The following is a 72,089-nucleotide window of genomic DNA, read 5'->3' as shown; positions in this document are numbered from 1 at the left end:
AATATATTTTAAAGTCTTATTTATGACAGTCTTTCCATCATGCTTTCGTGGATCAGGTAAAAACCCCACTTTCTTTGACACCCCACAGAGTTAATAGCAAACTGCTTGAATTGGGTGTAATATGACAGTATTATAGGCCTGACTGGCAGGCGGTGTGAGCACACAGCTATGAAAACAGGAGCGTGAGCCAACACAGTGAAACAGAGATAATGTTTTATTCTGAGTCAGGATTACTCTGGTTTCGCTCTGCGGGGCCCGGGAAGCTCTCGGCTTGGTCGTGCGCCAAAAGTCAGCCGACAAAGAGCGTGAGCGACTGAGGAGCAGAACAAAGCGGATCTAAAAAAACATAAAATAAAAACCTGCGACGAGCTCTCAGCTGTACCCAAAAAAAAAAAAAAATCACATAAGGCCGCCTTGTTCTGTTTGATGTCACCAAAATGGCAGAAAGACGTTTTTTGTTTGATGTTCGCTCGAGCCAGACGCAGGAAGATCATTCGAATTTAAACCGCCGTGATTTCGGCAGCAGCCTCCTCGTTCGTCCTATTGAAACCCTTTCTCCTCCATCCTAAACGCTCCGTCTCCCTCACGCTCCCGCCCCTCTCTCCTGCGTCTCCGTCTTTGATGTCTGTATTTGTTGATGCTCTCGGGGTGAGGAGCCATTGTACGAAATGATCACAATTACGACGGCACTTCCCCCATTTTTTTTCTGCGCTAATCCTCCCTAAAAACAAAATTATGCAAAGCAGAGCGAGAGGAGCAGACGAGACATTTTTACACTCGTCTCTCGCTTCCTCTCTCTCTCTCTCTCTCTCTCTCTCTCTCTCCATCTTTTCTGTTTTGTTTTTTTTTCCCTTTTGGCTCTGTGGAGTTGTTGTCATGGTTTCTTCGGAAGTATTTTCATTTTTGGCCGGATAATGAAGCGATCAGAGCGAAACTCAGAGAGGCAGAAGAGAGTTTAGATCGAGGCGATGAAGTCCTGTAAAAGATCTCAGTCACTTCATTGTCTCTGGTGTGTGTGTGTGTGTGTGTGTGTGTGTGTGTGCGCCTACAGTACCTCTTAACTGCGGCTGAATGCAGATGAAGTGTTATGAAACAGCCACTCTAATGAAACGGTGAATAAAACATGTGAGACAAAAGAGCCAAAGGCCACGAATGCACACACACACACACACACACACACACACACACACACACACACACACACACACACACACAGACAGTAAAACTCTGTCTCCATCCAGATAGTCAAATGCTATTTGCAATTCATTAGTGGTATTTGTTTTTATCCACTGGGAGCACCAGGCGGGCGGGGTTTAACCACAAACACGGAGAGCCAGGAGAGATAAAAAATTAAGCTTATGATGTTTTTTCAGTTCAGGAATTATTTAAAGTTTCAGCACAATGTAAGCGAGATGATGACAACTTTGTGCTTCTGTATTGGTCTTGTGTTAAATAACAGTCAGTCGATGTCGCCCCGCTGGTGTGATATTGGAGAGAGTCTGTTCTTATTAACAGGTGATCCAAACCTTCCTCCCTCTGCTTTTAAACTGCAGAACGGTGCTGATTCTGCCTTGTTTCAGCTCCAACAGGCAGGGCCGAACATGTTACCGACGCAGCTGGCATTTACATCACATTTACATTTGTTTTATATCAGCCGTGCATTAAAATATGACCCGCACAAACTCTCTCAGGTGGAACAAACGGTAACACTGCGGCCGGGCCTACATTGCCTCACCTTTCTGCTTTCTCTCTACCAGCAACGTTATCTGCCTTCCTCGTCAGCTTTGTGTTTTTTCGTTGTCGTAACAGCAGGTGAGTCGCGTGTTATTTTAAGGTGACATTGCCCAGCCCTAACTCAAACCACTGACTGTTAAAATAAATGAAAAGACAGCCAGCTTTATGCATTGCCGAGTTTGTGCCGAATCATGCACAAAAAAACTGAGAGATGTACAGATTCGTGACCACTGTGTGCTGTGGTAGTTTGACATGTCCTTCACGTAGGAGTTGAGGGAAAGTGAGTTAGCAGGAGCTGGTTGAGGCGTGTACCGACTGTTTTCTCTGAAGTCTAATATCATATTTCATGATGAGACGCTGCCCCCCCCCCACCGTTACACATTACGGGACACCCTGGTGAGTGTTTAGATTTAAGCTACAGGGCTAAAACATGCTAACACACTTGTCGGGTCACATCTAAAAACATTGAATATCTGCACAATCTAGCTGTTCTAGTCCGCTCTGTTCTCTGCTGATGTGGTTAGTAAACAGGTCAGCCACAGAATGAATGCAGTGTGTGTGTGTGTGTGTGTGTGTGTGTGTGTGTGTGTGTGTGTGTGTGTGTGTGTGTGTGGTGTGTTGTGAGAACCTCCTCGTGCCCCTCTATGACCCCGTCTCTCACAATTAAATGTGTCGGCGTCAGCACGATTGCAACAAGTCATCCGGCAGAACCATGTGACCTGACACACACACACACACACACACACACACACACACACACACACACACACACACACACACACACACCCCAACATAAACTGGGTTTACTGGTGCCGGGTTAGTGGACAGTATAGCAGGGCAGTGGGATGTGGAGGGTCAGGTCACATTAAAGCTTTGATGCGATGTGTCACAGCGTCCCAGTTTCCCTGCTCCCAGTGTAAACTGGGAGGGTGGGACAGGACAAAGAAACCAGTAGCACATGAAGATTGTTCAGAGGCTTGTTGGTCGGCTGGTTAAAGATGCCAGAATAAACAATCATCTGCATCACAAACAGCTGAGCTCTGTTTATGAAATCAATCCTTCTGTTGGCAGTTTTAGAAAAACAAGCTACTGTAAGAAAACCTGAAAGATTTGGATTTTACAGTGAGGTACGTTCGGTTCATCGGTTCATGTCAAGACAAATGTGATATATAATATGATATTTATCTGTCATATACTGTACAAACTGGATGTATGTAGTATATATATTGCCACATATGGCTACAACAAGCGACTATTTTCATTATCAATTACTCTAACAGTTATTTTCATGACTAACATGACTAATCCTTTTTGTCTTTAAAGTGGAAAAAATGTAATAAATGCTCATCAAAGTTTCCCAGAACCAGAAATAATACCTTCAAATTATTTTATCCAACCAAAAGTCTCTTTGTTTACCATCATTAACGACAAAGTGACAACAAAAAGCAGCAAATCCTCACGTATAAGAAGCAAATGTTTGACATTTTGGCAACAAAAAAACAACTGAAATGATTAATGGATTATCCAAATAGTTGTGGATTGATTTACTTTTGACTGATTAATCGTGTCGTAGTTGCAGTTCTCTGACCAAACAATGTCAACACTCTTATAGTTTAACCTATATTTGAAAATTAACACGTGACAACTGAGTTTAATCGAACATAAGAAGCGAAGTTACTGCAAAACTGTAACTTTTCGTGGTATCCTCAAGAGCTGCAGATGGAGCAGAGCTACAGTTCTCACAAAGTGTTGTGTGAGAGTGTTATTGTTGTGTTTGTGTTGCCTCGAGGCCGCTGTGAGTTTACTGTACTGATTATTTCCCAAAGTGTAACTTCCCTGACAAGTTCCCCATCACTTAATGCTTCGTGACAGGCTCACACTTTGGGATTTCCTGCTCAACATGTACGAGTATGAAACAATATTTATCTAAAAACAGTTCAGTAACTGGAAAAAAAAATCTGTGCTACAACACGGGAGACTTGTCATCCCTTAAGTAACAGACACCGCACAGTATCTGCTGGTTTTTTTTGCCCTGATGAAATCCGGCCGCAGCGTACGAGGGAACGCTTCTCAGCTCACAGGAAGTGAGGAATTGAAAGTTGAGTGAAATCCAAGCTGTCTGCTGAGCAGCAGCGAGGGGGGAAGCTGCTCTCGCCAACGTTACATCTTCCACTTAGTTTCCTGCTCCCCCGTGGTATTAAAGTAACAGAGCACCGACGAAAAGGGAGCAGGAGTCCGCTTTACCGACATCATCTTACCTGATTACCAACCACAAGTTCTGAAGCTGAAGATGACGACTTGTTTTGCTCCAGCAGGCCGAAACCAAAATATATTCAGTTTATAATGATGTAAAACAGATAAAATGGAGCCTGTCGTCACATTTCAGAAGCTTGGATCAATGAATGTTTGGCTAGAATGAATCGTTGTTCCAACGAATAGTCGATTGCCTGATCAAAAGTACTTTAATCCTCAACTATTTTGATTACCAATCGATCGTCAAAGTCATTTTTTATGCAAAAACTTCAAATATTTCTTGCTTCCAGCTTCTTAAATGTGAGGATTTGCTGCTTTTCTTTGTCATTCATGACAGTCAATGAAGAGTCTTTGGGTTTTGGACTGTCGGTAGGACGAGGGTTAGCTTTAGCGTTAGCTTTTGCAAGTCATGATGACAATGACTAAATGATTGATTGATCAACCATGAAAGTATTGGGCAATTCTACTGATCGGCCCTACTTACGAGAGACAGATCGATAACAAAAATGAAATTAGTAGCGTCAAAGATATCTTGACTTCTCGGCCTGATTTTGACTTGAGCTTCAACAACACTTGATCCTACATTTCCCATAATGCAATGCATTCAAACTCCACAGCTTTTCTGACATAAATGTGTCGCAATGAGTTGTGTGAAACAGGTGGAGCGCTCCCTCATAATTTGCAATCATCATCATCGGCATACAGATGCATATTTATGCACAGATGGTTCGGCAACACAGTGAAACAACCTCTAAACTAGAGCTGCATAAATGACTCGATTAGGTGACAGAGATTAAATTAATCACCATAATTCATTTTCAATTCAAAGTATTCTGCTTCTTTAACGTGAATATTTTCTGGTTTCTTTCCTCCTCTCTGACACTAAACTGAAAATCTTTGTGCTGTGGACAAAACGAGACATTCGAGGACGTCATCTTTCACCATTTTCTGACATTTTATAGACGAAACAACTGATTAATCAACAATTAAAAATGAATCATCAGTCGCAGCCCTACTTCCAACCCAAACACTTAAACCTCCCGTGGTTTCAGGCGCTTCCCTCCGACCTCCCTGTGGACGGAGGAAGCTTCACCGCAGGAATCAATTAAAGAAGCATCATGTTGAAGATGTGGTCGCACCAGCAGCTCCCACTTAAATTCCCCTCATTTTAAATCACAGCACTTAACACAGCGCACACTCATACACACCCCAGATCGATACGCCGCGATCCAATAAAAACCAGCGGCGACGCGAGCGGGATGACGAGCCCGGGGAAAAAATGCTGAGTAAGGCTGACATCTTGAGGGTGTGGCGTGAAAACGTGAAGGTGGAAATGACATCATCGATAACAGTAAAATAAATCTCACGCAGCAGCTTTATTAAATAACCTCCCTGTGGCTCGGAGAGACACACACAAAGCACGGACGGGCACAAAGGGAAGCACACACACGGCAGCAGATTGAGAGCTGATCAGCGTCATTGTACAGTTTAACACCCATCAATAGACCGGCCTCGCTTGCACTTTGAGAGCAGAAACAACAAAAGGGGCGACACAGTGAGAGCGGCGAGGTCGGGGCGACCAGGTGAAAGAACGATGGGCGACGTTCCCAGCAGCAGCAGCAGCGAGAGAGAGGGAGGGAAAGTGCCTTCAGACAATATATATCTCCTGACAGCAGTAATGCCCGAAAAGTCTCCCCTGTCCTGTCGGTACCTTGAGGAGTAGCTTTATAATAAATGGAGTCGGGCAGCGCTGCCAGCAGTCGTTAAAAAAGCAAGAGTGAAGTAAGAGTTCATATCAGCACAAAGATATATGAAAAAGAAAACTGTTTTTTAAAGGTTGGTCAGTCGAAAACATCTTTAACATGATGCTACTATTACCTGTGTAGGGCTTCCTCTTGCATCACGTTGAATATCTTTGATTTCTGACATCATTTAATCTTAACTAAAGTAAATTAAGTCCGTCTATACAACTTTCACGGTTTTCTTTATAGCACAAGTGATGAAACTCTAACCCTAACCCCATTTCTATACTTAGAGGCTTTCACTATGACCATCTTCCTGTAACTAAACCATCTTTCAATGGGAACAAAGTGAAATATACGTGCACGGAAACCCAGTGACGGACGGCTCCTATTCAAAGTGTCAGATGGTTATTCAAACTATGAATAGCCCTGGAGAGGACCTCTAAGTGGCCACATCACTCAGTCTAAGTGCACCCTGAAGAGGCTGCTGTGTATCTTCAGAGTTAATTCAAACCATTAGCGGCGACGGGACGCGGCGAACATGTGTTTCGAGGGGGGAAAAGTCCGAGGAAGGTGGACATCTGTTCGAATAACGCGATCAAATCCCCGCTTCCTCCGCACCTGGAAACGTTTTGAGATCGACCGGATCTGGTTCAAAGACGGGCCGAGGAACAGAACGAGCTCCTCGAGGGAGGAAAGAATAGAAAACATCCATCCGTCTGGAAAACGTATGAGCGTAGCAACGCCTTGTACCCGGGGACAGAGACGTGCTCCTGAACGCTACACTCCTGAAATACAGATTACTGTGAAAACACGCCGCGAACCTCTGGAATCCTAATCATCCTCAGTGTTTCTGCAGAGAAACAGCTCCGAGTACATCAGCAGCTTTAAAAATCTGCAGCAAAAAGTGCCGGCAGACAAAAAACACACAGAGCGTTCAAGATGGGAGCGTGTTTTCAGTTTGGCTGACATCCATTTTTTTATTATTTTAATTATACAGCCGACATTTTATGTGGATTAAAGCAGCTGTTCACATTTGGTATCACTGTCCGTCCTGAGTGATCTGACCCCCCCCGAGACGCTTTGAGGACGAGATCCAAACCGCTCAGAACACATTCAGAGCGGGCCTGGACCGCATGTGACCACAGTCTTTCAGCAGTGTGTACGCACGTGTCCCGGGCCACACTGAAGAACCGCCTACTCGACTGACGTCCTCCTCGAAACGAGAAGAAGCATCAACAACGGGAAGAAGTGAGCACAACATCCCCAGACTCCATTACAAATTGTGCGATTTTAAGAGTCGTTGCGTGAGGAGAAACTTAACAAACGACTACAACAAAATGGCTACGACAATTTCTAAATCTCTCGAGCCTTCTTGTGAATTCGGCTTTAAATGCAACACATGAAGTTATTTCTTTCCTTGTAAAAAGTGTCAGTTTGTCGAGGTATTGCTGTACCAGCCTGTCTGCTTCCTTGTCTCCCTGAAGCTGTTTGAGAACACTGTTTCACCTGATTTTCACCATTTGCACAAAATATATTAACAACAACATTTTACTGACTGTAAACATGTCAAATTTTACCAATACAGTAAACAACACCTGATAAAGCCTACTTTTTTAGTCGCCCGTGAGGAAAGTACCAGACTCCCTTAAAAAAACGCTTAATTTTGAGAATTACTGCACTATGAGAAACTATACAAACCTTGTGAAACAACGTCTACAACATATTCTTTACTGTTTGGGCCTTCTTGTTAATTCGGCAAATGTTATACACTTTCTTTCTTTGTGTAAAAAACGTTTCAGTATCACTTCGTTCGGAGCAGGGATGTGAGATTGGATGACAAGTGGTCGCTCGAGACACGTGCCAGGTGTGAACTGATGGGCTTAAAGCTGTCTGCTTGTGATCGGATCACTCAGGGCGGATGGTATAGCCAATTGTGAACAGCCTCTAACAGCCTAAACCTCAAGTACAAGCATAAAATCACCAGTTAACCTGATATTGCAGCAATCTTCACTTTATGCTGAGCTCATGAGCGCTGCACAAAGGCAATAAGTTGTGTTTCCACCAGAGGAAAGAATGAAGACAGCTTCAAAACAAAGCTCACATCTGAAAGACTCATAAATGAAAAGAAACAGAGACATGAGGGAGGAAGACCAAAGAGTTCAGGCGTGTTTGATACTAAAGTAAAGGATGCGCTGTCCTGGTATATAACACACCAGACAGGCACCGCTGTTCAAACTGATTATTCAGGAAACCGAAGGGAAGATATCAGTCAGCATTTAATAAGACCAGAGCAGATTCCTCTAAAATACTGCTGCATCTTGTTGAGAGTTGGACCACTGTACCACTCTCATGTTTGCATGCTAAACGTTAAGCTAATGGAGACTAGCTTAGCCTAGCATAAACATTGAAAGTAGGGGAAAACCACTTGTCTGGCTAGCTCCAGCTAACAGCACTTCTTAAAGTTTAATAATTCGTTTTACTTGTTTGTTTATTGTATATTGATATGATAACAGGGAGTTACCTATTGCTTTGTAAGCTAATCGCCTGCTAGCTGCGGCTTTATATTTAGGCTACCAGAGCTGCACTAATGATTATTTCAATTAGCTAATTAGACGTTGCAACTCTGTTTTTGACATTTCAAAAAGTAAATGTTCAATCGTTTAAAGGAACAGCTGGATGTTTCAGGATATAAGATTATTAGCTTTCTTGCTTAGACACACAAAGATAGATACGACTCTCACGCCTGTACGCTAAATTTGAAGCTAGGACCAGCAGTTGATTAGCTTAGCCAGTCAGTGAAAACCTTCAGCCTGGCTAGCTCCACTTCGTTCATTAACCTAAGTCTTGTTTGTTAAATCTGCATACAAACAGAAGAATAAAACAACAAGATGTATTTGTGGGGAGTAACTTGTTGCTTTGCTAGGCTAATCGCTTGCTAGCTGTAGCTTCATATTCATTGCAGAAACATGAGAGTGGTATGAGTCAGTGATTAAACACATTTCCCATAACTTATTGAGATTTTTTTTGTTTCCAGTAGCAACAGAGGGTTTTGGAACGAGCTAACTAAAATAAAAAACATCCTCCTCTCTGCATATTTTACCCTTCACAAGTACAGTAGTGATGTACTGTGTGGAGGGTTGAGGATAGGGCAGAGCAAGAAAAATCTGAAGATACAAACAAACTAGAAATTCCTTCAGGAAAAACAAAAACGGGAAGGCTGCATCTAAAAGAAAATGCAGAAAAATGCCCCTTTGTTTGCCCTCAGCAGAAAACAGTCTTCTGTCAACCAGCACAGCATCACCCCTCCTTTGTCTCTGCTTCACCCTCGGTTAAGTAAAGTTACTGTGTGTGTGTGTGTGTGTGTGACTGTGTGTGTGTGCAGTTATGCATCTGTGTCCCTGTTTGAGCCTTTATGCTTATTTAGCGCTCAGCCTTCTTTTACTTCCTTCCTCGATGATTCGCTTATGTAAGGAATCAGCGCAAGCTTGTCTGAGCACTGTCTCTTATGAATACAAGTCTGTACTGTACAGCCGCTACACACACACACACACACACACACACACACACACACAGACACACACAAAGGAAACCTATTATCTAATCACTGTTCACCCAGGCTGCAGTCTAGACCTCAAAGGACTCAGTTGTTGTTCACAGAAGTGGCCTCAGTATGTTTGTTAATGGCAGAGTTGTTGTTTTTTCAGTGGTTAAATGTTAAATTAAAGCAGTTGTAATTGGCGCCGCGCTCACATTTTACCATCCAGCATATCCAGTTATAATATTAGTGTTGAGTCGGGTTCGCTCTGTGGCGTCTGAGTCCAAGTTACAGCGGTAACGTTAGGAAAATAAAACAAAATTCCTCAACACCGACTTCCTGCTAATTAAAAAAACTGAGCCTGAACCGGCTCTGAAAGCAGATAATTGGTTTAAAAGCTGAAATCAAATCAACAGAGTGGGATTACAAGAGCAGGGAGAGAGTCGATGTCTTGCTCAAGGGCGCTTCTGCGGGACAGATAATTGCCATTAAAAAAGGGGTGTTACACCAACTTTCCCTTAAAGTATTCAACAAACGATAGAGATCAGATTTAAACCCCGAAACTGAAGTAATTCTTGTTGCGAGCATTTATTCAGAACTTTGAGTTAAAGATGCAACTAGTGATTATTTCCATTGTTGATTAATTATAAACTATAAAATGTCAGAAAACTGTCAGAAAATCGTGCAGAATGTCAATCAGTCCAAGATGACGTCCTCAGATGTCTCGTTTTATTCAGTTTACTGTCACACAGGAGGAAAGAAACCAGGAAATATTCACATTTAAGGCGCTGGAATCAGAGAATATTGACCTTAATCGATTATCAGAATAGTTTTCGATGAGCGTCCCAGTGGACACAACCTGGACTCGATGCATTTCGCCATTTAATATCTTTAAGTTATGAAATATGTCGAGATGAGTCTGTGGATTGTTTCATGGAGTGGGTGCAGAAACCCTAAAAGGTTTCTTTCCCAGTTTGGTTCAGACTTTGGGGACGACAGATCACAAACTGTCCACAGAACAAAGATTATGATTTCTATATTTTAAGTTTTAAAGGAGAAGATACATAAAAAGGAAGTGAAAACTTATGAATGACTGATTTACAACTTTAATTTCAGAGACAGCTTCAGCTTCATGGATGCATCTTCTTCGTAATAAGCCTTCTGCACATGCCGACCTCTCTGACAGGCTTCAGATTGACGTTTTTTAGTCACAATGGTTGCCGATTAATTTTCTTTTCACCGACTGATCCAGGGGTGCCCAAATATTTTCCCTTGGAGGACCAAAACTGACACTTATTGTGTTCCTACGAGCAAAACGTTCCTAAGATCCGGAGCTCTCTTAATTAGCTGGCTTCCTGCACAAAGTGTCACTCTGCCTGCTGCTCAAAAATGATGAAAAGTAATTAAGAAGAAGCTGTTTGACATATTTGAGGAGCATTTTTTTACCTCACAGAAATTAAAACAGCATCAACAGCTATTCATATCAAAATATTATCGCAATCGTAGGAGCTGGGTGTATTTGATGAAGGTAAAAGGTGATGAAACAGCTTTATAGTAAGTGCTGTGTGGTGCTGCAGAGACGTCCTGGCCTACAGATCTAATGGCAGGCCAACTTTTGCCTCACTTTGGGCGGTGCTGGACTCATCGATTAATCACTTGAGGTCCAGTCTAAACGATCAAATCATCAAATAAATGCTGTTAATTCACATTCCTGTATCCATGACGACTCCCTCTCGCAATATCGGGCTATTTCTCTGCAAGACAACTGCTTCATTTCCCCTTCTATCTACTTTAATCATCGCTCGCCTCTTGTTAAATCATCACGCCGTCATTATAATCCACACAAATCCTCCACCTGGTGGCTGCTGATACCTGCATGCAGAGGCCTTTTTTTCCTCTGGCAAAGCTGTGGACATGCACAGAATAAACTAGCAGAGGTGAGCAACAGGAGCAGCAGCAGAACATGAGCCACAAAAGACCCAACACACCAGAGTCCAGAAGGCCCGATAATCAAAAATAACACCTTTAACACACATCTGAGAATAAACCCAAACGTGCAAAATACAGATGTTTACATAAACGTCAACACAGAATGGGTTTTAACATACGTGCTGCAGGTGGAGGCACATTAAAGCCCATTCATCCTGTGATCTCCATACAGAACTCCATTTGAAAAACGTGCAATTTAAGCAGCATACCGACAGACAGACCGGGTCCCCTCTGGCACGCACTAATCCCCCGCACGCCTCCTCTATAAGCCCCGCTGCTCTCTTCTCTTTCTAGTCGACGTGCAGCCACGAGCCCAAAAATCCTGTGACACATCCGACCGGTGACATTTTGTCGGGGACACACCTGAGCGTCGCCGGAGACGAGAAGCGACGGGCGGTCACGATTTCAGGAGGAAAAAATGGAGTAGAAAAAAAAAAAGCCTGCAGATGAATGAGGCTCTAATTAATGAGCACGCAACCCTGTGCGGGGTGCATTGTGTTTTGTGCGTGTGTGTGCGGTGCAATAACAATAACAAACGCACCTCCTCCTTCACCCTCCCACAGGAGACATGTGTCCACGCCGTCCCTGTCACATGCAAAAGCCGATTTAAAACCCGGGCACATTTACCTGCCGTCACCTGCTCCCTCTTCTTCTTCTCTGGATTTAAATGGCTCCCTCGCTCCTGCTCCGCATTTCACTCCAGGTCGTCCATGTTCGCAGCTCGATGGATGGAGAGGAGGTGGTGGAGGAGGAGGTGGAGGAAGAGGAGGAGGAGGAGGAGGAGGAGGAGAGAAGCCTTTGAAGTGAGGAAATCTGGGTCCCCGCTCACAGCCCAGCTGCGTGGACTGGATTCATGTCGTTTCCAATGCAGCGTCCGTCGAGCCGACGGCCGTCAAGCTGCCGCCTGTCGCAAAGACACGGCACTTCCGGTTACTGTTTCAAAAATAAAAGTCACAATTGGTTCGTCTCTAATCTGTCTTAAAAATTAAATTAGCTCGTTTTAACTCACTTGTTTTGTGCTGCAACACTTATATATATTTACAATAAATAAATAAATAAATAAATAAATAAAGAAGCTTGTGTAGGCATTTAAACCTGAATTTAAAGGAGCACTATGTAGTTTTTAGGAAGACATTTTAATCAGATGTTTTTTATGTCTTAACAAACTAAACAAACAAACCCTCTTTGTTTTCATGACTGAATAAACTCAATAAACAAACTGACCTTAAAGGGCAACACAGTTTCATACCGTTTTACTTTGTTTATACGTGGCGGACCCTGCCACCTTTCTAGCTTCAAACAGTGTTCTGGGGTCTTATTTTCCTCTGAGAACAGCTTGTTTATTCACTTATGGAAAAAAAACAAGTAGTTCTGAGTTTAAGAGTTTGAATTTCCTCTCCAAAACTACATAGTGCCCCTTTTAATGAACACATAAAATAAATATAATTTTATACACATACGTTTAATATGGAATATAGATATTACTTGTAGTTGTCACTTCTAAGCGCTTGTAACCACTTTTGGTGTGCTAAAATATAACTTTTATATAACAAAAAAACTTATTACTTATTTTTGTAAGAGGCTAATGACGGCTAACTGAGCTAAGTACATATTGTACCTTTAATATTTAAGGTATTTGGGTTTTTTAAGCCTGTATTTTTCAGTACAAATAGGTGAATATAATGCAGTTTAACACAACTTGATGAAGATTATAATCAGCTTTTGTTTATACAGTTTCATAGAGGTGTTAATTTAACTTTATGGCCATTTTGAGGATGTCTTTTTGATTAGCTGTTAAAAAATATCCTGAAAAGTGTCTATTTACTCAACTTTAACTGTTTATTTCAATCACAGAGAACAAGTTTTAACCAGCTTTTGTTTGAATCATATTTTTAACCTTGTATTTAACTTAATTTGTCACGTTTCACTTGTAAATGTGAATATTTCTGTGTAACGTCAAGCGGTGGTGAACAGGATTAGCCCACCAACGTCGGGCTAAAAATGCTACATTGCTCCAATTAAACGTCTCAAATAATCACATCACCGCCATTTTATACATCAAAACTAAAGTAAATTGAACAATAAAGCTATAATAGATTAAATTTTACTTTACATTGAACGATAAATGCCTTCACTGCTCGTGTTTCCCCCGGTGCCTGCTGCTAGCTTGACGCCAGCACAAGCGAGATGCAGCAAATCGGCGCAACGGCGCATGCGCACCCGAAGCTCCCCGATGTTCGCCGACGACAGCCGAGACCTCCGCCCACTCCGCCGGATGAGCCGGGCTGAGGAGGCAGAGGGGCCGCTGCAGGCCTCATGAAAATAGAGACATATAATTGATTTTAAACAAGGCTTTCTCCTGTATGAAGGGTGGACTCTGGTGCATGTTTAATTAAAACAGTGTGGGATTGTAAGGATTGCATTTGTAAGTGCTTTTTGAGACCGTCTAATGGAAGTATGCATGTAAAGAAATGTCAAATAATGCCAGAAACACTTGAAATAATAGAAATTATATTGCGTATGAAAAGATTTATTGCAGGTATGTGCAGTACTGGTAGTGGACGGGCTTTCCACAATCAAAACCACATGTTTAAACACACAACAAGACAATTTTAGCCTTTTATTTTATGTTTATTATGAGGAGAAAAGCTGTTTTTAGTCTTTCACACCTACCTGACCAATTTAACAACCCCACTGCATGTCAACAACTTGTAGGTGTATGAAAATGTTGGGAAAAAACACTCCAACTGCACCTTTTTCTTTAAAAAAGATGAATTTAAAGTGCCGTGCAGCCGCTATAAGTTGCTATTCTGCAGCTCCACCACTCAGCGGCGCTGTTGCTTCGTGCTAGCGTCTCCTCTGTCTCTGTCCATGGTGCTGATTTAAAGGACGCCGCAAACAAACACATACTGACGCTGTCCGTGGTGGTGATGAGACGCCACTAATATCACTCCCGTATAACCCTGTGCAGCTTCTCTGTGTCATGTGACACATTCAGTGATGGATTTTTAAGGTATTTGTAGTTTACTTGAGTATTTGCATTTCCTGCTTTCTGCTAAATCTGTTCAACTTTGGTCCACAGCGCAAGAATGGGCTTCAGATTTCACAGTAATGGCTCTAAAATGATCAGATACTTACTTTATATTGTTCTTCTTGAAGTACGCCAGACTTTGAAGCCAACATGAGCTCTAACTCTTTGATTTTTTATTGAAAGAACATCATCAAACATGTAGATAGAGTAACAGAAATAATATAACAGCTCAGATAACGACACAACGCAAAGAGAGCGATCCAAACATGCAGCAGCCACCACAGCAACAGTAGGAAATGTTGCATTTGAGATATTTTCTGGTAAAGCTGGAAAAATCTTTGTAGCCTAATAACTAAGTAAACAAAGATTAGGGAAATAAAACATTTGACTGGAGTCAATCAGAAGAAATGTTGAATACCAGGCTAATATAGTCCGCAATATATACTGTACATGCACGTATCATTTACTTTTGATACTCGAGTACAATGATTGCCTGAAAATTACTTTTGATATTTACTGTAAATACACATTATATCAGATATTTTACTTTTACTCGAGTAGGCTTAAACTTTCACTCATTTTTATCACAGTTTTACTCAAGTATGACTTGTAGTGTTTTTCACAGAAAAGCTAAAATAAGACACAGAATCATTGTGTTTCTTAATCTGTGGTTGACTTCCTGGGGTGTATTTGGATGCTTTTGTCGATGTGCTGCCATCTTGTGGCTGTGTGTGATATGACTGTGAGGCTGAAGCTGTGCAGCACTGGATCTCTGCTTTTTGAAAATTCAATAAGTAATTTATTACCTTTATCGATCTCTGTTCATTGGAAGAGCAGGAGAAGTTTGCTTCAGATGTCTGCGGGTTGTTGAGGAACAAAGTTTTCAGCGCAAACAAATTGAAGCAGAGATCAAGCAAAACTGTGACAACAGTACTTTTAATCATTTACAACCCTGCACTCATTTGTTTTATGGTCCTTTTCTGCAATTAAACTTTAACTATTAACTATTTCTTTTCCCTTTTTTACCAATCAAGTCCTCTGAAACTCTTATACAATATAATGTAGACATTAATGTCACATGACCACACCTTTTGTGTTTAATTTACTGTGTTCTCTACTTTTAGCACATCTGTATCAAACTGAGCGGTTCATACAAAAAGTCACGCCTCGCTCCGGCAGTGCGGGTAAAACACTCACAACACGAGGGCTTCCTGCGCGGCTCAATGGGCCGGGCGTGACGCTGAAACACAGCCGAGGCTGAGGACTTAATGAGCTTCTGGTTCGGCTGTTTTCAAGGCGCTGTGAAGCACTTTGGATAAAAGCTCCCGCTGATTGGCAAATGTTTGGAAAGAACATAATAGTTGAGCGGACGGGGCAGCCGGCCAGCGCCGGGGGCTGCGACCTATGCCGTTATTATCTCATTCCCAAAATTACACAGCTAGGTTTGTAGCTGTTGATCATCAGAGAGGGGGAAGCTAAGCAGTGGAGTGACTTTTATCAGGAGGGTTGTTGTACTGATGCTCTTTGGATTGGTACTGTGCTGGGTTTAAAGCCCAAACTTTCTCCCTTCAGTCTGAACATTTCACCTGAGTTAGTGCTAAATGCTGCTAACAGTAGCTACCATTTGCTAGTTAGCTCAGGTAGCGTTGGAGCTGTGTCTGCGTGGGTTTTCTCCGGCTTCCTCCCACAATCCAAAGACATGCAAAAAAAGTTAGGTCAGTCGGTTAATCTAAACTGTCCGTAGCTGTGAATGGTTGTTTGTCCCTATGTGTCAGCCCTGTGATGAACTGGCGACTTATCAAGGGTGTACCGTCTCCCAGTGTCGTGTTTCAGATAATGGATGGATGTTTCAGAACCGGTTCAAAGTTCCTTGTAGTTGATTAAGCATGTGGTTGCTGTACAAATAAGACAATTGTCCACACATTAGAATTATATTTTAATAAATAAATAGCAGCATCACACAGAAAAAAAAAGAAAATATACATTGTGTGGATGATGGCGTAATCGTTGTATAAACTTAAGAAGATGTGTCGTAGACAAACATTCACAATTAAAATGGTATAAAAAAAAACAAAAAAACAGCCACTGCATAACAGAAGAAGGTCCAAAACAGAAAAAGAGCGCCGGATCATACAAGAGCGAGACAAACCAGACAACCGATCTGCTCCACAGGGTGCTGACACCTCAGGTCCAAGAGTCATTGTTAAATAATGCAGGGGGGAAGGTGCACTGAAGGAGTTGGGTTTGCCGAACTCTTGGATAACCTGCAGCTCTGGCTATTTCTCAGAGACGTCTACTGACAGAGTGACATGTTCGGGAGGACGGGTGGTGGTTAGTGAGAAGACAGCTCGGACAATCGCGTCTTCAGTTTCCACCATTCGGTCTGAAAAAGTCTGCTTACTTTAACTTTAACATTTAGATTTGAAACTTTAAGATGTTGTGTGATCTTGTGATTGATTTAAACTTCTGGGTCTCTGAAAATGAAAAGGAAAAAATCCACCCTCAGATTATTTGGCTTTGCTACGTATGATCATTTTCTGACTTATTTTTCGGTGTTGCAGTTTAGTGCTACGTACTTCTGTAGTAAGGAATAGTTTAGCATGTTGGAAAATACGTTTAAGAGCTTTTCTGATGAGAGTTTGATCAGAAAATTGATACCGCGGTAAATATTAGCTGTCAGTTAGCATAGCTTAGCATAGAGACAGAGAACAGGGGGAGACATTTAGCCTGGCTCAGTCCAACGATACAAATAATCTACCTACCAGCACCTCCAACGCTCACTAATTAACATGTTATATCTTGTTTGTATAATTCATACAAAAACTAAAGTGTCAACACAAAACGCCCCATAAAACCACAACTTGTTGACTTTTGTGCAGACATAACAAATTAAAAATAATGTGTTAATTTGTGAGTTTTAGTTTAAATTTTTGGTCGGAGCCAAGCTAGCTGTTTCCCCCCGCTTTCAGTATTTATGCTAAGCTAGGCTAACCGCCTCCTGACTCAAACTTCATAGTGGGAGCAGACTCCAACGCAATGCCAACAATTAGAGCCGCAATGATTAGTCAACAAATTGATTAGTCAGTCGACAGAAAAATAAAAGTATTCTGATAATCGATTAATCATTAAAGTCATTTATCATATAAAAATGGCTGAAAATGCTGTTTTCAGCCATTTAAATATGGACTTTTTGGCTTTTCTCTGCTATATATCATATTAAACTGAATATTTTGGGGTTTTGGACTGACAAAACAAGACACTTGGAGACATCACCTTGGACTTTGATAAACTGGAATGGACATTTTTCCCTATCTCTGTCCTTTTATTGACCAAACGATTAATCAATTAATCGAGAAAACAATCGCCGATGCGATAAAGACAAAGGTTAATTGGTTGCAGGACTATCCACAATCTCAAAATATCCCTTTTATGTCTAATTTAGCTTCATTTGATATATAAAAAAATAAAGTTATCCTCACTGAGAGAGCACAAAATGCACATCACCACCTGCTCACTGCATTTTTGGGTGGATTTCTCCTTTAAATTTTCAAAAAAGCTCCGATTGTTTGAGCATGAAACGTCTCACTCGTAGAGTTAGACTATTTTGAAATACACTACATAGTGTTCTGGAGTAACACAGTTGCATAACGCATTGTTGCCTGCCAGCAAAAAATAGTCCTATAGGGAGACAAAAAGCCCAAATCAGGCCTCCTGAAATGCATTAAAAAGAAACTCTGTCAATAAACGTCTCCAACTATTTCTATACACACCAGACATGGATCAGATTATCAGCTGAAATCCTTCCAGATACCTTCCACCACTGATTGCTTTCATCTGTCTGGACCGCGAGCCGGACAGGATTGGCACCCGCAGGGATGACCCGGTTCAATTCGTCGTGCCGGACGCGATCGATTGAAAAACAGAAAAGTTTCTGAATCAATCTCAGGTGGCAATTTGAGCCAGGCCTGGTACACACACAGGTACACGGGAAACATATAGTTATTACATTGCGACATACTGAGTTGGCTGGCCTGGCTGTAGCTTTCGCTTTGCCCACACCCGGATGGATCAAACCTGACCCATTCAGACGAGTTCAGAGAGTCCTCTCTTCTCCTTTGTTTTCTCTTAGTTGTGTTACGCATTTCTGATAAACACTGAAATGCCTGCAGGCTGTTTGCAATGTGCATTTTGTTGATTGCTCTTTGTTTGTTCTTTCCTTTCCTTTCCTGCGCCGCTTCGTTCCTTCTGAGTTTAAAAAAAAAAAAAAAAAGAGAGAACAAAAGAGCAGAGTGAGGCAGAGAGGACCCTTTTGAACATCACTTCAAACATGCAGCACGATATTTGCAGGCCCAAAGCCTCGGCAGTCGGCTCGCCAACGTTAGCTCATGTAAGACCTCTCCTTGTGGAGAGAAGAGTGGTGTGGATGACCACCGTGTGAGTCTGTAGCATACAAATAGTGGATAAATTATACAGAGATGCATAAAATCAGAATGAAGCGACGCCCCAGTTCGTGTGTGTTCATTCTGATTGTATGCAGAGGCGGCTGCAGACCTCGGGCTCTGGATCCGATTGGTCCGCTGCAGGCTCTGACCTTTGCTCTGTGACCTCGAAGAGGGATTATTGATTAGAAAATGGGTTGTACATTCAGGTGTGATTGTGGCTGAAGGGATTATTACCAGAATGAAATATTGATCATTGGGGAAAGTGACATCTACTTTGATGAAATAATAGCTGAGCTGGCAGGAAAACTGTATGTGATTCAGTGTTTTTGAGCATTTAAAGGGGCACTCCAGCAATTTGGTGTCGCACCTCCATAACTTGAGACAAGTTTGACAAAGATTGGTCAAAATCAAAGCTGAGATATCCTCACTTTTAGTCTCTAGTATGGGCCAATGTCCAAAAAACACTACAATTCCCATAATGCAGCAGAAAAGATTCTTTTAAAGGACTCCCTAAATGTTGACATCTTTCAAAGACCTGATGACATCACTATGACATCACCAGAGTTATTTATTTTTTATTTTTTTAACAAAATGTGGAAAGACACTGAACCTGATGTGTAAAATTGTTGGAAGTGCCCCTTTAAGTGATCTCTTAAAACGTCACTAATCTCGACGCAGTTCCTTAAAAATGCAGCGACTTAAAGGAACAGTTCACCTGAAAACAAAAATTCAGTTGTTATCTTTTCACTCCCATGCTCATGGAAAGTTGGGTGACGTTTTGAAGTCCCCAGATTTGACCATTTCTGGAGCTTGACAGCAAAATAACGTCGCAGTATTCTCCTAAACAAACTGAAGTAGATGGGGACTTGTTTTAAAACGTAAAAAACAACCACAAAAAAAACCCATAAAATGACTCCTTACAGCTCGTCCAGCGTGATCCAAGTCTCCGGAAGCCCTGTGATCCCAAAATTGATTCGAAAGGACGATAATTACTCAATTTTTAAAGCCAAAATCTTCACTGTAGCTGCTAAGCTAACAGCATTAGCATGCATTTTATGTGTTTTTTCCAGTTGTTTTTCACGTTTTCAGACAAGTCCCCATCTGCTTCAGTGTTTCCATCTGCAGGAGGTAAATAAAGAATGACTGAATTTTCATTTTGTGTGAATTGTTCCTTTAATAACTGGTAGCTCCTACATCGTCCCCTTGAGGTGTTTTTTGCCACCACGACCTGCGTCCTTTTACCGCCACACATCATCTAATCCTTTTTCTAAAGTGGTATTTTGCAGATATTTTCAGATGATGGAGCGGCAGCGTGGAGGAGTGAAGCCGCTTGTCAGACGTCGATGAAACGAGGGAGGAGGGAGGGCGAGAAAATCAGCGTGAAGGAGCTGTGAGGGTCGAGCGACCTGTCTTGATAGAGTCAGGGGGTCTGTCTCTCAGCGTATCGACTTTCTGTCTGTTTACTGCGACAGATGGAATCTCAAAGGTTTTCGGTCTTTGAGTCGACGGCGACTGAGATTGCGAAGCCGCCGCAGATCAGAGAGGCTGATTTATGGATCGTGAGCATCGGCGGGAGATACTGGCCGAGCTTTTCATCATAAAAACCATCATCAGAGCGTTTGTGTGACGGTGGTTTGGCCTCAATGTAAACTTAAATGTCCTTTGTGGCTTTCACTGCACCGATTTAGTGGATTTTGACCCGTGGCAAGAGTGGAAATCATGCAGCCGAGGGGTTTTTGGAGCGAGATCACTGACCCGTGAATAAAAATCCTTCATTTTTTAAAAAAAGTAAACAATGGTGAATTTCTTGTTCAGCCAAGAATGTGTCCTTCAGAGACGATGCTCTGAATCTCAACCAGCAAAATACTGGAAATACTCTAGTTGTGGGAAATAGTCGTCTTTAAGCCTGCCACCATGTTGTCTGTGCATTACGGGGAGACGCTGCAGGTGAAAAGGGTCAAATGTTGAACTAATTACTTACAATAAGACAATTATTTTTTGTATTACAAGTTTTATAGAAGTGTTATGATTAAATAAGCAAATGGTGCATTATTTGATTATAAATGCACTTATTTGAGTGTATTTGAGGAATCAGAACGCTGGATGAAGCAAAAAATGAGAGGAGGCCTTTTTTTTTGTGGTTATGCACTACAAGAAAAAAGTCGAAATGTCAACTCTTCTGGTTCATCAGATCTAGTCAGGGGAGCGACTGACAGCTGAGCCTACAGTCTTGTACCATTACTACATCCTTAGAGTGTAACAATCTCTTCAAAGTCTGAATACTGACAACTACGCTGTGTTTATGAGCTAAAAGACAAATTATGTCTTTATTACTGAAGCTGATTCTGAAGTAGTTTCACCGATTCATCACCACAAGGCATTTTGTTGAGGCGGTCGATGTTTGATGTCGTCTCGGAAGGTCGACTTTAATCTTGAAATGTCAACTTTATTCTCGACATTTTGACTTTTTTTCTTGAAAGTCCACAAATAACTTCCTCCTCTCATCTCTTCCCCTCACCCCTGGCCCCGATACTCGTCCGTAAAGAAAATACTCTCAACAGACTCGAGAAAAACCCATTTTCATCGTGTTTTTAAGAATAAAATATTGTATAACTCAGCTTATGAACGATGTATGAAAAAAAAACCTCTGTAAAAACCTTCAGAATATAGAAAGGAATAAACTTGGGAGGTTTGGTGAATGTAAATGTTACTGAAGTAGAGATTTCTGGCTCACAGTGTGAGAACATTCATTTCATTTTGAAGATATGTGTTTGCAAAATCAGACAAATCAGAAAATTCTCTCAACTGTCCTAAAAAAATCTGACTTTTACAGAGTCTGAGATAAAATTCAGAACTCATTTTTTTCTTTTACAGTGACGCAAATCCTCTTCCGTATAAAATACAAACATTTTTAAACAAAAAATGGTGAATAGGGTCTTTGATATTTTATGTTTAAATAAGCAAATCAAGCTATCTAATAAAAATCAGTGTTCACTGTGTACATTTCCAGGACGTACATGACAGCTCATGAGTTTGGGGTCACTTAGAAACGTCCTCGTTTTTGAAAGAGTTTAAAATAATGAGATATTTTCCGCTCAGTTACAATTAAAACGCCTTTTCTCAAGTGGCTGAGCTTATTAAATGGTGTCTAATTGAAATGCACACATCATAAAGTAAGTCTGAACTGAAATAAACACCTTAATGTGTATTTAACTACTTAACTTAATGTTTTTTTTGGAAGCAAAATAGCCCAAAAATCTCTAAATTGACCTGACCGGTGAGTGAAAATGGTGTTTTGACCTGTAGTGTCTCCCCTGTATTTGACTCAAAACCTAAAAAGATTGATTTGATCGCAGCTGAGGAAGATCGTGGAGTTTTGATTTTGTCTGATGAGGCTGAATCAGTGATGAATCCCTTCTTATGTTGAACGTATTAGAAGTTGAGGTCAGAGCCTGACAGCTGTGTTGGACCAAAAGGCCTGCGCCATGTTTTTTTTAGCTCTATGAACCCCCTTGTGTCTGATCCAAGGGGAGCAACCTCTCTGCGTCGTGCCACCACCAGATGGCACTGTGAGTCCACCAGAGACCAGTGGTCGTTGTACATTCCTTCATCTTGGTCCTCTCAGTGAAACTTTTTTCGACTGCAGCCTCGAGAGAGAGAGAAAAAATCCCACTTTCTGTCGGCTGAACAGTTTGATTATACATGCTGGAAAAAAGGTTCATTCAGGTATATTTTTATGACTGTTGTCGTCAAGCTTGACCGGCACAAAAATAGATTTGGTTTTTTTGGTTTTTGCCTGGCGTGGAGGCTGGATCCACGTAAAACCAGAGCTCGGACTGCATTCTGACTGAAGGCGGCGTGACGTCGTGGTTTGACCCCCGGTGACCTCGGCTGGTCGGCGCTCGACTCTCGTAACCTGCATCAGTGGGACTCCGTTGAGGGCCGCTTGACTTCATACCAGGTTACCGATGAGAGTAAGCTCTTTGCTCGCTGGCTCTTGTCCACTTTGTCCCCGGTGAAGTTCCCCACATTCTGCGACTGAGGAGCGACGGCTTAACAAACGCTTTTATTCTCTAGTTACGGTCTGAAAACCAACATTTCGACACCACGTGGGAAAACAACCACGTCTGAAATATCGGCTTTCGTTCCAAAACTCCCTCCAGAAATCCTCGCTTTATCCTTCTTTTCTCTAACGTGTAAGTAAGTAGTGCACTTCAGTGTGGTGATAAGGCTCCTCAACCCGAGACCAGTCCTTTCACAATAAAAGCACCCTCTTGCAGCCGATACAGAAACGCCGTTGGCTCCCAGCACCAGCTCGTCGAAAAACGTTGCTCGGCCCAGCGTCTGCAGGTTAAAAAGAAGACATGAAACGACAACAACAAAAAAAACACGCAATCACACGCTGCTTGTGTGTTCTCTGGGGGCGGGGCTGTAGCTGATGAGCGACAGCTCCTGCTCCACCTCCGTCTCCGGCTCCGTTTCCGAGAGCATGCCGGCATTGTGGCACTCGGAGAGGCTCTGCGACGCTATCCCGATTTGTGTCCCGTCATCGGTCATGTCCTCGGGGTCCACCGCCAGCCTCCCGTTGTCCCCCCTGCCGCCGTTGCGACAGTTACTATTGCGGTCCATGCCTGCTTTGCCGTGACTGCCAATCAGAAGTGGCGTCACGGCGTGCGACGGGCACGGCGGGGGGACCAGGAGGGTTTTGCAAGTCTGTCCGGCCGCGTTGGCCCCCACTTTGTACCGGCACCTGATGTAGCTGGAGAACGCTCTCCTGTAGGTCTTATTGAAGAGGGTGTAGACCAGAGGGTTGACCCCGGAGGAGATGTAGCCCACCCACACGAAGACGTTGAGGAGGTCGTGGAGCAGCGACTCGTTGCAGGAGCCGCGGCACAGGACGAAGGTGACGTTGGTGATGAAGAAGGGACACCACATGATGAGGAAGAGGAAGAAGACGATTCCCAGGACCTGATGATGGAAGGAGCAAAAGGAAAAGAAGAGAAGAAGTGAAGATGCTAAAATAAACATGTACTTCCTTTTATTTACCTAAAATTAAATTGCCCTTTCTCTCAGGGGGTCATCACACATAGATTGATGTTTTTTAATAACCAACTTAATAACCAAGTGTGCATCTTCTGCTGAGATTTACATTTTTAATTCAGGTTACAGGAAACACAAAGCATTAAATATTGATAGAAGCCTTCAATATGAATGTTTGGACACCCCACTATCTAGTTTAGCAGCTTTTAGCTCATTGTTTTGGTTTTAAAGCCCACAACCTTGCTTTTTTTTGGGTTGTTTACAATAAAAAAAAGCTCTGATAAAACCAACGTTCATGACCTCCTGAGCACCAAACAGCAGGCAGACAAAGTTAGCGACTAGCTAGCGAACATATTGGAGCATCGAGACCCAAAAGACCAAGATAATCTTTTCCTGTGCACTTGTGGCACTTTCAAGGCTTTGGACGCGTTAGCTAGGTGGGCTAAGCATTAATAATAATGGTGTTGGTAGTATTTACTTGATAAAGTCGCTAACCTCGATCTTCATCAATTAGTCATGCAACCTCCCAATTGCTCTAAGAACGAGGATGGAGGGTGGATATTAAGATGGATGACGCATCTCCACTTCCTCCCACTGTACAAAAAAGTCTTTTGCAGAGCTGTGATGTCGTCCGTCTTTATTTACATTCAGTGTGTTCAGCTTTTTGTGGAAGTCAGTATGATTAAAAAGAGCATTCATTGATACTCGAAGCTGAGGACACATTTTGGTGCATTTATCTGTTTATCTCTGTTCTTGGCGCCGTCAAACGACTGCGCTTTAAATCACCCGACAGGCACTCAGCTCCACTCTGCAGTCTCACCTTGGAGGCCCGCCTCTCGTTCTTTATGGCCTGCATCATCCCCCGTCGGCCGTGGCAGCCCGACGCGTCGCTCCGCGATGGCCCCGCTGCCGGCGAGCTGAGCTGAGACGCCACCTCAGAGCTGGGGATGATGCTTATGCTGTCTGGTGTGGAGGCGCTGAGCAGTATGCTGGGCTCGGCTCCTTTCAGACAGCTCAAGGTGTTTCGTCTGCTCTGAGGGGGCGGGGGCTTTAACTCTGCGGGACGGGCGGAAGAGGAATCAAGGTAACATGAAAATCTGATTTAAAGATATATGAACTGAAAATATGTTGTGTGTAAATGCACAATGTATCAGTTGTCTAAAGTCTGTCAGCTGTAAAGTGTCTGTTTTCACCATTCACAGGACAACAACCAGAGAAACTGACGTACGAAAAGGTTAAACACGAGGAGAATATTTCCTCACGCTTTCCTCTATGTCTGGGGTGCCAGAGGATGGGGTGGAAAATGGGTAAAATAGTGCCACATCATGCAATTTCATGTGTGCTGGAGACGCTATCGCTCAGCGTGGAGTCAGGAACCAGCCGTCCATGTGCTGTCCAACCTGATCGGAAAGATAGCCTCTGTCTGCTCAGCAGCACGACCATTATGCAGCACACTGCAGGTGAATTGGATGATATATAATCTGCTTTTTTGCCTCATCCACAACTTTTGACAATTAAGTGTAGGAGATTGGACTTTATGCTTCGCCCTGGACCCCTGAGTTGCAGTTTCGGGCCTGTAAAGCTATGCTAATGTTAAGTCAATGCTAGCAGATTTACCACTCGAAATTCTTAGTAATTTTTATAAATATAAGTCCTTAATTTAAGACAGAGGAAACCAACAGTAGGTTTCTCTTTTCTAGCATTAGACAGTGGATTTTTGCCTGCTGCCAACAGATTTCATTAGTTGGGGTTAGCTAATGAAGCTAGTGTTAGCTTACTTAGTTTGCTGAAAACTGTCTCTAGCTGACTTTTGATGTCTCCAGCACATTTTTTTTTTAGAAACAAGAACCATATAATCTTAAATATGCCCTTGTTGGTTACTCAAGTACCAGAACAGAGCTGCTAACATTAGCCTGCTGATATAGCTTGTTAGCTTCCACACATCGGAGACGCACTACACATTAAATGACCTAGCTGTGAACAGGACTATTATTTTCATCACGAAACATGTAACAACACAAAATGAAGTAAATTAGTTTGTTAACACTGTGTCTTTAGTTAGCCTCCTAGCTAAACACTCTTCCAAGGCTAGTGTAGGCCTAGGTGGTAAGCTAGTTAGCTGGACAAACTGTGTCTTCTTACGGTTGGTAAGCTGTTGTTTGGCTAAAACACAATGCGTTAGCTAAACTAGCTCCTCCATGAACCTGTTTGCTTTGTCTTTTTTCAATGACAGGCGTTGTTGTGTTCTAGTCTTCTTGTCGTACAGCCACAAGTGTTGACATTGACTTGAAGCCAAATAGAGATAAATGGAAAAAGACAACCTAAAATGATGGTGAAGGATTGTGGTGGAGTCATTATTCATTATTAAAATGAAAATAAAAAAAAAGCTTGGACCTCAAGAGTTTAATCAACCATCCCACAAGTCCAAAACAGCAACAGCTTCAATCTGTTTCGTGCTTCTGCTTAGTTTCATTTAGGGATTTTTAGGGTTGGTCGAGGGATTAAAATCTCCAGAAAGGGAAAAACAAGACAAAGTACCAACATACGGCACAACAGACGGGTAAAAACGAACCACTGATGTTGTTTTCGTCCTTGATTTAAAAAAAAACAGTTCTTCTGTTGAAATAAACCACATTTCAGCAGCTGAACTACCTGATCAGTTTGTACCTTGTGAGTCTGAAGGTGAAAGTGTGTTGATCTGAGGGAGGTGGAAGGTGCTGGCGGGGGGTTGTAATGTAGTCGTCATTGCTGGTGTGTGCAAAGGCTGCTGGGAGGAAGTCTTTGCCTCGTACAGGAAGACGGTGGCCTGCCTCTGGAGCACCTGGGGACGAGACGGAGCAAAGACAATAAAGAAGAAGAAGAAGAAGGATGTGAGAGTATAAACGAAAAGAAAGGTAAAGTAAGGACATGAGGGGAGGCACACACAGACCAGAATACCTGTATGGTGAGGCAGTACGTCACCACCATGATGACCAATGGGATGAAGAAGGCCACGAAGGAGCCAATCAGCACGAAGCGCTCCTCGTTGAGGACACAGCTGCCGTTGACGAAGACCTTGTCCTCGTTGTGGAGGCCGATCACTGGGATGGGCATCGATACACCTAGACAGAGACACAGAGAGAGAGAGGGTCAGAGGAATCAGTGTAGACCAGTCGTTAACTTCGGATCACATTTAGGATTATTGTAAAATAATGGTGTGATTTCCTGTCTGTAAACAGACCCATTTAACCATGAACCACGAGGGTCATAAACATGAATCAGAGCGGAGGGAAAACACCTGTTTCCATTTAATTTTATGGTTAAATTACTTTTAAAAAACAACACGGATGATTAGCGTAAAGTGCGGTGCTAAATAATTTTCCCGCGATCAACCCTGAACACATTTGTCGGTTTTGAAACATCACACGACTTCATTATCCACCAATTTTTTATAGATCGGGCTCGCTCGTGGACCTGTAGAGCCTCTTTTTATCATCATTAGAGTAGTTAGAACAACACAGATGGAAAAAACGAGCGCTACACCTGCTATGAATCAATAAGCTGTCGAGAGTATCAGAGAGTCAATGTGTAATGGGTGTTCATGGTGTTACAATAGCTGCTTTGGTGCTGTTGGAGGGCATCGACCAACAAAACACCGAGGTGAGAGCGAAACCTTTCTGGGTCGAGCTGATTTTTTCTGACCCGTGATAACAACTCTGACTAATGTGCTGCTTCTCATTTTCAAAGAGCTGTTTCTGTTTGAAAGTGCTGGCTGACCTGGGATCTGTTTCAGACACTGAGGAGAAAAAGAGACTCTCATGGCAACAAGAAAGCGTTTCACAGACAAAGTCGAGACGGTCCTCTCTGAGCTGTCCACGGTGTGGGCTGGCATAATTCATTTAGGTCCAAGGTACATCATTTTCTATCTCACAGCTGGTGACCAGGCGGACGTCAAAACGCAATTTAGGAGCCGTGGCAGCTCTCCTAATGCAATCGTTGCAATCGAGTGCACTCGCAGCGCCCGGGAGGATGAATTTGTTTGCATTAATTGTAAACATTTTCTCTGTGAATGTCCAAATAATCTGTGATGTGCAAATTGTTCCGACTAACGAGGCCGTCCAGTGGTCCGAGTCCAGTCGTTATCCATTGCGGGACTCGACATCGCTGTCCCGGCCTCAGTTTCAGAATGGTTACGCCCCCTCGTAACAAACAGATATAATTGTTAGCAGTATTGTTTGGGAAAGGCAAGGCAAGTTCAAACACAGGGCAACTCAAAGTGCTTTTACAGGGGCATAAAATTACATTCAAAAAAAGTTGCAAATAGAAAAAACAAGCTCAAATAGAACAGGTTTTAAAGAGACAAGACAATTAAAGTTACAGTGCAGTTCAAGACATTGATCAAAGCCTTCAAATTGCTTCAGTAAAAGGCAGTGGCAAACAAAAAGGTCTTCAGCCTTGATTTAAAAGAGCTGAGAGTTGGAGCAAACCTGCAGTTTTCTGGGAGTTTGCTTCAGATATGTGGCGCATAATAACTGAACGCTGTTTCCCCATGTTTAGTTTTGACTCCAGGGACCGAAAGCAGACCTGTAACCTGATCTGACCTCAGAGGTCTGGATGGTACATAATGATTGGTTTGGTGTTGAATACTTTTAAATCTCCGTGAGCACCACAGCAGTAAGGCAGGCCTTGTACCGGACCGCTGTGGAGACGAGGGAGCGAAACTGGAGGGCAAAGGTGTCGATTTACCAGTTACCAGTCGATCGATCGAGGAAAGACTGAGTTCAAAGATCAAATCAAATTTCCGAAACAAAATCGAGGTCGCTGCACCGAAGAGAAAGGGGTCAGGACCTTGGAGTAGCGGAAGGTAACAGATTCCCGGGTCGACCCCGAACATTGCCGGAGAGATTAGATCTCACCTGGCCTGGGAACACGTGACGGAGTCGAAAAACCGATGCCGGAGAGAAGGACGTCTGGACTACCTTGCTTACCCTGGACACCAGAGAAAATGGATGGATTGATGGCGAACACCACAAACATTTACATCAAATTGGTTCTGGACTAAAAGGAAAAGAACAACTGGGCTGTAAGATGAAGACGAGAGGGTACAGAATCGAGGGGAGTGTACCTGGGATGGCAGATATCGCCGTTAAGACCTCTGGAGATGTCCAAGAAGACGGGTGCCACTGGGACTGAAACATCAAGTTCAGGTGGACCAACCAGTAACCTCTGGCTGCTTTGTCACATAACCTTCAATCTAACTTTTGGCTCTTTTCACACACAGGCTGCACAACACGCTGAGCTGTTAAAAACTCAAACTTCAGCAGATTTCTGCTCCCTCGGGTGACGACGGTTATCTGCTGAAGCCAAAGCTGCTCGCCCACTCTGTCAATGCACAAAGCGCACAACCGACACACACTCGCTCTGAGGCCGATCACTAGCGTGGCTCGACTAAAGGGCTCTGCTGCTGCTGGAGGAAGATTATTGTACCCGCTGAGGGAGATCGGGGAAAATCATCGTGGTATGAGCTGCTCTGAAAAATGTTTCCCTTGTGAGCGCCGCACACCTCAAAGAGAAGACTCCAGCTAAGCTTGGGGAATAGAGGAAATGAAGCATGCTTATGCTTCGTAGCTTATAGAAAAAAGTAATGGAGGGAATCTTGGAAATAGTTAAAGAGAAAGAGGAGAGTTTAATCACGCCTACTGTAGATGCAAAGCAAGATCACAACCCAGTCGGCAGAACTGGCGCATTAGCTAGAGATACGTTGACTTTTATCGAGGAGGAGGAGAGGATGGTAGAGGCGTCACATCTCGGTGATACAGCCTGTTTGATTCCTGTTTCGTGTTTAATTGTTGCAACCGTCTGCACATTTTGCTGCCATCTTTGTGGCAACAAATCCAGATATTTTTAACAAGGCATCGGGCAGTTTTCCAGCCTTGTTTGAGGCGACAAAACCAGCGTCTAAACAAAACACCCGCCAAGTAAGAGGCTACTGTTCCCTTCCTGTATCAGCCGCTTATTTTAGTGACTACTGGAACATTTCGCTGCTGTATTTCTGGCAACAAATCCTGATATTTGCTAAAAGACATCAGGACATTTTCCAGTCGTGTTTGTGGTGGCAGAACCAGATGTTTCAAGCCAAAGCTAAATCTTTTCCTAACCCTAACCAAGTGGTTTTTGCACCTAAACCGAACAGTGGTAACTACCAACATCACAGAACAACCGTTTCTTCTTTCATAATGGAGACAATCATACATTAAAGCAAAAAACGTGTCTATTGCCAGATTAAGAGCCTCAAGGCTTCTTTTAAATTGTGAGATTAGATGTTGTGTGATGATAACTTGAATTATTGTTCGTCTCCAAGACATCCGACCTGTTTTAAATAGTTTGAAATGATTATTTAATGCAACATTCAAACCCTAAGTCAAAGAAATACACTCAAATATTCAATATATATGTGTTTAGTTTACGATTATATTGATTCAATCTCACATTTAATTTTTTCACAAGGGGTCATGTCCCATTTAACCTCTTCAGCTGGTCTCTCTGCAGGTTTTTTGGCAGTGAAACTTCTTGGTAGGCGCTCCATGACCCGTTGTTTAAGCCTGTTGTTGGCAGAGCCTTTGTGTGAAACTGATGTGGTGGTGTATTCAACCATTTCAACAGTGAAATGTTCAGAAATCTAAAGCGAGGCGGAACAAAATCAGGTACTATCATGTTCGTAATGGTTGTATAACGACGATTTGTTACGTAAGCTGTAGTAGTACTGCACCTACAACCTCCATGTCGAACCAGAGTGTGTTATTACAGAGATCATGGCTGCCAGGATCTTCTGTCAGATGTTCTGTTGCTAATCCTTCAGCATTGATCGCTGTAAGCCCTCGCAGACCTCAATCACAGCAGCATGTAGCGGGGCAGAAAACCTTCAGAGGGGTCAAGGAAATGGCAACAGGAAAAACAGGGGATTTCTTATAATTAGAAGGCAGCCGGTTGTGAAGGACCGCAGAGGGAGAAGGACGGATGTAAAAGCTACACCTACATGTGGCGTCCGGGGGCGTCAATCAACTTGATCTGTCGCTGAAGCTCGTAAGATTTTTATCTTTCACAGCAGAACAACTTTTCACAGAGATATGCATCAAAAGAAAGACTCTGTTGTTCTTGCTTTTCTTGTGTGTGTGTGTGTTTTTTTTTGTTTCTGCGCTGATAACACTGAGATGAATTCCTACAGAAAGTGATCTGGAAAGGAGATAGTTGCTGTAAATTTGTTTTTTAAAGCTGCAAGGAAATTTGCAGTTTCGGGACTTTACACAAACGACTTTATTACAGATTAAATCAGGAGTCAAACAATCAGGAATTGTTAAATTGTCCAATTTTTCCATGAATTTATTAAGATTTAAATTAGATTAAAATATCTTAAAGTCTTTTTTAATCATCAAGAGAGATTGTTGCAGTTTCTTTTCTAAGTCAAGGTTATAATCAAAATAAATTGTTAATAAAGCCGGAGAGAGTCTTTAATTTTAAGTTTTAATAAAAATAAAAGTGATCAAACTGCACACCAGATCTTTGGTCCGGATGTGATCATCTTACCTCGATTAGTTCTACTTTGAGATCAATAGATTATCTTGCTTACTGACAGGAAATGGATCAAACGTCTGGCACCTCCAACATATTTGTCTTGTAATTCACAGTCCACAGTACTGTGTAACTTTTGCACAGTGCAGACTGTGGTCACATTTCACAATTATGGGGAACATTTCAAAAACAACAATATAAAAATGTGTAACAGTACAACAATGTCACAGAGGTACAGTTTGCTAACATTAGCTAACGTTAGTGAACATAAGCCACTGGTCATACCAGGTCAGGTAAGGCTGCAGGGGCAAAACACCTTATTATTTGTGAATTAAACTTTTCATTTGTAAGAAGAAGTTTGTGTTATTTACGCTTTGAAAAGTTGCATATTTTCATTATTTTCGCTTTTGCAGCTTCACAAAGGTCTGCTAACAGATGTTCACGAACTAATACAGATGTCTGCAGGCTGTGATGTTAAGTTTTTAAAGTGCATAACACAAAGTGAATAAAAAATCACATCCATCTGCTGTTTTCCTTATTTGGATCAGCCAGGTGAGGTTAAAAGGAAGACGGCGATCCACCTCATTGATTTCATACTCCGAAAACCATTTGGGTCACGGAGGAGAGGTGTGAATAAATTAGTGGAGAAGTGGAGAAATTGAGATTATTTCCAGCACAGCAGAATCCTCTTTTCTTCCTGATCTGAAAGCTGACTTGAACTCAGCAACAACAGTAAAATACATGGTAATATGTGCATGACTACGACTCTTCTACGAAACTTGTGTCTCGATTGGTGCTTCACTTTCGCTGAGAGTGGGTACATCAGATCTAAAATCTCTCTTTTTAAATGTAATCAACCCTCTGTTGGAAGTTTCCTTGCTAATCCTCGAGCATTGATCGCTCTAAACCCTCTCAGACCTCAATCATGGCCCAACGTTGTGTTGCAGAGCCTCTCGAGGGGGGTCAAGGAAACGCCGGCAGGAGTGCAGGGATTTCTTACGATTTAAAAGCAGCCGGCATTGAATGTTTGTACAACTTCACCTGGTATCTCGAGGTGTCAATCATCGCCATCTGTCAAGGCCGCTTTAAAGACGAAAACAACTCAACAACAGTCGGAGGAAATGCACTTAGGAGGAAAATACCTCAGCTTTCGTTAGGAGTGGATGTTCCAACCCCCGCAAGAATGTGAAAAGAGGAAAACTCAACATGTTTATATCATTATTGTACATCTGCTGTCACTGAGAGGCATTCAGAAAGGTTGTGGAGTATAGTTAGTGTATTTACTGTTGCAGTAACCAGTGAGTTTCCAGCTGGCTGCAGAGGAAGAGGAAGATGTTCGGCTTTAATCTAAAGACTATGTGTTCTTTTTACAGAGATAAGGAGGCTATCGGAAGGAAGATCCTATCGTTCTTGCTTTCCTGTGTACATTTTTTACAGTTTGTTTTCTGATAACACTGAGATGAATTCCTCTACATTTATTATTCTCGGTCAACACGGAGAATCGGATCTCCAGAGGAGATAGCTGCTGTAAATATTTGTTTAAAGCTGCAAGGAAAATTACAGGTCTCAGACGAGGGGGACAGTTTTAATATATATATACACCTCCTCCATATGTACACTCATTATATTAAGTCACCTGACTTCCTCCTTTGCGCCATCGTACCTAAAACGGCCACATCACTTTGTCTTGTGTGGATTTACGTGTGCAGTAATGTATCTGTGTTTTGTGCACAACAAGTTCGATCTGTAAATAAATAAATGACTCGTGTTTCTTAACGGTGGATATGAAGTGGGCATGAGTTTTTGCCCTCCATTACAGGAACGTGTATTTTGTCAGAGCTGTGATATTTCGAAAAATGTCCATAAAATCAACTCAACGGTCACTTTTTAATCCTTCTAGCGATTATTGTATGGTAATCCCTTACACAAAGTGTACATGTAAGGTTATTCTCTGTTTGTAAATTGCACTATGTCAGCAACAATCAGCTCTGAGGGCAGCGAGCTCTCTTGCATTCAGGATATAAATGTACATTTTTTATGGAAGAAGCTTCTACCAATCTACTGTATCTGAAGCGGGTAATGACTTAGAGCTGCACGTACTGTAAGGTCGGCGCTAACGATATGCTCAGACAATCTGTGTGTGTGTGTGTTTGTGCGCGTGTGTGTGGCTGTAATACGTGTCAAGCCCTCCTGGGTCCTAAAGGGCACGAAACAACATCAACAGAAGCCGGAGGTCAGACAGACAGACAGAGGGAGGTCTGAAAAGAAAAGTTTTGAAAGTCATCTGATCCCTCAACACTTTCCCTCAGTAGGAGGCTCGAAGTCCCCGCTCGACAAAACACAAACACACAAACTGATTACTCCAGGCTATTACACAGCTGAATAGGCTGCTCTAACAAGCGGAGATGCAGAAGAAAGGGGAGAGCAGGTGATCAGGGAGGTTGGACACAAGACACAAAGTTGTCTTCTTGTTACGTTTCATCTCCTGGACGTACTGCTAATAACACTCTCCATACATTTCCTGATGACACAACTGTTTCCGTTAAAGACGAATATGAGAAGTGCAGCGAGCGTGATGCAAATCAGCCCCGACTGTAACAAGAAGCTGTCAGACGCTCTGAGCGTTTCAGGGAGTCAGCAGGTGTGCTGCTGGGACCTTTGGAGAAAGTGCCAGGGGATCCCCAAAAAACTCATTAAATTTAATAACACTCATCAATCTGGAAACTCTGTCTGGGCCTGAAGGGGACCAACAAATTAACAGTAACAAATCCAGCATCAGAAATGACCATAAAAACAAGATGCATCTTGGGAGTTTTCCAAAAGGTTAAAGGGTAATGTCACCCAAAACACAAATGCTGAATTCGCCTCAATACAATGGAGGAAAATGGATTCATGTGGCACTAAAAATGTTTAAAAAGTAGTTGAAACTGTCCACGCCCTGCTTTTAACGTCATGATCGACATTTAATCTATTAAAAGAATTAGGCTACGTTCATTTCACACTTGATTATCCACAGTAATTTTTATTTTTTCAGAGAAAATCAATGATGTGAGGACTGCTTATTAAATTCGAGAAGGGTTATTTTAAAACCTGAGAGAAGAAAAGCAACACTGTCTGGATGGATCCATACCGAAAGAGGTTGAAGATAAAATATGTCTTTTTTTATTTAGGTGAACTGGCCCTTTAATATGTAATTTGTTGAAAGCATACGTTAAACTGTAAAATATGCGTATGATGCATCCTGACCTATAGATATGGTCCAGACAGCGGCGATCTTCATCATGGCTTTGGTTCTGGAGTTGAAGCGGCTGTGCTCTATGGGGTTGCGGATGGCGACGTATCGGTCCAGGGAGATGGCGCACAGGTGCATGATGGAGGCGGTGGAGAACAACACGTCCAGGTAGATCCAGATCGGACACAGAGCGCTGGGGAGAGGCCAGGCGTAGTCTGGAGGAAAGAGAGTGGAGAGTGTTAGAGGTCCAGTAATACGTATCACAGTACGTTCAGGTTACGTGTATATGAGCTGACTTTCTTATCAGGAGGGGATGGTTGTGGTTTGACAGATATGAGATGGCAGCAGACCACTTGAAGATCGCGTTACAACCAATAAAACCAGGTATTTTAAAGAGTTGTCACAACATTTTCCACCTTTCTCTGTGGCAACAAAACTGGATATTTTATGGAGACTTGGGGACATTTTCCAGCAATATTTGTGGCAACAAAATTAGGTTATTTTTAATAAGATGTCTGGATGTTTACCACCTGTCCAGTTGTGTTTGTGGCAACAAGCCACAAAACATGATCTGTTCCCAACCCTAACCAAGTGGTTTTTGTGCCTAAACCCAACAAGACCTTAAGAACAGAGTTGTCCCAACATAAAAATGAAAATTGAAACGTACAATGCCAACATTCAGTCTGGGGATTGGCGGGTATGTTACGCAGTATTGAGGTTTTATTGTCCTTTAGATGTGAAAATGACGGTTTTATTCACTTCAAAGATTACTAGACGGTTAACTCTCAAATGACAGACGGATAAAAATGATGCTTTGCCGTCAGTTTATTCTCTTCTTCTGCTGTTGATACACAGTTGTCTTTGAGAGCAGTGATGTAAATCTGTTCAATCTGTGCTGAGGGGCCGGGCTGAGTGAATGTCATCAGGGTCAGCGGAGTATGACGGCTTAAGATGCAGCAGGCAGAGGCTGACTAAACTTTAATTAATTCAGACACATCAAGGCACAGCGCACTACATTCCCCACTTCCCATGAGGAATCAGGTGAAGGCAATAGTTTAACTACAGTGTTTACATGGTTTACAAGTATTACCCTGATTATTATGAGAGATGATTAGATTTGTGGTCAGTGCTACAGCTGGAGTGGAAAGGTCAGGATTAGATAATTGGTTTGCCTACAAATGTTTCCAGCAGGGAGAGCTCTGGTTTAGATACTGACATTGTCATTTATATGTTTCTGAGCGGGGCCAATAAGCAGTGGATTAACGCAGGGACATATGGAGGGATGAAAAATAAGAGAATAAAGCTCTGCTGTGCCTGAAGGCTTGTGTGTGTTTGTGTGAAGTGAGTGTTTCTGGCTTTGTAGACTCAAGGTTCGATGCAGCCTGCTGATACCTAGATAAATAAAACGCTGGCAAGATAATGACAGGGATATAACAAAAAGGAATTAATGAATAACAATGTCGATTAAGGCTAATTATTAAGATAACTTTGACAGATTAATATTGCAGCCACACTGGGAAAATAAGCGTGATGTGAATGTTTCCAATTGTCAACCAAGGACTGAACCGAGATTATACCTGCTCAACACGTCCTCAGCTGGCCACCATCTCAAGTTTTATGTTTACCGCCCTGTAGTGCCTCGGAGGGTTGACGTCCAACACAAACACATTCATGGAAACAACCACACTGGCCTCTGACTTCAGTTTCATTGTTGTTTTTCGATCCATTCCATTGAAGACTCTTCAGTTTTGAGCCCACGTATGAGCTGAGTTTCGTTATACAGCATATGAACAAAAAAAATATTCAGAAAAGATGAAGGGCCTCATGAAAAAGATTCAAGGTTCATGCATGATTACAGGCAAAAAAGATGCTGCAAAAGTGCCCTCTTGATAGATAAAGCATGACACATGGCCCAAAGTGCCAGGGGGTGCCCTTTGAGTACAGAAAACAGGACCGAGTGCCATATATAAGCTGCCCTACATGCAAGAAAACCATCTGCACAAATCAGCTGGCATCCTTTATATTTTTCGTCCCTGTCCCTCGGACAGCCTCCATCTCTGACGTAACTGTTCATTAACCGCAACTAAAATGGTTATTCAACTCCCAGCAGGCCAGCGTCAGACACGCTAACAATGACTAGCCACTATTTCAGTGATGCTCCGTTGATCCCCGAGGCTGAAATCCTTCTTCTTTGTCCCGCACCACAGGGAAGTCAAAGGTCACAGCAAGCAACAGTGTGAAACCCTGTAATGCTGGTCGTGAGCCAGTATCTTGGCTCGGTGCTCTGCGGGGTGAACAGTTTGGGTCATGGGGAATGAAATTAGTCTCCATTATCTCAGCAGTGGGCCAGTGTGTCGCCTGGGACGCCAACACAGCAGCTGAGGTAAGTAACAGAAATACAGCAGGGAGCAAATTGGCAGAGAAAAATTGAATCAATGAGTTAAATTTTGCTTAAACGGAGGTAAATGAATTAGCTTGATCGGTGAGCTGGATGCTTAGCAGGCGAAAATGATATCCTGGCACCACTAGCAGCAAAGCTACACTGGGGATAAGAGCCATGTTATAGCATATTGAAGCATGTTGAAGTTGAAGAGATCCTTGAAGAAAACAACAAAACTCAGATCTGATTAAACTGCCATAACACTAAATTTATGTTGGTGATTGTTACTTGTGCGAGTACTTACTTTACTGTACATTAGCCGTAAGCTAGTGCGTCTGTGTTTGCATTTAGGTCAACTCTCACTGAGCTCAGCAATCACCAGACTCCATGTCTTGCTTTTCTTTTCCCCCCTCTCCTCTCTCTAATGTTACATTTATGAAGTTAAGTACATTTCTTTTCCAGCTCCACTCAGCAGTCGAAATTATAGAATATTTACACCCGACAATGGAGGTCCCCTCCGTAGATTGCTGCTGCAGTCAGGTTGATAAACAGGAGTGAGGATAAATCCAGAAAAGTTATCTCGGTATACGTCTCCGTATCAGAGCAGAATGCGATGTGATTCCAGGTGTTTATTCCTCCAAAGGTCTGGCTCTGCATTTTACTCTTTCTATCCATAGCTGGCCGCCACTGGGAAGCTGAAAAATGGCAAATGTCTTATGCTTTGTCTTGAAAGAGAGACCCCTCGAGGCAAAAATTACAAAAAGTCTCAGTGTGTTCAACTCTCATTGAATCTCTTTGCGGTTGGAAGTTTAGTTAGTCAACATTTCTTTACGCTTGGCGAGACAATCTTCCCGTAAACAGATCTTTTCTCTTCCTTCTAAGAGATGTACAGTTTGTTTGTTCCCTGAAGGTTTTCCTGTCTGTAATATAAACAAAAATAAAAAAAATGTAATATGCAACTGAAGAAGAACATCCCGAGAAACTGATGGTGCTCCTGCGCACCTCTGCTCTCTTTTATTTCCAGCTGCGTCAGCTTTCTGAACGCGGTACGTACTGCGAACTTGGCCTCGCTGTGTCTTTCTCCGCCTGCAGCTATTTATATGAACAGTCCTTTCTTCACAGAGGACGAGACCTGCGGCCAAACACGCACGCACACACACACACACACACACACACACACACACACACACACACGTGCACTCCTTAATTTCATCTCTGATTCGCCGGACAGGACGAGCAGCGTGTACGTGATGCATGTGGAGTGAATCACACGCTTGTTTGTGTGTGTGTGTGTGCGCTGAGTGGGAGGCAGCTTGCATAACTTTCTAGAGGTCAAACACTTATTGGGGGCACTGCATGACACACACACACACACACACACACACACACACACACACAAGGTGTTACTCAGCTGGCTCGCGGGTGTGCTGGATTTCCTGGTAAATACACTGGGAGACTGAGGTCCGCTGCAGCTAAACACTGTTTATAAAATACTTAAACCCTCAATCATAAAGCGGCATTTCGCTTCCTTCATATCATGCTGAAGCGGTGTGTCGGTGAAGGTCTAATGCAGGGAGATTATACAAGATTCAAGCATATAAACATAATCAGATGTTACTCAAGGAGGGTTTAGCGATTGGAGTGCATGCTTGAGTTTAGCTTGATGTCGCCTTCGCTTCCAAGAGCAGCTCATAAAGACCTGCTCGGCGCTCGGTCGCATCAATTAGGCGGATTATATCACTGCTTGTAAGACATAATAGTGACACGTATCGACACCAAATGCTATTGATGTCACGTAGAAGCTTTCACGCTGCTGTTCTGGTGAGCTTTACCAGATATCTGTAGGATGTGTGAGTGTTTACTTGTATTAATTATGTATGTGTTTTCTGCCCTATAAAGCTGGAGTGTGGTAACTACAGGAGCTGTGAAGTTCAGAAAAAAGGTTTGAATTTCAGGCTTTTAATGTCATTTCAGGCGATACAGATCTGAGACTGCCTTTGGATAGTCTTCACTAAACACTCAGAGAAACTTACCAAAAAAATGGACTTTCTCATGAGTTTCATTACATTTATCACTTGAGTACAAGCACTTTCCACCACTGTCTTTTTAAAATGACCTTTCGACAATATCTGCGGCGCGAGCTAAAGGAAAGGTTGTGGTTTTGATCAATAAACTCTAGTTCAGGCATGTGAACACTTGGATAAGATGAGGGAAAGGTCGTGGTTAGATCAAGCACATTTACTCAAGGTACAGTACTCGAGTGAAAAATCATTCAAAGTTCTTGTAGTTTACTTGAGTCTCTTCTTCTCATGCAATTCCTGCTTCCACACTTCAGAGAGAAACACTGTATTTACTCCATTACATTCATCTGACAGTTTAAGTCACTAGTTACTTTGGACACAATTATACAAAGAGCTCATAAAGTCTGATGTTTTGTGCAAAATCGAATAATAAAACAGTTAAGGATTAGTTGATTGGCTCATTGGAAATGATTCTGTTACTGGTTTAAATCATTTTTCATAATCATGTTAACTTGTTTTGAATACTTTTAAGGTTTTGTGTTCTTGGTTGGACAAAACAAGCAGCATGAAGGTGTCATTTTAGGCTCTGGTTCACTACGACGACATCTATCAGCTTTCATAATTTAGACATTTGTTCTGCATTAAATACTATTATTTTATTTTCCTGATTATACCGAGACACATTTACACAACACTATATAAGGGCACACTACTTCCTGTATTGGCACTGGATATTGATACTGGATTAGACATGAATGCAGTGTATGATGCAAATAGGCAGAGCACATTAAGTAACACTTGCAGGATTATTAACCTTAGAGCTTCTAATTACATTTTTCCAATTAAAAAGGTGTCTCCTTTGAAGTTTAATGAGTCTGGGTCCGTTCTGTTCTCATATTGTTTGAGGGTAAAGTGTCAGCGAGCCATCGTCGTGCCTCGCATCGGATTTTATACTACGCTTCGTGACAAGCTGGTGTTCCACTTTCCAATTCATCACAGCAGAGACGACACATTTCGTGTTAATCCACTGCCGGGGAGGAAGAAGTCCGGCATCGATGTGCGTGTATGTTTTTGTACATGTGTGTTTTGCCAGTTTCCAATTTGACCTCCACGCTGAGGATGGCCTCCAGCGCCTGGTTTTGATTGCGTTGGCCCCGACGGTCACATACTTCTAGGCTGTGTGTTCCCATGTGTGTGTTTGTGATCTATCCCCATCTTAATTGAGTCCGTAAGATCTCATCTCCCTCGTCCGCCGCTTCTCTCCCCTCTCGTGTTCGTCACCACGCCTCCGTCCTCGCCATCCGTCTTCTGACGATGACACCTGATTCCTGTACGCTAAAGCCTCATAGATGTGTGAGATTTATTCTGTGATGCATTTTTCTTTTGTTTATGTCACACGCTTGTGAATTCCCCACTTCATATATTATCAGTGTTTTATTCATCCCTTATATCACCGAAAGAAGAGCCAAGCTTTGAATGAACGGAGGACGTCAGATTAGACAGAAGACGACCCACCGATAGACGGGTTGCTATTGAACTGGAGCAGAAAACATCTTGAGGCAGAAAGATTTTAATTTTTGTTTTTTAAATCCATGTATATAAATACGTATGTTGCAGCTTCTGTGTTGTTCATCCGTCCTCCAGAGGACTTGGTGTTTTTATAGCAGAATTAGATGACCACTTCCCCCGTGTTTGACTTCTGCAGGACTTCTTCTCCCCCCACTCTCGCACAATCTGCTCCTGCCAGACATTTTCCAGCCATTTACATGCTACACATGACACAATGAGGTCATGCGTGTTGTCCAACGGTGGACAACACGCCAGCGGTGCGTGAACCCAGCTGAGGTCGACTGGAGCTGCGACATTTACACAGATTCATCGGAAAAAAAACACGATTTAATGCTGAGCATCCACCGATTGAAGTTAATTGTCATACTTTCTATTAAAGAGGTTTAAATATACTGATCAAAGCTGTGTGTGTGCAGACAGATGACTATGTGTGTGTGTGTGTGTGTGTGTGTGTGTGTGGATACAAAGTAGCTAAATTACCATCTGCATCAGCTTCTATCATGATCATCATCATCATAATCATCGTCATCATCATCACCATCGTATTGTTAATGATTCATCATTGTGTGAGAACATTCAGTGACTTGTCTGTCTGTGTGTGTGTGTGTGTGTGTGTGTGTGTGTCTGGTCTATCACTCAGCCAGCCGTGGGGATCAATGCAATCAAGTACCCGTGTGATGGCCATCACTGCCGGTATAGATCCAGACTCCGCTCGTATGTGTTTGCAGAGGTCGGGTGTGCTTTTGCTGGTGTGTGTATGACTGACAGACGGACTCAGTGTGTGTGTGTGTGTGTGTGTGTGAAGCAGAGAAAGAAAAAGACAGACTTGTCAGCGTGTTTGTTTGAGTGCAACATTGATTAACGCAGCAGCAATCAGCAGAACTAACTAACAGACAGACGGAGTGTGTGTGTGTCCGTTGACCATACGTGGTCCATTAACCAGCAATCAGTCCGTCCCCGTCCTGTTTAGTATTCCTGAAGGATAACGGCTACAGAGCGGAGACGTGGACGGAGCAAGTTCAGATAGAAAAGACAAGACGAGACACAAGGGAGGGGACGTGTAGATCCACAACTACATTTTTTTTAAACTAGGATTTGTTTCAGCGTTATTATTATTTACTTGTTAGTCACAGGCCTGACTTTTAATGCCAAGTACGGGCCAATCTATGGCGGCTCTGAAGTGCAAATCACAACCGTAAATAATAAAACACCAGCACAAATATAATTTTTCTCCTGGTTGGAGGTAATGTGGTCGTGTTTTCTTATTTGCCGTTGTGATTCACCCTTCAGAGCCACCGCAGTTTGACCAAAACCAGGTATTAAAAGTTAGCTTACGACTAATAATCTTTTTAATCTGTGTCTTTTTGGTAATATAATTTAATTTTCAATTTATTGTTGTGTTTTCCTTTTCTGTTTTCAATAACTCAGGTAGAAGATGGGTGAGACTGCTCAGGTAGCCTCTCTTCCTACTGTCCCCCTAATTATACTGAGATATTTCGATGTTTCTCTGCTGGAAATGACACACGGTATTGCCAACAGAAAGAAAGAGTTGGTGTGTTTTCTTGCCAGACACGTTCAGCTCCCTGGTGAGATCACCTCTGTTCTGGCTCTGTGTAGTAAAAGGAGACGTTTTTGTATGAGTAACTCCTCATTTAAACATCTTTAATCCACGATCCTCATCCATGATGCTCTTTCAAAGCGAGCAACAGGAATGAAAATAGAAACAGGTGACGAGCTCACAACAGCTCACCACGTCACGCTGCTTTTCTTTCCTCCGTGATCGAGCCTTTCTTCAGCCTTTACACCCTGTCCTTACATCTGTTTTGAAATTATTTGTACGCCCTTTGTTTGACATCAGATTAATTATGCTGACTGCTGAGTTCTCGACCTCTCATTGATCCCCACTTTAACCTTTTGACCTAATTCACCTCCTCATCCTTGATTCATGTGTTATCCCTCCACTCTCAGTGCTGTCATGTCAATACATGTCGATGGATCAGCAGCTGCATGCCACAAAACCAAAAGGAAGTTGTGTTTACAGCTGCGTTTATTCATGCTTGCTAGCAGGTTAATATGATGTCCATGGAAAATATATCTGTCTTGATCAACTTTAAAATAATATTTAAAAAATGTCCTGTAAATCCTGGGTGGTGAAAACACTGTAATGTGCACAAAACTCTCCAAAACTCCAAGAGAAGACTGTCAAGATGCCATCTATGCTGACTTTTTCTGAATCTGTCTTCCCCTGCTGTCACACTGCTGAAATGGCACACATTACCATCCTCCTCTTTGGCTAATACGCCATCACAGTTTGCACTCAAACCCAGTTAATATAAATGTGACACATAATGACCACACGTGACAGCGGCTGATAAACGAGAAGGCTTCACATTAACGTCAACGTCAGACACACAACAACCTGATATGAATAATTCAGCACCAACCGAGCTTAAACATCTATTTTTCAAATTTCTTCACAGCAACATATTCATATTTGGCCCGACTCTGCTGTCAGCAGACTGGGATGACATGTGCTCTGTCATCCTCTGCCGTCACGTTCTCACACCTCGCTCCTGTGCAGTCTCAAGGAATTTAGACAAACGTTGCATCAAATTAACTACATATGTGATTAAGGCTGAAAATAAATGAGATTTTTCACATCGTTGACATGAACAATTGAGCCAGATTCTCATATAGATAGATAGGCTTTTAAAAGTTAGTTGAAGATTCAAGAATCATTTTGCAACAGGGGTGTATAATGAGTGCGGGGGTGGCTATAATTACCCATCCATCTATTCATCTTTTGCTTCTCTGGGATCGGGTTGTGATAGTAGCTGGCTAAGCAGGGTACTCATCCCTCACCCCAGCAATACTTTCCAGCTTCTCCTTAAGGATCCTGAAGCGTTCCCTGACCAGATGAGATACATAATCCCTCCAGCGAGGTCTGGACCCACCCGGGGGTCTCCTCCTAGATGGACGTGCCAAAAATCCTCTCAAGGGAGGCACCCAGGAGGCATCCTCATCATAAGTCCAGACCACCTCAGCTGGCTCTGTTCAACATTAAGGAGCAGCGGATCTACTGTGAGCTGCCTCCAGCATTCGAGCTCCTCATCCTATCTCGAAGGATGAGCCCAGCCAGCCTACAGAGGAAACTCATTTCGTCGGCTTGTATCCGCAATCCATTTTACCGTCACTTGTGAATGGGACCCTGAGAAGCTTTAACTGCTTTGCTTGGGGCAGCAACTCACCTCAACCCAGAGGCAGTAATCCACCATTTTCTGGCAGAAAAATCCACAACCTCAGACTTTGAGGAACTACTCTCAATGCATGCCAAAGGTCACGGTCTGATGAAGAGAACAGAATCAGGTCATCTGCAAAAAGGAGAGACACAATTCTGGGCTCTCCAAACTGGACGTTCTCCTCACCACAGGTGCACCTTGAGATCCTGTCCATGAATATCACAAACAGGATCAGAGACAAGAATACAGACACAGCTCTCAGTTTGGCTAGATGTATGCCCAGATGGCTAGTAGCAATGACCCTGGTACCCCATACTCAGTACCCCCTACAGGACTCCCCGTAGATGGATTAGTGAACTCCCATCACCACCCCAACAAACTAGCAACGCTGAAGAGCTGCAATCGGTCGGAGACTCCTTTCCATCACCCTGGATGAAACTTGCTGGGGAGCGTGAGCAGTGTGATACTCTGATAATTTCAGCACAATCTTCAGTCCACCTTTTTCCAAATGGGAACCACCACCCCGGTGAGAGAGTCAGCCAAGACAGCTTAACAATCTCAAGATCCTTCAGCATTTCAGGGCAAATCTAATCCACACGTTATCGCCCTGAGCTTATTGCAATGGTGGGATGTCTCATTTTCTTTCAACATCCCAATAAGTGGATCAGAATGCTTTTAAAAATGGGCCCAGAATTGCTGCAGGTAAGAAAAAAACCCTGGATACAATAATGAGAAACTGCTCTGAGTTCTTAGAAGTAAGAAAAGTGGGTATAGACAAGGATTACTGCACTGAAAACCGCAAAGGCCAGCTCTCACTTACTATCAGCTGTATGATCAGCTCTGTGATGGTGACATTTTCAGGTACGCAGTGAGAAATGGACTTCTCCTTTGTGGTGTAAATGCAGAGAGCTGGCTGAAAATGTTAGAGGAGGACAGCCTTTCCTTTAATTCAATGTTTTTACTCAACATTGGAAAAGATATTCAATACACATCCCACCATAAAACAACCCAACATCCGATTAAACTAATGTGGGGGCGTTCATGCAGGATCCTGGCAGGGATATTGTAAGCAAGAACAGCAGTTGATCGCTGATATTATATTGCAATCATCAAGTTGGCATCCTCCGGCTCTGGAAACACTTGCAGTATCGCAGTGCGCAATGTCTGAGAGAAGCAATAATTATTTCAATAATTGCACTGTAAAATGTTTTGAAGTAATGACAGGGCCCGTGTCACACAGTGTGATGGCAACAGCTGTTGAGTGGGCGGGTGGGGGCCCGAGGATCAGGGGTAGAGACCTGCAGCGAAGATTGTTTAAATACTGGGTGAGATTTATAGGCATGTATCTGTCTTTTCATGATTAAAGTAAGAAGATGTAAAGAACGAAATCAATACGAGCCCAATCAGATGTCCCTGACTGATGTAGATAAACTCAGAATGCTACTTGTACTTATGTTTGACATTGAATGTAGCCGTTTCGTAGACTTTCTTTGGCAAACCAAAACAATTATTTCAGTAGAATTTGGGACTTTTGGAAAGAGAAGTTATCGTTGTAATTGTTCAGATTTCATGGTCAACTGAATACTGGATATCTTTGTGTATGTCTGACTAAAACTTGTTTCTAACATAGAGCAAACCCAGGGACAGAAAAAGTTTTTGCGCCTTTCTTTGACTTTACAGCTAGAAATCATACATTTAAAGAGAGCCAGTTCACCCTCATAACAAAAAAAGGATCATTTCAGTAGATATGGGGTCCTTTAGAAAGAAGTTACTATTGAATTCTTGGCAACATGGCCCTGGAGATCAGTAAAAATGGCATGGAAGATGATAAATCCTGAAGATCTTGGTGATCCCTTGACTTTTCATCAAACACCTCCACCAGGTCAAAGTTTTCACTTATTCTGTTAAGCAGTTGAACATCTACTACATTGATTGACATGAGATTTGGTACATAAACATTGAGTGTCTCCAGATGATGAATCCTAGTAACTTTGGTGATCCCCTGACTTTTCCTTTAATGTGACCAACAGTACAACAATTAGATGATTGCTATGAAATTGACGTTCTTGCCTCCATGAATATAATGTCTGCAAACAGATATCTACAGATATCAAGCTAAATTTTCATACCAAACAACAACGTTCCCTGCTATAAATGATCATTTTCTATCTTACATGTCAACCAAAGCTGATTTTCTTTGTGGGTTGTCGAAACTCACCATAGAGGATGTTGATGAGGGAGATCGGCATGACCAGGATGCCCACGAGCATGTCCGCCACGGCCAGTGACCTCAGGAAGAAGTTGGTGGCGTTTTGGAGCTTCTTCTCCAGCGACACCGCCAGGATCACCAGGATGTTGCCACCGATCGTCAGCGCGATGATGACGAGTATGAGCAGCGCCGGCCAGTTTTTCTCCTTCATCACCGCCCTGGTGACGGACTCCTGGGTGAAATTGTCCAGCCCTGCGCTCATGGCTGCTGCACCTCCACCGCTGCCTACAAGCCCTATCCCCCATGACAGGGATTGGTTGAGGTCCAGGGGGTTGTTGCTTGGCCAAGCCATCCGACTTCCAACCTCTAGGGAAGAGGTGGTGGTGCTGAACCCGCCAAGAAGAGCTCTCGCTGGGCCTCCCATCCCAAAGAGAGACCCTTACCCTACCGGTGGTTGACAGAGGGAGTTTTAATTCACCTTCTTCAGAGGGAAGAAGAAGGTGGAGAGAGAGATGTGCTCAGCATTGAGACAGACTTATCTGAAGAGTTTTGAAGTTTGTCGATCGATGGAAACAGGATCTGGGGAAGGGAAAAAACAGGGAGGAAGAAACTCTGGGGATGGGGAGTGAGAGGGAAGAGGGGATTGGGGGGAACTAGCTACAAGTGCTCTTGATAATATTCCAATAAAGTCTTGCTAGCTGCAAACAGCCTCCAATTGTTCCCTGAAGTTCGAATCTCCCATTTCTTGCCAATAAGTCATTGGCGATGAGTTTTAAAGGTGTGCAATGAGCCAGAAACGTCCTGCGATGCTTCGTGGTGTTCAGTCACATCCACCTCTCGATGGAAGATGGAGTTTAAGAGTTTTCGATTGAGAGTTTAAAACTGGCTCACTGAAATCCATGGTTGCTTCCTGCTCCCGTTGCCAGATCTTCACCAGCCCGTTTGCTGATCGATCAGTTCAAGTATCTGCATCCAGCTGATGACCATCTGCTGTTCATGGGATGTTTCCAAGGTGTTGCGAGAGGCTTTACGTCTTTCAGGTCAGAGCTGATGAACAGGTTGATCTGCGGAAGAAGCCAAACGAAAGAGAAGGAATAAGATCTTTTCTTTTGAACTTCCTGTTTGCACAGTTTGTACTCACCTCGTCATTCGTCATCAATTTAATCAATCAGACCTTCCTCTCTCGCATCTTCCACGTGGTATTAACATCTCAACGCCATCAATACATACATTGATCTCTCCAGCCTTCCATTTACCCTCCGTCATCCCTTCAAATCAGTCCTTTCCTGTTAGATATCCTATTGCTTTCCATCATTCCTACTCCCTAACTTACTTTTTTACGTTTTTTTAATCTTCCCTTCCTTTCCTTCTTCATCCCTCTTTGTTTATTTCTTCTTCTCTTACCAGACTTATTCACGGTATTGTCTTTACTCCTAATAAAAGTGTAGCAGAGAGAATGACTGCCAGTGTCGCACGCTACGGTCGTTTAAAATAAACTAAAGGAGATAAAGCGAAACAGAAGCTTTGATGTTTGCACCCTCACATCGCAGTGTGTGTGTGAGCGCAAAAGTACAGGCCGTCCTCTCTATTTACCCTCACCACTCAGACGGCTTAGTGATTTAGCACCTCATAAATGTCTTCAAGGATACGTGGAGGAGTCAGAGTGTACTGTATGTGTGCGTGTGTGCATGTCTTCGCATATAACAAACAGTCAGTAAGGCGGTGAAAAGCCATGTTTTTGAGAATGTGTGGGCAGATGTTTAAGAATGAAATGTGAATGAGTGTGTGTGTCCATATGTGTGTGTGTGTGTGTTGAGATGAAAAGCCAACACATCTCCAGACGGACTCAGGCCTCCAGCTGAGATGGTTCAGTGGGCGGTGAGTTTACGCTAACATCAAGCAGAAGCACTCTGAATGTGTGTGTGTACATATTTGTCTCAGCGCTACGAGCACAACAACAAAAAAAAAAATTAAAAAAAATCCCTGCTTTGCATTTGTTTTTCCCAGCCTGTGTGGGCACGTTAACATTTGTGTTGTTTAATGCGAATCTATTACATCTGGACGCGCGAGTGCATTCATCCGCACCGTTCTGTTTGTATAAAATGACCGTGCATGCATAAATTAATCGTCTAGGTGTGATTGTGTGCAAACATAATACTTAATTCAGATTATTCATGCGCGTGTGGGCAGATATATTGTGTTTTCTGCTACAGATCCTCATCTCCAGATCTAAATGACAACTTAATAACAGCAAAGCGGCCCGTACATTATGAAGTGGTGGAAAAAGCACTCGGATAATTCATTTAAAGGTTTCATATCGAAGAAAATTAGATTTCCATGTCGCTTTTGATTATAAAGCAACATGTGTCTTGGTGCTATATAAATACTGTAAAAGTATAAAAATGCAGTAATGTTGAAACATTAAGACTGGTGCCTGCTCAGGCCTGTGAGAGCCGACCAATCAGAGCAAGGGGCCTTAAAGAGACAGGAGCGTTCAGACAGAGGGTGGGTAGAGGTTCTGCAGGGATGGACAGTATGTGAAATGATTCTGGTCCTGTGTTCATGGTTTCCTGTTTTATTTTGTATTTTTTCCCTCCTGTTTTCTTGCCGTCCACACCTGCTCTGCCCTTTTCTGTTCATCTCCCTCACCTGTGTTGCTCCACCTCACTCCACCTGCACCTCATCCCCTCGTTATTGTGTGTGTATATAGTCTTTTGTGCTTCCTCTTGCTACCACAAACTGCTTGTCTCATAATTTTCAAACATTTATAGTGCAACTTCACCAACAACTGCAGTTTCTAAGAGCCTACTTTTCAGTCTGCCCCCTCTTCCCAGAAACAGGAAGTACACGGTCGAGTCTGTATCTTCACTGATTAACGGAGGCTGCAAAAACCCAGACTTTCTGTCAGGATTTATTGATTATTTGTCTTGTCTACGCTTGAAAAACAACATTTTGTGCTACACAAAGTCAATAAAACAGGAGAGCGGAGTGGGTAAAACTAGAGCCTTTTAATGAGATTGCTGTTAACATGATTCTGAATAATGGTAAGCAACGTTATAATGAGGTCTGGGGTTTGAAAATCAGCGATCCTGTGATTTTAAAAACGAGAATTAGATAATGAGGAATTATACGTCTGTGCTTGTTTATCACCTCTGCACTGCTCAGTGTGTCTATCGCCTCCTCTCAGAGCATCATCATAGTTCACAGGAAGCTGAACAGCACTGCAGGCAGAGCCATTTAACCCGGCTGACAAAGCAGCAACACAGCACAGAGACGTAGAGAGCGAGGAGATGAGGACGAGGAGGAAGGTTAGAGGACGAGAGGGTAATGACGATAACGATCTTTTTCCATTTATTCGTACGGTTTTATCCTCAAACCTGGCATGAATGCACACATTTCATCAGTGTCGGTACACATGACCGGCAGAGTGTGTCAAAGCTAACCAGTCACGTCATCCGTAGGTTATAATTGCCGCTGTGGCTGAAAAACACTCGCCACCTCAGGTCTCACGGGGAGTCAGGAAGGATCACGCCGCAGAAGCCGAGTTAAGACGCCGATGTCCCCGCCGTCGCCTCCACTTCTCGCCGCGGGGGGACAAATTGCTGCCGCACTCGTGTTTGTTTAAGCCATTTCTGCTCGGCGAGATAAAACAGTGGAGCGTGGCGTCGAAATGGGATGGAGGGATTTTTCTTCTAAAGGCAAACAGCACAAAACTGCTTCTTTGTGTGATTTGAAGCTTAACATGTACAGGTTTATATATCATATACACAAACGCCAACAGCTATAAATGTTGGTGAAGTATTAAATACCAACAACAGCACTTCATGTACTCAGAAAAGAGATGAAGTCTTTCCCAGTTTCACTACTTTAACGTGCTTCTTTTGCTTTGTAGGACACAATTAACAACAGATAGTAGCTTCTGCACCAGTTAAAGGTATCTGGAATCACTTTAATTGTTTTGTATTTTCATTACTGTTTACATTTCTCATTTATATGTGGTAATTAAGATGTATAATACACAATAATACAAATATAAATCCAATTTTGGTGGAGTAAATCCATTCTGTTATTTAAGGCTTCTGTCATGTTTCAATTTTTGTTAATTCTTACTCCATCAGTTCATCATTTCATCGTCATTTTCAATACTGTTAATTTCAGCGTGTCACATTAGTATAAAGAGTGCAAATATAAAATATAGCAAACTAGAATTACCACTTTACCGTCAAGTTGCTGTTTCTGAGTTATTGCATTAAATAATATCCAGAACATTTTTTTGGCAGAATATTATGATGTCACAGTAAAGTTGACCTTTGACATCTGACCTTCAAAATCTAATGAGTGCATCCTTGAGTCCAAGTGGACATTTGTACCAAATTTGTAGAAATTCCCTGAAAGCGTTCTTGAGATATCGCGTTACAAACAAAATATCAAATATTCGGGAGGGAAGCAGCTAGCTGGTTAGCATGCTAACTTCAGATAACATCTGAAATCTCATCACATTACAAAGACGTCTTTGAAATAATGTCAAAACTTCTTCACTGTCTGTTGATAATAGTAATGTTGAAAATGTTTACATATTGCACATTTTTAACATTGTGCACTTCTACACTGTTAGCCTCGCCAGCTAGCAGGCGACAAAAAAAACCCTCGCTCTCTCCGTCTCGGCCCATCAAGATGAGCCTCACCTTTGCAGGAAGTGAATTAAATTTTGGGTTTCAGAACAACAGAATAATACAATTCAGTGTTTTTTCATATGGTTGTCTGTTTAGGTAGCATTTATGCTAATCGCCAAAACAATCCGCTGTTAAACCTGCTTGAAAAAGTAAAATAAATCTCTTCAAGCGCCAGAAAGAAGACAATGTGCTGAGTCACTGTTGTGTTAGAGCACAATACTGGACAATTATGTCCTCAGCCACAAAACTTTCAGGCTAACAATGTTCTGAGAAACCTTAAACAAAGATTTACAGAAAGTACTTTAAAGCTTCTTTAGTCAGAAATATTGAGCACTTTGAGCGTCTGTAGGTGTCGCGTACAAAATGTTTGTGCTTTACAAAGTGAAGAAAGAGAAAATGATAGAAATGAGAGGCAGTAAAGGAGGATGATGGAGCTGCAGCAGCAACAGAGAGAGGAAACAGAGGCAGAGTGTAAAGAAAGAGACGCCAGTATCAGCAAATCTGGTCACTTACTTCTCCTCGCCTCCCGATCGATGTGCCTGACCTTTGTCGCCGTTTTCCATTACCGCCGGCAGTGACCCTTTCCGACGCTGCCTCTCTCTTTCTCTCCCGCTGTATCAATCCCTCTGTCATCTGTCACTCCACACCTCCGGATCGAGGGATCAGCATCATCCATCTGCCTACGGAGAAAGAGGGAGGGAGAGAATAAAAAAAAGGAAAAGAAGAGACGTTGACTTTTGATGCTCTTTTGTGAAACATTTCAGATCATAAAACGGAGGTCAAAAGTGACTGAAAACCTCCTGGAACCACAGTGGCTCCTACACACACCCACACAGCAGGAACAACAGCAGCAACACAACAGAGTGTACCGTCAATCTGCCGTTTCTTTCATCCAACACAAGCGCGCTGACACCGACAACCTCCTCACATCGTATGGTTAGATTAGACTCTTTAATTCTCCCTGTGTGGAGCAACGACAACAACAAAACTAGCTTACAGCAGGAGAAACTGAATTAATTAGCAATGCATAAAGATGACAATGAGATGAGAATAACACTGATTGATTGTAGTAATACGTTTGGTAATGCTTCAGTTTGACGGTCTGAATTTTCTGCCATGTTTCCAGGAAAAAACTCCGTAATGTGGTGTTAATTTCACAGACGCCTACCTACATAATGAATGTGTTTTGCCGCGCTGTGAACAGATACATCGGTGTCCTGTTGTCGTTTTTAACAAAGTTAAACTGTAACCACAGGTGTTCCTTAATCATCCGTGGCTGAAACGTTGAGGACTGCACCTCTGACGAAGCTCCAGGTTTCATTTCAGGCTTCTGCTGTATGTTTTCCTTTTATCCAAACGTTACGAGAGCACACCGTCGCAGGGGGATTTCCGAGCAATGTGTTTGCAAGATTGTCCAAATCACATAAAGCCCCGAGGAGGTGATGCTGCACCACAGAACGTGCCACTATCTTGTATTAAAACAACAGTTTGTGCCCCGGGTGGCAAGCGATGCCCCCCATGCGCAGGTTCAGAGCGTGGGATTGTGTTGTCCTGTCACAGGGGTCGTTTTCATCAGCGCGGCCACTAAGCCACGAGGCCACCTAATGGACTGCACAGATGGAGGTGCATTACAAGGGCATGAGGGATGGACTGGGTGGAGTGTGTGTGGGGGATGGATGGAGAAAATGGTATAGGGGAAGAAAAAGATTAAAGATTGACAAGAAAAACCTTCAAAAAAACACAAAAATAAAATAAAAATCATGTATTTTCGCTACGAACGCTGTGAAGAAGGCTCTATGCCGGGATGTGAGCCAAATAAACAAGTGAAGTGTGAGTATTTTTCCTCCCTGACATGGAAATTTGAGATAATTATGTATATATTTTGCCCCTCTTAGCTCCAAGTTTCAATGCGGTTCCAGTATGGAGATAAGATGGTTCAGCAAAGACAAGTATCATCAACATAACATCAAGTATCATCGACATAACATCGTTAGTATTTAGAGGCTTGTGAGCCTCACATTACTGCATGTAAAGTTGATTGCATGCAGAGTAATTGGGCAGTTTGTGGATTTACAAGAGCCTCCAAAGACGTCCAGTTGTTGCCAGATTATTTACAACCTCAGACTCTCTCATTTTTCAGCCTTAACGCAGATATCCTTCATGTTATTAAATCTCTCTGCAACTCAATTATTAATCAAAAATGTATTTAAAAAAAACCGTGTGGAACAAAACTTCAAGTTGAATCGTGCTGTTCAGATGAGAGTATGAGAGAAGCAGGCAGGGGAGGGAAACAAACGCAGAGTTAATGAGATATGGGATTGTGAGAATGAAATCTGCAGTGTCATAACTTTTCATTAGAGCAGGGAGGGAAAGTCAACATCAGACTTATTGTCTTATAGTATGAGAACGGGAGAGAGGGTTTTTTATTTTTTTGGATTTGTGAAACTTTTCTTTCAATAAACAGGCAAACGGTTATGTTTACTGAATCAAACTGGAGGAGGGAGAAAGGCATAAAGAGAAATCGAGAAAGACGGTTGAAAAGACAGAGAGGTAGGGCACGGAGAAGAGAGAAAGAGCACAACGAACAAAAGCGAAGTACATTTATCAGTTTTTGTGTTTTCATGCACCAATTAACAAGTGTTTTACGTTACTGAGTTTATCTGTACAAAAAACTTAAATGTATAAATGTGCTTTGTGATGTGGCTGGGTGGTTATGTGCCACACTTTTTTTTATTGATGATAATTGCCGAGGTAACAAGCTACTAGTGCAATCTTAACATTTAGCATCCAAACATGAGAACGATATCAACCTTTTAATCTAAATCTCAGCAAGAAAGTGAAGAAGCATAATTACCAAAATGTCAAACCAATCTTTGAACAGTAAATATTTCTTGATGTTAAATATATTAATGTTTTTAAGCTTAGCTTGTAGTGTAGTTTGCAACCTTTGATAAAATCCAAAAAGCAAGCATCAAAAGGCCGGCAAAGAAAAGTCCAATGAAGAAAAATAAAGATGAATACAAAAACTGAGGACAAACCAGAAAACCAAATCAGGAACACATCGGCGAATGGGCACAGGAGCACTGGAGAGCCAAGAGACACTGGTGCACACAGAAAAACGTCGGGAAAACAGACAAAGACAGGAAGTGGAAAGGAAAACAAGACAAGTGAGGATCTAAACTACAAAATAAACCAGAAAATGACCAAAACAATAATCAAAATCATAACACATTTGTATCTTCCCTGCTAGTCAGAGATAGCTTGTAGCTTAACCTGATACAGATTCAAAGTATTTTACACAACAGGATGCATTTAGAGACAAATTGATTCATTTAACAAACAGACAAACAACAAATATCTTTGGTTGACAGCAGCATTAAAATGCAATAATGCCTTGGAGTTGTTAAACCAGGCACGTCCCCCCGAGTATATTCACATTAATGTGAGAAATTCAGAAACTGACTTGCGCACCAGTGCAGAGAGAGAGAGAGAGAGAGAGAGAGAGACAGAAGGTTGAATGTGTTTAAAGAGTCAAAGCAGCAAAGTTTATTCTCTGCAGGATGATGTAAAGGCCATTAACACAAAGCAGCTCTGCTAATGTGATACCACATAATCCCTCCATCTGTGTGTGTTTGAGTGTGTGTGTCAGCGGCAGAGATTGTAGGGGGGGAGGGGTGAGCGAGTGATAGTGTAACTGCCGTAAAGGAGTAAATGATTGTGAGAAGGAGGGAGGATAAAGAACAATGTGCATGTGCAGCACGGTGACGACGACGTGTCGGAAGGCGTTGCGATGCAGCGTGTTGAATCGGGCGGACGGATAACAGAACCGCGGCGCGTCGGCTCTGAGACACAACGGAGAAGCAGAACAGAGCGTTTCTTAAAATCAGTCGAGAGACGTGAGATTATACACAGTACACACTCAGACACGTACAAAGCCAAAGAGGAGGAGGAGGAGGAGGAAAAGACTGAGCCTTCGGGCGCCGCAGAGAGAGACAGACAAAGAAAAGGGAAAAGAGAGTGTAAGACGCAGAGATTCAAAGGATACAAGTGGTGACAAAGCTAGAGAGACGGAGACGTGAATGGATGTGAGGGAATGGCTGCACCAGAAGTGTTGAAGAAGACTATTGTGCATCACAGGGACGTGGTGTTAATACTGTTAGACTTTAAATGAACAAGAGGAGAGGAAGGAAGCAGAGATGGTGAGATTCAAGAAGGAAAGTTTAAGGACACAGGAAGGAGGGAGGAAGGTAGAGGGGATGGCGTTTAGGAAAGACGGATGGAAGCAGTAAAGGAGAGGAAGAGCGAGGAAGTAGCTGCAAGGGAGGGAAGAAATGAACAAAGGAAGGAAAGACAGATAAAGCAGGGAAATGAAGCATTCAAGGAGGGAAGGAAGGGAAGATGGAAGGTAATCCTAAAAGAAGACCGATAAGGAGAGATGATAAAAAGAGGAAAGATCGGGATGTAAATACCGAAAGGACAGGAAGAAATACGCTTATCGACTTCAGCACGTGGTCGAATGGCATTTGTGAATCAATACACATCCTCCTCTTGCTCTGTAAGAACATCACATAATCTTTAGTCTATTGGTGTCAGCTTATTTGCTACAGGCTAATGGCTAGCGATCTGATATCGACCCATAACCAAAAGGTGAGACTGCCAAACTTTTGGCTCATTGATTCAATGTCTCTGATTAAAATGCTGCTACGATGGATAGTTGACTTTTCCTCTTGTACTTTTATGGGCGCCATACTGCTACTGCCTAAACCTAACCAAGTAGTTTAACTTGACTGTGAAGCCCCTCATGTCCAAAACGCCTTATTCGACGAGGTGGTAGTGAGGACATGTTGAAAATTGTACAGCTTGCATCACTTAGCATCATCAACACAGCCTTTTCCATTAATACAATGCTGACTGGGACCATTCTGCCTAACGTGTACATTTACTGTTGATACTTGACCTATGTGATGCAAATTAATTGAACACTTCTTCCACTGCCGCCGGCCGGACCATGTGTACAAACTGCCTGGATTAACATTTAAATTTCAAAAAGAAGAGGAAGAGGATCTAAATCACAGGAAATTAACATAAAAATAGCTGAACGAGAATAGTAACACCACCGCTATAGGGAGAAACAGGCTGCAAATTGCTTCACTTAATTTGACAAAGACATATTGATGTTTAATTAGTTCATATAGCTGCAGTCCCGCTGTGCAATTTGTATTCTTATCCCCACGGGGAGCAAATGAAGGATGGAGGGAGGAGGGAGGTGAACGACGAGGTGAGCGGAGGAGAAACGGGGAAAACGTCACTCACAGTCGATACACGAGTTAATGAATATGGAGCATTTTTCATCGAAACAGCCGCACGCATGCAAAAAGAGAAACGATGCACCTCTGCAAACATGAACGCACAACGCACACACGCATGCACTTCAGCTGGAGAAACTCATTATGTGTCCTGAAAGGCCTCTCGGCTATTAATCAGAAACAGACCCCACGTACGTTTATCAGCCGGTATCACTCGACTGAGAGAGGAGACGCACCCACAGTAACCAGTGAGTGAAGCTCAAAGGGAAGAGGTGTTAAGTGAACATGAAATAGTTTAATTAAGCTTCAAATAGAAAGAGACAGAAGACAGATTACAGCTGAACTTTAGAAATGTCAAGAAAGAAAATGCAAATCAGAGACATTCAGAACACTATAAGGAAAAGGTAAGTTTCACAAATCTGTCATCATAACTTTAATTTTCACCGCTTCAGGGTCAGCTAATGGATTGTTTTAAGAGAAACATGTATGCAGCAGAAAGTTCACCGCTTCTGGAGATCGCGGTGAACAAGCAACAACTCAGGAGTTATTTTTTTTAAGCTGTTACACAATTAGTCCGATCCCTCCGCGAGCCTCCGAGCCGTCGTCATCATTTATTTAGTTGCATTTCCGCCTGCGTTTATCATATAATTTATTCATTGACCAAAACATGTTCTGCTTCAAGTGAATGTGAATGCTGTTTGGGCAGTGTTTGAGGAAATTGCTTTTCCAATTTGAAATGTCATGATTAACAACAAAAATACTTTATATAATAAGAAGAAATTGGATTTATTATTCACAGAAACACTTTGAAAAATGCACGGAAAGAAGGAGGTAAATAACGAGAAGAGGAACCGCTACAACCTCTGAACTTCACCAGCGTCCTTACTGCTTATTGCCCACATTTTGATAGTAAAAAGATTATTGTATAAGCATCTGAATTGTTTTCCTCCTCGCTCTCTTTGTAAACATAATTAGAGGCACAAATACTATGAACTCACTCCATACCTGAGGTTTCAAAGAACACACTGAGACTCCTTATATTAGGTTCGTCTTTGTGTTTCCAATCTATTTCACAAAATGTACCACAGCTAAAACCGTAGTATTTTTATGCAGTGTTGGTGTTAAACAAAGAAAGAGGTTGTGGATAATGGGAGACAAGGTGCCGGTAATTTCATTGATTTTCTTGTTGTTCTCATTGTAATACTGAATCAGCAGCGCTGCTGGGGCTACAAAAGCCTGTTGATGGCCCAAAATGGCACCCAGCGTGTTCAGAACAGTTTGTTCCTTATTTTTAAATGATTTCTCGGCTCTTTGTGGCTGCGATGATGTGAATTCTCTTCTTTTATAAATGTCGACTCGGGCCCCCACTGTCTTCCAAAATGCTTGATTTGATTTTGGTTTCTTTTATATTTGCAACATGCAGACAAATTGCCAAACCCTCAGTTTACAAGAAAAACCAAAGGTACAGTTGCAGCACAGTCAATGATTTCATTAGATCACATAATGGTTATTTTGCAGCTCGGTCTTCAACGAGATATTCTGCATTCTCTCCCGTGCTTGGCAAACACAATCTGCCACAACAAAGGTTCCCCTTCCTGAAGCACAACTCAAGTTTTTTAAATCATCCAGCCAAATTAAATCAGCATAAATGGAGGACATTTGAATAAAAAGTACAACCCTTATATCCTCATAGACAGCATTTTACATTTATGTCTGTTGGGGTGCCCTTCCAGTGGCGAAAACATGATGATGTGCCCTCCTGGGTGCCCTTCCAGTGGAGAAAACCTGATAAATTGCCCTCTAGGGTGCCCTTCCAGTGGTGAAAACCTGATAAATTGCCCCCTAGGGTGCCCTTCCAGTGGAGAAAACATGATAAAGTGACCTCCTAGGGTGCCCTTCCAGTGGAGAAAACATGATAAAGTGCCCCCTAGGGTGCCCTTCCAGTGGAAAAAACCTGATAAAGTGACCTCCTAGGGTGCCCTTCCAGTGGAGAAAACATGATAAATTGCCCTCCTAGGGTGCCCTTCCAGTGGAGAAAACATGATAAATTGCCCTCCTAGGGTGCCCTTCCAGTGGAGAAAACATGGTAAAGTGCCCTTCTTGTGGAGAAAACATGATTAAGTGCTCTGTAGGGGGCCTTTTCCATCTATATGTTTGCTGTTCAAGTATGTTTTAATGACATCATAATATTACAGGTCTGTAAGTATATGCATACGTTGACTGTCACTGTCTCAGTCTGTCTCTGTATCCTCGCTGTCTCTTTCCATCTTTGCCAATAAAACAACAGCTGAAACTGACTTTTATTTTGGCTCTGATTAAAAGTTACGACACTCCGGCGTTGAAGGGAGGCTCTCCCGAACAACTCCTCGGTGTATTTGAGTATGTGCACAAAAGACACTCTGTTCCACGTCATCTCTTTTGTAAGTGTGTGTGTGTGTTTTCAAATCCCACTCCCTGCTGCTGTCAAAAAAATCCCATTAAAGCACAGTTGATGTGTCAACAGCAACACCATAAGTACGACAACAATTGGTGCTCTGGGTAAGCCGAGCGGTGAAATACAAGCAATCGGAGAGAACTTTTACCCTCTCAACAAAGGGTTTAGAAATGGGTTTTCTCCGTGATTTATGTGCCGCTCAGCCAGTGTTCTTAACTACAGTGTCCTGAAGGAAGCGAGGGCCAAAACTTGCCCTGAGGAGCAAACTAGTGTTGCTGGTCTACTAAACTTTAGTCTTAATGGATGCGTTCTTAACTGAATATGTTTGAAATGTGCGGGTGTGGGTACAATCAGTGTTACACATTGTACTGTCTCTCTATTTCATTACTGTCTAATGGCAGGAAATGGGTTTTCAGGAGACTCCCCACACCCCCCGCCAGACTTGACACCCTCCATGTCAATGTATTTTATGTTTTAAGTTATATTAAACAACTAAACCAAACCGCTGCTGAGAACATATTCATAAAGCCTGTGCAGACTCACACCTACACAGGTGTTTTAACTTATTTTTCTCATTCAGTGTCTTCTCAGGGCTGTGTGGGTGTTTACAGACAACACCTGACTGACAACTCCCTCGCTCTCCTGTTACATCTGTTAAGACAAGCTACACCTTTATCGTTCTTACTGGCAGGTTGATTTTTTTGGTGATTTTGCCCAACTGTAATCAAAATAACAGGAAACACTTGAGTGGGCGCACAGGGGCAATCACATCCTTAAGTTTTCATTCAGACGAAGCGGCTTTTCTTTTCATCACAGGGAGCGGAACGCCTCGACTAAGTTTAACCGAAGCGATGAGTGCGTTTCCTGTTCTGTATTGCGATGGTAATAAAGGAAGTGGGCCCTGTGGGAACCACGTTGTGACTAACACCGTGGAAAATGAAAGAGACTGTTGGATGATTTGATTTCACGCCAGCAGGCACATGTGCAAAAAAAGGCAGAGAAAGCGGGAAATAAATGTGTGATTGAAGGTAAAATATGCTCAGGACTCGTTTGAATGTGTGTGTGTGTGTTTGAGGACTCCAGTGAATAGCACCATTACATTACTACAGCGTGAATTGTGCTACGCGCTTTTAGCAGCGTTTCTGCCAACAACATGTCGACTCCTCTCTAATTGGAATTAAATACATCAGGGAAAATCAACGTATTACATGCATATACAAGGATTAGTTCCTCAAACACGTTATTGTTGAATTAGATTCAGTCTGCTTTAGTGAGTCACACCATGCAGCAGGTATACAAGCTGAATGGGGCTCGAGGGCTGGTGTCAGTGAGAGGTTTCATTGGTGCTGAGATGCTCCGAAAGATCGAGGATGCCATAACTTCCTGTTGCCGTAACAGCTTTTGGTTGTCATCAATGACATGCTTCTGATGGCAGGTGACCAGATGGTAGTAAAGCAGAGAAAGATGCCACAATCGAACGCCTGAAGAAGATCTACCGTGAAATCACTCAAAGAATGTTTGTTTACGTTCATTTCTGGGTAAAAAACCTATATTTTTGAGAAAACCACTGCGCCATGTACTGAGTAGAACTGGTTTTCAGACTTCTTGTACTGGAACAACATTTGGGTTGCCAGGTTGTTGGGAATCCTCCTCCGGTGTCACACATGGTGTGTTTTGTTTTAGCGAGCATTTAAATTCATCAGGCGTCTTTCTGAAATCCACCGTTTGACTACTTGTACTCTAAAAAGGGGCTCAGAGGCATCTGGCTGATAATCAGTTTATAGACAACATATTAAGATTTACAAGTGCAGAGGTGATGGATTACTACAACACCAGAACCTTTTATGAACCATTTATTCAAATTCACAACAGGCTTTTGCAGATGGCTCATTAAATTCATTATAAGAGCGACTTATCCAAAGACTTGTAATTAGGCCGAGTCTGAACTTCTGAACAGCTTCTTTTATCTAAGTCTGATCACCACCTGGTAAAATGTTGGAGCTGTTTGGAAATCACGATTGTCTTTTGATATTGCATAAAGAGCTTCAGATGGGAACGAATACTGATTGTTACCATGTAAAACCAAACCTACATAATCTAAACGTAACATGGTTTTTGTCCGAGTAATGTGATTGGTTAAAGACGTGCTCCAGCTGTGATCATAATTCCTGTAAAGCACGGCTTTCCATCAGGGAATGTAAATACATTTCTCTTCCTACTGGACTGTATAGACCACCAGATGGTGTCCAGTTGTGGCTTAGGTGTGTGTGTGTGTGTGTGTGTGTGTGTGTGTGTGTGTGTGTGTGTGTGTGTGTGTGTGAACTCAAATGTGGGTGTTTACAAAACTGGGATTCATCAGAGCAATCTGATTGGTCAAATCCACGTCCCAGATGTGCCGTTAATGCCTGTAATGCACGGCTAGTTGCTGTTTATTGGCTGCTCTGTCAGCTCTTATCAAGGTGCTTCTCTACCACACGAACCAAAGTCTTTTACAGTACGACTGTGTCTTTGTTAAAACGTGTGGTTAAAGAGTAAAACTTTGATTTTAGATCGCTATTACAGTTCCCTTTAAAATAATAATATGTGCCAAAGTGTCTCCTGAGTCACTCACAATCCAGCCACTGGACGATTGAAATTTTAACTTTAAGTTTAATCATGGCCTGATTATTCTTCGTAGTGACGTAAAATGATATTCTTTTTAATTTTGTCTTGTTGAAAGATGCTCTGAGCGCTCTGAAACTGGAACAGTGAATTTCAGAACAACCATTTCTGACTTAATTTATGAAGGCACTCCATATTTATAGCTAATCAATCAATCAGGGGGGGTAATGATTACTTTAATTATAAATCCATGTTTGTAACTGTAATGTACCTGAGGTAGATGTGGAAACGAGACATGAACTACAACCCATTTTCACTTGTAACACCATGTAATACCTGTTTCTATCTTATATGTTGTTGTCAAGTTTGATCTTTGCCTATTTATTTATTATTTTATTTTTAAAGCACACTGAGTCTTTGCCTGTCAACACGTATTGCTTATCTTTTTTTTTAAAAGCCCACTTTTATCTTATTTTTTTTCCACTTTCCTTTGTAGGCATTTCTTTTCCTACTATTTGTGTGTCTCGCTGTGTGTGACCTTCTGCAACCCCGACATCACCGGCTGACACTTAACAGCTTAAAGTGTCAGAGGTGGTTTTATCACAATAAGCCTTTCATTCATCCAGAAATCCTCTCATCCTTCCCTCTTTACTCTCTTCCCTCCTTTCAAAGAGCACCAAGAACAGTTTTTTTTTTTTTTTTCCAGTTAATATTAAAGAAATCACTGTGCTTTTCAGTCTGGTACTCAAAGCAAACGATGGAAAATTGGCAGTTTGTTGTACCGGGACTATCATTGGGTGGATGCAGGTAACAAGTTGAAAGCGCGGCTGAAAGGCTGACATGTTTCTCAGTTTGGTTGCCGTGGCACCATGCAGCAGATGTTTCTCCATCAGGATAAATACTCTGATGATCTCCAGACTTAACCATAGAGGATAAATTCATGTTTGGACGTCATGCTGTTTCTCGATCCTCATTGTACATATTTGATTATGCTGTAAATCTAAGATTGTGTTACTAACCCCGACTGTTATAGTACATAAACTCACATTTTCTATGCTGATCCAATCACATGAGCATAAGCTGTGTTTAAACCTTGCAGGCTTCTGTCCAATAACACAGAATGAGGCACTGAGAGCCAAATGAAACATTGAACATCTCTGCTTGAAAGCAAACCAGACTGAATTAAATTACACAGTGGGTGAGTTTGGACAACAGACTGTAAAATGTTCAAAAATCTAATTCTGTAAAACCAAGGGACATAAAAAACCTTCTAAAATGGATTTTTTCAGTCCATCAATCTTTCTCTATCCTCCTGAATATCACAGATTAAACTATAGTCATTATGGGATGAAGGGTCCCTACATCTGTGAGGGCTCGATAGGTTTTAATTTTAATGAAACATTATGTAAAGACTTTGGGGACAGGATGCAGATGGTAATCACTCAGTGGTATGCATACACACATTAACATATAGCTATATATACACACAAACATACAGACATATACAAAGGCAGGCCAATATTTATATACTTGGGTAGTAATGGTTCACATAATTCGCTGTTTGGGATGTAACTCAGTTTTGGTATCATGGTTCAGAACGGGAACAGCTTCTTAATTCTTCTACAAAAATGACACCCGAATTGTCATAAATCAGACTGATCGTATGAACTATGTGATGAATCTTCAGGTAGAATCAGATTAAAATAGACGCCTGATGCAGCGAGTGATACAAAACTGAAGTTACACAGTTTAACACAATGTACAGATGACGCACAATCTTGGCTTACGCAACCTTCAATTCAGCAAGAGGTGAGGCGAGAAGTCCTTGGCTTTTATTCAGTGATAACGTAATCAACAGTGAGCGAGTGAAAGGAGGCAAATATGTCCACTGTGTGTGTGTGTGTGTGTGTGTGTGTGTTTGTGTGTGTGTGTGCTGGCTTGTGTTTTGTACAATTTGTTCCAAGCCCAGAGAAAGCTTTTCTTCTGCCAGCAAACCACAAGGATACAAGCTCTCTGACTTTAAGACTTTTACAAGACGTGCGTTGTGATTATGTGTGTGTGAGTGTGTGTGTGTGTGTGTGTGTGTGTGTGTCTGAGTGTGTGTTATGTACATTGAGCTTATCTGCTCACAAACAAGGCTGCATGGTTTAAGATTTTGTCTGTGCTAATTCCACTGTAAAGACCTGCCATGTGTTTGCAGCAGGACTGATTGACTCACTGTGTGTGTGGAAATGCAGAAAAAATATTAACTTGTGTTGTTTAAATCTAAAGGATAAACGTTATACACACACACACACGCACACACGCACACACACACACACACACACACACACACACACACACACACACACACACACACACACACACACGCGCTTTCTGTAGGTAACAAAGTCACAACATCATCCCCAGTTGGTGTGATTATGTCAGGCTATAAGACGATCAGTTATCCTCCTCTTTCCCTTCACTCACACCCTGAGGTATTAAGATGGATTACAACTGTGTGTGTGCGAATGTGTGTCACTAGCGCCTGTGTGTGTACGTAGTTTTCCTTTTCTGTCTTTGTTTCCTTCTGATTTTAGCCTCTAGTGCTAGATTTGTCTTTCTCTTCGGTTTTTTAGTTCCCCTCCTCTGTCCTTTCTTTTTTTCTTGCTTTGTTTTCTACTCTTGTCACTTTCAGCTTCTCCTAAGACGCTCTGGTTGCTGTGGTATATCGGTGGAAGTATGAATTAATTTATGCATTGCAAGTACTTAATTTCACAGACAAATTTTGAATTTAATCATTCCACACAAAGGAGATTACCTTCTCCAGCACTGGTCGTAGGGAGAGAGGGTGCTTTACTTTGGTTAAAGCGGTTTTTCTTCCATTGTTTAGTTCAGGAGCAGAAATCATTCAACACTTGTCTGTAAGATGTGACACTTGTTCATGTGTGGTATTCGTCCCAATTGTGTAAAAAGATTCAGTCACACGTGCAGTATTTTATTCTAAAACTCTCTTAAAAAACAAAGACTGCCAAACGTGCAGGGCTCAATGCAGAATAGATGCTCAGCGCCTTGTCACGCTGCTGGTGGACACAGCCCTGGGTGCTCCTCTTTGCAGACGACATTGTCCTTGTATCTGAAACCAAACAAGGCCTCTAAAGAGCCTTTGTTTTAGATTCATGATCATTTATTTTGATATTCAGGTACAGGTTTTGAAATTGTTTCATAAGCTCAAAGAGATACCTAATCTATATGGGATCTATATCTAAAAACTAACCCTAACCCTTCCTCTAAACCTAAGAGCGATGCCGATGCTAGTAAAGAATTAATGGTGGGTTCAATGGAAGCCCATTCCCAAAATAGAGTACCACCTGAAAATATGAGTAGTTTGTAAAAGCACAGAGTAAAACGGTTGAGTATTGCAGCTATTTTCCTGTTATTTAAAACAAGAGCTAGTCCCAAAACACAGCTGGAAAGCACAATTCTCAGATTCAGGACAGAGCTCATGAATTTTTGGCAACAATCACACAGCAATCAAACAACAGTCATTGAAATATCAAACCCATCTCTCTTTCCCCGAGCCAGCTGGCAGCAGATCTCAGCAATGTGTTTGGACACCGAGCAACAGAGCAGAACACCAAAAGCCGGAGTGAAGTGAAGAAAAGGCTTTCATTTGTCACAAAAATTTAAATCAAAACCAGGATTATGTTTTAATGTTGCCGTGTAACAAAGAGAAAAAAATCTCACCACAGAGTCTATGGAGTAGTTTTGAAGCCGTTCTTGAGCTTTTAATAATATCACAGAGTCCTCGTCAGCAGAGAGTTTGCCCAAGATCAGTCTCTCGCTTCAAATACTAACTTCCTTCCAAGAGTCACAACTGACTATTGGCTCTACAAGGGACACGAATCCTCGTCACCTGTGTGAAAGTCCTACGAAAGAAACACCTGACCAACCCCAACCTCCTCCCAACGTGGACTTTCTGGCTCTTAATACTACATTCGTCCTTTGCCTCCAATCGCTATCGCCCACTGCTGGTGCTGCACTTTCATACATACGTGTACGATTCGTGCCTAGGTGAGGCAAACCGTCCCCCTCACATGTTGACCTCTACTGGTTCGGCAGTAGCTTTGGCAGGAGACTGGGTGGAATAAGGTCACTCCTGGCTCCAAGATGGCGATGACCGTAATGCCAAACCCGAGGCTTCAACACAGCAGTACACAAACCAACGGGTGGGTTTACACTTGTGTACAACCTTTGGAAATATAATGTCATATTGTCTTATGTGACACAGACTTCAACCTAAAGAGTCAGCTGTCAGTGTATCACACAGGTAGTTTTAGTCCATCCTATGTTTTATTGTTCTTTATTTGATGATTTATGAGGTATTAATTTTAGTAAAATGCCCATCAGACTTCCTCTGGTTGGATGATTATTAAGACTAGAGTTGAGTTTTTAAGGAGGAAGAGTCTATGTTGTGGTATCTTGGGAGACACAGACACCAGTTTTAACACACAAATATGAATCTACAGAACCTCATTAATGCTTCATTTGTATCAGCCTGCCACTGCCTCCACAAAGCAGTCAAACTTAGCTGTTTTTAATTACGTTGTCTGGCTTTCTAAATTAATGTAAGCAAGAGTGGGTGATCAGACTTGATTTTGACATCATTTCATTTCCAGTTTAGATTCTTGAATATGGATATGAGAAGCCACCAGCAGGGGAGAAGGTAGAAATGAACTGACAGGAAATTAAAGTGTAAACGAGGCCGAGGAATGCAGAGAAAGACTGAAACGAAGCGAGAGAGAGAGTGAGACGAAGAGGCTGACATGACTCGTCTTTTTTGCGAGAAAGGCTGTCAAGGTGCTCTTTGCCCTTGAGTGGGCAGCGACGCACTCCTCCATCTCTCTCCTGCTCTCTCCCTCTCTCGATCCATCCATCTCTCCCCATGCCTCCCAGTAAATTTTAAGTGGAGGAGAAGAAGTGAAAAGCAGACACTGGAGGGGGAGTGACACATCTTGCTCTCTCCTTCTTGCTCTGGATATTTATATCTTCACCCCCCCAACCCCACCACTTCCCTCTTTTTTCTTCGCTCACTTTCATCCTTTGCCATCCACCTGCCTTTTATGTACTTTGTATGAAAGAAGCTGCTGCGAGAGGACAAGAGGTTTCTGGGAGGTAAAAGCGTAAAATAAGTCTCAAATTTTGGCACTTTAAGTATTAAATCCAGTCATGAAAGGTCAAAGTTTTGAGCCGTGCACTGACGGGTTTCTCTGTGCAGAAAGTGCACATACAGTTTACTATTATATCTTTACTTCATGTTGTCCTTGATCATACTGTGACCACTCAGTCTCTAATAGTCAGTGAAACCATAATAATCAGACCATACTCTGGTTTTTTACGTTGCTAGAAAGTGTCTGACACAGGTTTCTTTAAAACCTACAGAAAAAATGTAGTTCAGTTGCACACGATAACGGAAAGAATTGGTCATCGTCAAATTCATGACTGACCTTGCATTAACAATCTGGTACAAAGGAATGAATGATAACTTGTATGCTTGTTCGGGCATGTGCACCCACTTCACACAAGGTGCTCGGTGAAGATTTCAGCGTAAAAAAGTACGTAAATAATGTCTTTTTCAAACAATTTGGGATTTCAGTGTTTCTGGAGACCTCCAAGAAATTCTTCCCAGCCCAATCGCCAGACTCAAATCTATCGAACGTGTATCATCTCAACATTTCTACATTACAGGCAAAGTAACATAATTCTTAATGTAGCATAACCAGGCTTTACTCATTTGAAGCAGGAGGGGTTGGAGGGTGGCTAGACTCTCCAAGACCCCGTCCAGACCACTGTTTGTAGCCGTTTTTCGGGCAACAAAAGGGGGTATATCTAGCAAGGCATTTTCCCAAACTTAAACACAAGGCGTATCACAACATATCTATCACTTCAGCAAACCATAGCAATTATTTTTTTGAGAAATAACCTGCTCCGTTAGTGGCGTTATTGAGGAGTGAATCACATACATCACTTTTAACTTCAAGCGCAGAAGGACGGACTATTTTTCACAAGGACCTCCTGTAGTGGAGGAGGGTGTGATGGATTTACGATGCCGTCAACACACACACACACACACTTGGACGTACAGGTGCTGTATATCCAAACACATCGGTGTGGAGGTCAAGCCTCTGCTGATGGATGTGGACGTTAATAGGTGAGGGGAATGGTGATAGCTGCACACAGTTAACCTCCAGTCAGCCATAGCTCTAAAACCCATCCCTTACTCCTTATTTTCCTCTTCTCCACTGAATTATGCCCCTTTAACCTCCACCTTATTGCCCTGCAGTGCATTTCATTGCCAATTCAATACTGCTATCAGTTTTCATTTTTGGTCCACCTTTACAGTTCAAGCATTTTTATCTTCCTATTATTCACCGTCAGTGTCTGTTTCTAATTGGCTTTTTCACTTATCTGCCTCTTTTTTCACTCCAGCTCTGTCTTTTTGACCTTTGTCTTCATTCCCACCTTTTCTTCTTGCCCGTGTGCTTTATTTCATCTGCCACCTTCCTTCATATTACTCATATTGCTTGTTTCCAGCCTCCATCTCTAACATTGTTTCTCTCCAGCTCTGCCTTAACGCGCTTCATCATTCCTTAGGTATTTGGACCAGACATATCAACAACTCTTTTAAAGATTGCTGTTAAATGTAGGCATTCACGGTCCCCAGAAGGTAAACCCTACTGACTTTGGCGACCCCCTAAGTTTTCTTGAAGTGAGATTTTTGGCTTTTAATGAAATGTTTTAGCAACTACTGGATGGATTGCCATTAAATTGGTTCATACATTCCTGGTTCCCTAATGACAGCTAGCATAGCTGTAGACTTTGTTTCTTCCATCCTATCATCTGAGCCTCAGCACACACTAGTAAAGACTTCTTTTCTTTTCTCCCTTGTATTCATCCCCCATCCTCTCTCTTCCCCAGTTCCTCCCTTTTGCATCCCTCATGTCTCCATCCCCCACCCTCTCTCAGTCTCTCCCTTCATCTGTCACTCCTCACTTACCCCACTTTACATCTCCATCCCGCCTTCTCTTAATTTCATCCCCTTAGCTGCCCACCTCCCCTCAATTCATCATCCCCTTCCCTCCTAGCCCTCTTTTTCCTCTACGTATCCATCACTCCACCCTCCACCCCTCTCACTAATTGGTCTCCTGGAGGTCTTCGACCATTAAGACCCCTCCAGACCCCTCTGATTGCCCTTGACTGCGCTTGACCTAAAATCTTCCCACAGCTTCAACTTCCACTAATCAGGCAGCGAGAAAAAAATTGCCCGATGGCACTGAAGGGCCCTCATGCTGACTGTTATTCAGATGTTAGGCTGAGGGCCTTAAATGCACGATATATATAAATACACACACATACACAAGTAAAGAAGAGGGAGGGACACACACACACACACACACACACACACACACACACACACACTCAAGACTGACTCATGTGCAAACAAAGATGAGGCTATAAATAGTCAGACAATGGAAAAGTTTAATTTACACACACAAAATGAAGAAAAGGACACAAAAAACAAACAAACATAATTTAAAGAGCAGACTGAAACACACACACACACACACACACACACACACACACACACACACACACAGGTGGGTGGGAATCAGGTTGCAAGCTGTAATCAGCAGTGATGGAAAGTCAGAGAGCAGAAAGGAGATGGTAGGAAGACATGAAAGAAGGAGATGACTCAGGAGGAGAAAGAGAGCAGCGAACGTCCTTATTTAGACCGAACTTGAAAGAGACGAAGCAGCGATGAGATGATGTTTGCTTTTGAAGAGTTTTTGAACATACAGCCTGTCAGTTTTTGAAAAATCAACATCAAATACGTTTACCTCGCAGGTGATATACAATATAATTGGCCAAAGGTTTTGTGGACACCTGCTGTCCAGCGCCAGCCTTTGATCCAGGGTTGTTTTCAGCAACACTCAGCTTCTTCCTTTGAACTCCTTGGCAAGAGTTTCAGGCTGGTCCAACATGAAAAAACTGCAAAGAAATGTCTCTTTTTTGTGTGTGTGCGGAAGAAGTTGACTTGCGTGCAAAAAACCCTCACCTTTAACCCCATCCAACACCTTCGGGAACACAACTGAAATGCCTACCGCAAGCCAGCCGGCATCGCTCGATATCAGAGCCAGGCCTCACGAAAAGCTCTTGTGTCTGGGGAATGAGAGTGAAACCCAGGGAGATAACATGTTTAACAATCATGGGCGTAGTATTCAGTAACTTTCATATAGAGATATTTATGGTCCCCAGAGGATGAATCTTAAAGACCTGTAATCCCTTTTATGACTTTTAGTGAAACGTGAACAACTATCTGTTTGATTGCCGTGAATTTGGTGCATACGTTCATGGTTTCCTGATGATGTGTCCCAATGACATTGGTAATCCCCTGACTTTTCCTTTAGCGCCACCAGCAGGTCAACGTTTTAAGTTTTCCAGTTGATTATCTCAACATCTGGATTGGCATAAAAGTTTGTGAAGACATTCCTGGTTCCTACCATCCCTACTAACTTATCCTCTCTAGCACCACCGTGGCATTTAGAGAATATTTTAGATCCAAGGCGAAGGGACTGAGATGGATTTATCAATACACGGCACAGCTTGGCTTCTGATATTTCAAAGCCAATTAAAGAGCCCCTTTGCCCTCGCACTCTCACTGCTACTTGGGAATGGAGAGGGTGGATGGCAGCTTAACGAGGGGGATTTTTGGTCAATTTGCTAACAAGGGTGAAGGCATCTACTCTCAAATTTTCAACTGCCTATAGGCGATATTGCCAAATCAATTTTAAGAGAAGTCTTCTGTTGTTTACCATAACCATTCAGTGACATTCACAAGAATACTCCCATTGTGTCATGTTTTTTTCTTCGTGTTTCCCACTTGACTATTTCTCCTGTCTGATAATTTAAATCATATTTATATAAAGTGCTTTATAACTGTTTTGAAAAGTAATTTACATAAAAATAATGTTTATCATTACCGTCGTCCTTGGGATGGTGACATGTTTATCGCTCTTAAGAGATGATCTAGAATAAAGAATAAAAGCCCAGCGAATAAGAAACAAGTCGACAAAGATCCTTAAAGGATCTTCTGAAGAAGTCTTATCTACCCTTCTCTCTTTATGATGTTTGCTTATTTTTTGACCTTTCAGCCACATCTCATGGCCTTCATCAACAAATGGAGCTGGTTCAGTTGTCATGGAGACGGTTCTGTCGTTGTCATGTGATCTATGAAACTATGATCATGTAATAAGAGGTGGTCGTACAGTATATGCTCTTACATGAATGAATCTGAACATTTAGCTTACACGATGAAAATAACTGATAATTAACTTTTTTTATTTATAATTTACACATTTCCTGGTCGTCTAAAATTGTCCACGTCATGTATTTGTTGTTGCTCGTTTCTTTCTACTTATATATTGCATATTTTCACTCCCTTCAGATGTCCCTCCATGCTTGATATTTGCAATATTGCAGCTCATTGCATCATATAAACCACGACCGCTCTGCCAGCAAAGATTAGTCAGAAACTTCAAAATCATCCAATAATGTAAACTGAGTTCAACTGTTGGTTGTCACTTCTGTCACTCTGTCTGTCTTCTAGTTTTTTTTCATACACTTCCTCCCTCCCAGTGATTGCTTTGTTTCTCAGCCGTGCTCTGTCTTATCACTGTCTATCTGTGTCTTGGCAGATTCAATTTAATTGGCCTTTATTGGCACGAAACCCACGACAAGATGCAATCCAGCCAGCAAAGCGTGGAACGGGACATGTCGAGTACTAATCACAAATCCACATCTGAGGCCGATCTGTTGATGCGTCTGTTTGTCTTTTAATTTACCTCCATCACTGAGAGATGATATGCAATCTGCAGACAGGAAAAACGTAAGAATTAAGGTTGATGTTTGTATTCGCACAAACAGAGATGCACAAAGACACACAAACGAGAGGGGAGGAGGGGTTTAATGTACCATGAAATGAAGTACCCAGCAGGGTTTTTTTCGGGGAAGGCGTCTCGATCAGTCAGAGTGCTGTCAATCCAACCTGAAGACGTACTGTATGTGTTTACTGTTGGAGGATCAGTCCCATGCTTGAAAAAAGGAGTGCCCTCTTGGATGGTAGATGGTAGATCTACTATGGTAGATAAAACATGAAAAAGTGCCCTCTAGGATGTCCTTCCAGTGGAGAAAACATGATAAAGTGCCGGCTAGGGTGCCCTTCTAGTGGAAAAAACCAAAGTTCACATTTAGTTGAGAAAGGCTGAAAAAGTGGTCATCAATATTTCAAGAGTCCCCTCTTCTTTTTGTTTCGGCTTTCGTGAGGGTTGTAGAGGATATTAGGTCGGATAAAGGGAGCGGGGAAGGTTGACTGAGTCCAAAAACACAGTGAATTTTAACTATCTATTACTAATATGCAGGACAAAAAGCAAAGAGGTGGGTCACCAGGCAAAGAAGAAAAGGCAAAGATCCAGAATTTTAGATGAGGAGGATTTTTAAAAACCAAATAAAAGCAGATTCCTCAAGCTGGACTTTCCTGTCTTTAGATTTATAATATATTCTTGTCATAAGCCAAGAGATTGGTCACGACTGTGGCATTTTTGAGACGACCCGCCTGGTTAAATGCTCAAGATGAAGGTTGAAATGGAAATGAAGGAGGAGACTGAGAGAAATTCACCTCCTTAAATGCCGTCATACACATCAAAGTTGCTAAACAGGAGAGGAAGGACGGAGCCACAGACAGAGAGAGGAGAGTGCAATAGCGATTAAAGATTCTTGATAAATCAATTATGGCAGTTGTTTGTATGCCCCCGAGGTAAGTAAACAGGAAGTTGGCTGTGGTAAATCACTGTCACTGTGCTTTCTGCATAATTCAACCTGAGTGAGATACACAAACACACACTTGTTGTTGTCACTCAGGCTGGGACAAATATTTAAGTGGCCACCATGGTATACCTGCTAATAAATCTAGCACTTGTTAAAGAACGTGTACATCTAACAAACATCTTATTGATGATTGACATTGATGATTCAGTAGGCTAACCTCAAATAAAGCCTAGACACCACCCTTG

The 72,089-nt window shown here is 42.3% G+C and overlaps 1 protein-coding gene across 1 annotated transcript; it reads right to left on the bottom strand.

Annotated features, from left to right (window-relative positions):
- Positions 1-23,124: 23,124 nt before the first annotated feature.
- On the bottom strand, positions 23,125-46,391 carry htr2cl1 (5-hydroxytryptamine (serotonin) receptor 2C, G protein-coupled-like 1). Its single transcript, XM_073475358.1, has 6 exons — positions 45,977-46,391; positions 34,564-34,764; positions 26,707-26,870; positions 26,437-26,590; positions 24,590-24,825; positions 23,125-23,697 (listed from the first exon to the last, which is right to left on the bottom strand). The coding sequence occupies exons 1-6, from the start codon at positions 46,389-46,391 to the stop codon at positions 23,125-23,127; spliced, it is 1,743 nt and encodes a 580-aa protein (XP_073331459.1).
- Between the last annotated feature and the right edge of the window lie 25,698 nt (positions 46,392-72,089).

This window comes from Pagrus major, chromosome 10 (assembly GCF_040436345.1).
Source record: "Pagrus major chromosome 10, Pma_NU_1.0".
In the NCBI taxonomy this organism is placed as follows: Eukaryota; Metazoa; Chordata; class Actinopteri; order Spariformes; family Sparidae; genus Pagrus; species Pagrus major.
The sequence above is the reverse complement of the archived record's forward strand: the minus strand, read 5'-3'. Positions and strand labels throughout refer to the sequence as shown.

Coding starts and splice junctions, on each gene's coding strand:
- htr2cl1 (XM_073475358.1), bottom strand. CDS start 46,391: ATGGGAGGCCCAGCGAGAGCTCTTCTTGGCGGGTTCAGCACCACCACC. Junction 34,765..45,976: donor CCTCATCAACATCCTCTATG/GTGAGTTTCGAC, acceptor TCTTTCCTCCAG/ACTACGCCTGGCCTCTCCCC. Junction 23,698..24,589: donor ACGAGAGGCGGGCCTCCAAG/GTGAGACTGCAG, acceptor TTCCATCATCAG/GTCCTGGGAATCGTCTTCTT.